This window comes from Neltuma alba, unplaced genomic scaffold (assembly GCF_004799145.2).
Source record: "Neltuma alba isolate B1F8T4 unplaced genomic scaffold, ASM479914v2 tig00012254_pilon, whole genome shotgun sequence".
NCBI classification, from domain to species: Eukaryota; Viridiplantae; Streptophyta; class Magnoliopsida; order Fabales; family Fabaceae; genus Neltuma; species Neltuma alba.
Window position 1 is genome coordinate 2,229 of NW_021636780.1, and position 70,512 is coordinate 72,740.

The 70,512-nt window shown below is 34.2% G+C and overlaps 8 protein-coding genes across 9 annotated transcripts in view; 5 read left to right on the top strand and 3 right to left on the bottom strand.

The window, feature by feature from the left end:
* Positions 1-3,252: 3,252 nt before the first annotated feature.
* LOC114725460 (putative cysteine-rich receptor-like protein kinase 32) lies at positions 3,253-4,138 on the bottom strand. 2 transcript variants are annotated; one of them, XR_003738419.1, is made up of 3 exons: positions 4,054-4,133; positions 3,801-3,937; positions 3,253-3,568 (listed from the first exon to the last, which is right to left on the bottom strand). XR_003738419.1 is itself a non-coding variant. In XM_028911975.1 (3 exons), the coding sequence occupies exons 1-3, from the start codon at positions 4,117-4,119 to the stop codon at positions 3,543-3,545; spliced, it is 225 nt and encodes a 74-aa protein (XP_028767808.1). In that variant the 5' UTR covers positions 4,120-4,138; the 3' UTR covers positions 3,253-3,542. The 2 variants fall into 2 exon arrangements, 1 of the variants encoding a protein (XP_028767808.1); XM_028911975.1 differs by having other exon boundaries at positions 4,058-4,138.
* A 17-nt stretch (positions 4,139-4,155) lies between these two features.
* On the bottom strand, positions 4,156-6,492 carry LOC114725476 (cysteine-rich receptor-like protein kinase 10). The gene is made up of 5 exons (XM_028911995.1): positions 5,928-6,492; positions 5,218-5,352; positions 4,743-4,864; positions 4,394-4,609; positions 4,156-4,293 (listed from the first exon to the last, which is right to left on the bottom strand). Exons 1-5 carry the CDS (start codon positions 6,490-6,492, stop codon positions 4,156-4,158), a joined length of 1,176 nt encoding a protein of 391 aa, XP_028767828.1.
* A 969-nt stretch (positions 6,493-7,461) lies between these two features.
* Positions 7,462-10,429, bottom strand: LOC114725461 (cysteine-rich receptor-like protein kinase 25). Its single transcript, XM_028911976.1, has 7 exons — positions 9,460-10,429; positions 9,210-9,359; positions 8,900-9,015; positions 8,608-8,818; positions 8,277-8,514; positions 7,988-8,138; positions 7,462-7,905 (listed from the first exon to the last, which is right to left on the bottom strand). Exons 1-7 carry the CDS (start codon positions 10,259-10,261, stop codon positions 7,573-7,575), a joined length of 2,001 nt encoding a protein of 666 aa, XP_028767809.1. The 5' UTR covers positions 10,262-10,429; the 3' UTR covers positions 7,462-7,572.
* A 2,610-nt stretch (positions 10,430-13,039) lies between these two features.
* LOC114725478 (uncharacterized) lies at positions 13,040-27,674 on the top strand. Its single transcript, XM_028911996.1, has 18 exons — positions 13,040-13,835; positions 14,311-14,436; positions 14,561-14,676; positions 14,784-14,994; positions 15,083-15,096; positions 15,250-15,473; positions 15,573-15,723; positions 15,855-16,142; positions 19,245-19,369; positions 20,048-20,099; positions 20,310-20,437; positions 24,652-25,376; positions 25,865-25,972; positions 26,109-26,224; positions 26,331-26,541; positions 26,704-26,941; positions 27,051-27,201; positions 27,336-27,674. The coding sequence occupies exons 1-18, from the start codon at positions 13,040-13,042 to the stop codon at positions 27,672-27,674; spliced, it is 4,119 nt and encodes a 1,372-aa protein (XP_028767829.1).
* A 10,716-nt stretch (positions 27,675-38,390) lies between these two features.
* On the top strand, positions 38,391-42,353 carry LOC114725479 (cysteine-rich receptor-like protein kinase 10). The gene is made up of 7 exons (XM_028911997.1): positions 38,391-39,168; positions 40,050-40,184; positions 40,705-40,820; positions 40,926-41,136; positions 41,279-41,516; positions 41,616-41,766; positions 41,865-42,353. The coding sequence occupies exons 1-7, from the start codon at positions 38,391-38,393 to the stop codon at positions 42,204-42,206; spliced, it is 1,971 nt and encodes a 656-aa protein (XP_028767830.1). The 3' UTR covers positions 42,207-42,353.
* A 7,306-nt stretch (positions 42,354-49,659) lies between these two features.
* LOC114725480 (cysteine-rich receptor-like protein kinase 25) lies at positions 49,660-51,519 on the top strand. Its single transcript, XM_028911998.1, has 4 exons — positions 49,660-50,455; positions 50,919-51,044; positions 51,189-51,304; positions 51,412-51,519. Exons 1-4 carry the CDS (start codon positions 49,660-49,662, stop codon positions 51,517-51,519), a joined length of 1,146 nt encoding a protein of 381 aa, XP_028767831.1.
* A 10,822-nt stretch (positions 51,520-62,341) lies between these two features.
* Positions 62,342-63,443, top strand: LOC114725481 (L10-interacting MYB domain-containing protein-like). Its single transcript, XM_028912000.1, has 3 exons — positions 62,342-62,405; positions 62,824-63,014; positions 63,147-63,443. The coding sequence occupies exons 1-3, from the start codon at positions 62,342-62,344 to the stop codon at positions 63,441-63,443; spliced, it is 552 nt and encodes a 183-aa protein (XP_028767833.1).
* A 4,146-nt stretch (positions 63,444-67,589) lies between these two features.
* The window catches only part of LOC114725482 (putative receptor-like protein kinase At4g00960), a 4,032-nt gene continuing 1,109 nt past the window's right edge, over positions 67,590-70,512 (top strand). Inside the window, exons 1-4 of the mRNA XM_028912001.1 lie at positions 67,590-67,687; positions 67,837-68,564; positions 70,080-70,195; positions 70,303-70,512. The exon at positions 70,303-70,512 is cut by the window's right edge and continues 1 nt beyond it. Coding sequence (XP_028767834.1) covers positions 67,590-67,687; positions 67,837-68,564; positions 70,080-70,195; positions 70,303-70,512 — 1,152 coding nt within the window. The remainder of the gene's footprint in view (positions 67,688-67,836; positions 68,565-70,079; positions 70,196-70,302) is intronic.

Consider the following 70,512-nt stretch of genomic DNA (forward strand, 5'->3'; position numbering starts at 1 on the left):
TTGAAACTGTAAACTCGCTTCTTCTGTCGCAAAATTCTTCCCATACCAGGTTTCGCGCCGCCTCGTCGCAGCCTTGTTCATTGTTGTGTTCAATACATTAATGAATCCTGTTTGGTTGTTGGCGACGTTGTTGGTGTTGGCCCCGCACCGACTAGGACTCGTGTTGACGGAGGAAAAGAAGTAGCGGTCGGAATAGCGAACCATACACTCCTCGTACCATATCACGGCCTCCTTCGAGACGTTGCAGGGAACGTATGTTTTTGGTTGCGTCAACGACGCACTGGTGGCACAACTGGAGGGTGACGTCACCCCGGCACATGAAGAGGCCGTATACGGTGTTGCGACCGCCGTGCCGTGACGGTGGTGTTGTAGAAATTGATGTTGGCGGTTTTGTTGGAAGCTAAGGAAGAGAGGAGCTTGGTGAGGTCGGATTGGAAGGAACTATGGCAGCGAAGGTGTCGGAGAACAGCTGCTGTTAGTATAGACGGGGTTGTGCTTGAGTAGTAGCAGAATAAAGAAAGCTAATAAAGAAAAAGAGTAACATAATTTTGTGGGAGGCATGTTAATGACGAACATGATAACTGTGACGCGGCGGTCGGGTGTATTATTCGAGGTGTTTAAGGTAAGGTAATAGCCATATGGCGCTGTTCGGGGGGTGCCTTTTACTGGCAACCTGGGGAGCATCTCATCGATCGGAGGAATTGGTCAGAGGCCATGATTTTTAAACCAATAGAAAGAAAAAAGCAAAAGAAGATCTTATTAAACTTGCTTAAACGATTCCTTTCACAAAATAAATGTATCATGACAAAATGGAAGGATATTTAATCCCGAGACCCTTAAAAACGATATTGAGTTAATATAATCTTTGTTTTCTTAAATTTACTCTTATTTTGATTTTGGTCCCTCAATTTCAAATCATAGGTTTTGGTCCCTTAAAGAACAAAATAATCTAGATTTTTATTGAATTATAGAAACTAATATTTTAAATACAAAGAAATTTGAGGAACTAAAATCTATAATTTGAAATTTGAAAAACTAAAACCAAAATAGGACAAATTTGAGAGATAAAGGTTTATATTAACCCAATGTTATTTTTCTTGCAGGAACTAAAGGCCCGTTTAGAATGTCTTATAAATAGTTTTTTAATTATAATTTATAAATACGAGATAAATATAAGAGAAAATTTTGTTTTAACTTACGTAAAAATATTTGTTTAAATGATTCCAAACCAGCACTAACTAAGAATACAAATAAAAAGAAGATGGACCTAGAAGTCAAACGTGAGCTTGAAACCTGAAGTCAGTACAATGCTCATCGTCTTGATGGCACTCTAAACTTATCAAATTTGAATTGTTTATATTTGATTTGAACGATTTAATTTAACATCTTTAATTATTATTTTTAAATTAAAACTATTTTTTGAAAGAATCATAAGTAAGATATTATCTTATTTTGGATTCTCACCTATTAAAATATTATTTTAATAAATGAAAATACAAAGAAATTAAATCTGGGCCATCCAAATAAGATATGGACATCTAGCTACATGATTTAAAGTACATCAAAGTGACTAGCACCGAAATTGGTTCCAAGGGGCAATGACGGGTATTTGGATCATTTTCGTTTTGTTTTTAAGGGCTTTAGCATAAATAAGACTTTAACTAGGGAGTCTACATTAAATGGATATCCATCTCGGTCAGTTAAAATAATTTCCACATGAGACAAGACTTGTAATGAGGAAGACACGCTGAGAATGACTAAAAGGCCCATTGATATTAAATCAGCACGTTCTTCACTAATTTGACTAAAATCCATTTAACTAATTTAAAAAAATTAAAAAATTACTAATTATTTAATTATAGCACTTTTTAAAATATTTATATGTATCATTAGATTATGCATCATCAATTTATAAGTGAGGCAAATTAATTTGATAAAAATAACAAATATAAATACTTTCAGTAATTTTTAACTTTTTTAGTCTTCCCAAAGTAACCAGTTGAGTCTTATATTAGGCTCTAGAGACAGTATTATTTAAATATAAATTCACATAAAAAATTGACATATAACTGTATGATTAGAAATTTGACATAATAAATATCACAAATTTGATATAAATATTTTTTTTTCTTGCGAAAAATAAAGTAGCAGACCTGAATTATCGCCCCAGATGGGGTCGTGAATCGTGAGGAGCGTGGAAATTACGAACAATTATAATGGATTCCAAATATTATGCTCTTAGCTTATTGTCATCGACAAAATTGACGAAGATATTTGTGAAGACTTGTCCAAAAAAGTCATAAATGGCAGGCCCCATGAGAACGGCAACAAAAATTAAATAGAACCAGTGAGATGGTAGAAAAATAGCGTGAACATGTGTATTGGCTGTGGACCACCAAGATACAGTCGGGTTTAATGGAGATGAGAGTGAGTAAGATGAGGGATTTTACGGAATGATTCTGACTTTGCCAACTATATGTCTTATCAACACAACTTTATTAATTAAAGCGTACATAGACCGCAGTTGACTTAAAATTCTTTCGAGAAGAATGCTCCAAAAATTGAAATAATGTAACATGAAATTATAGGCCATCCTCAGTTTTTTTTCAAAAAAAATTTCAAAAAAATTAAATGAAGGTGTTGTTTTCAATAACAGATAATGATATGTGCAGTCATAATATTGAGATTATTAGGCTGGTGCGTAGTACTAATGATGCAGTCATAATGTGATTGGCATAGCTAAAGCCAGAATGGTTCCCCTCTTCCTAATGTTGTAGGTTTCCAGTTGGCCCCTAGCGTTTTTCAAACGACGGCTGATACTTGTGGTTCTATATGGGTGGGCTTTACGAGGAAGACATAAATCCTTGGAACCCAAAAAACTTGCTTATACTTTTTTAAGATCTAAGTCATTTTATTTTTCATTAGGAATCAGGATTACCATTTCCCATAACTACTTTTCTTTTCGCGGGGGAAGAGACACGGTTAAAAAAAAAAAGACATATGAAAATACTGTGATAATTATACATTAATTTTAGCATTTAAATAATAAAGTAAAATGTACAGCAAGAATATATATTCACATAAAGATAAATCTACGTAATTAATTAGTGCTTTTTTTATAAGTTCATATCCTTTTGCGATCCAAAACATGAAGATCGACCCAGAATATTCAGTCTTTTTGGCCAAAAAAGGGAGTAAGAAGGAAATTTGACGATGATTCCGAAGTATAAAGCTTCATATATACTAACGAGGAAAAGATGAAGTTATAGACATTTCATTGACAGAAGATGGAATGGAATTGTTGGCAGAAGCAGAAGGATGACCCGAATTTGGGTCCATCCTACCATGAACATAAAATGCGGGTTTGCGAGGAAATGGTAATTCCACAGAAAGATTACTTAAATACGAAACAACTCTTGACATGGGAGGCCTATACCTCTGCTTTCTCTTGAACACACAATAATCCAATCTGGATGCACTTCATCACTTCTGCTTCACAACTACTTTCTTTCAACTTCGGATCCATTATTTCTAATGGCGTCTCACCTCCCCTCCACTGGTTCCAAGCCTGCAAAGTTTTCACAGTACACACATGTCAATACTCAATATTAATATTTGCCCTTTCTTCTTATAACTTTCGATGCATCAGGCGATCATATAATTATTGAGGCACGATGGCATCACACCTGCTTCAGCTTATTTATATCAACATATATCTATTGAAATTTGACAAAAATGAATACGTACAATTCATCAAGTGATATGTTTCAGAGTTAAAGTCATTGCAAGTAACGACTTACGTAAGCTAGCTGGGAGGCCATTAATGCTGGGTAATTCATAAGAACAAGAATTTTTCCGCCCACATACTCCAAAACTAAAGATATCTGATTTTTCTGAGTATCTTCCAAAATTCACATATTCAGGAGGTATATAGCTGCTGCCAAAAAAAAAAAATCCAAACAATATAAGCCAACGAGAAACAACATTTTACTTGTTGGAACAAATAGAAAAACAAAGTAACGAAGTGTGGTAAGGGATTCAGCAGTCACTAACTCACTATGTCCCAACTATTCTTCTTGTTCTTTCTTGGTGTTGATCTATTGCCACCGTTTTTGCCATTCAAAAATCGGAAAGCTTTGGATTCATGTTTTCATCTCATAAGATATTGCTAGGTTTAAGATCACGATGTATAATTTTAAGACGTGAATGCTCATGAAGATAAAAATTGCTCGACAACCCCTTCAATGATTTTAAAGCACCTGGACTAATTTGACAAGAGTTGATCTTGAGAATCTGTATAATCAACAATAACAATATAAAGGTGTTAGACTTCAACAGTAAATGTGCTGGTGAAAAATAAAGATAAGAAAACCTTCAGACCAAACGTAAATACCAAACCAAAGAGAAAGTAGTCGAGGCTTTTGTTGGGTGCAAATTTGTAGACGAGTATCTTCTCATGCTCTTGTAAGCAAAATCCCAACAATGTCACTAGATTTCTATGTTGAAGTTTAGCTGTTAGTAAAATCTCATTCTTAAATTCCAGGGTGCCTTGTTCGGAGCTCGTGGAGAGTCTCTTCACAGCAATTTTCTGTCCATTAGAAAGAGTACCCTGAGATCATGCATAAGTAAAATTAGCATTTGCAACGATACTCAAATATGGACTAGTCATTAGGACTGGGTACTATAGGTAATTGTTAAAAAGATGTTAACATTTGCATTATGGACATAAAATAATTTCTCACCTCGTAAACTTCTCCAAATCCTCCTTGAGCTATCCTGTTCTGATCTGAAAACCTGTTTGTTGCAGCTTCAATTGTAGCGAAATCGAATCGCAGTGACTCCAGAGTAGTACATTCAGTTCCAACTAAACGAATGTATATATGTACTTTTCAAATAAGCACATCATTCTAGGCATAATTCATACACACACTTTCTGGTTCTATTTATAAGTCACTTCTAACATGTTATACACAGATAAAAAAAAATAAAATTAAACTTCATTAATTTTCATTTAAAGTTCAAGAACTTTCTTATTTTATCTCTATTTAATAAATGAAGTGTAAAATTGTACATCCATACAAAAAAATTCTTTTAGTACCCTATAAATAGGACTAAAAAAATGTCTTTTCTTCCTGTTTATAGACAGGACCAGAGGAGCATATACATAGGAAGAGCATGATTGGTTTGATTTTCTATTTTCTATTTCATAAAACGTACAGTTTTCTTTGAGAATGGCATATCTCCTCCTTGCCTTCCTTCGCAGCAAATAGATGACGAAATAGGACAGCAGGGCTGTAATAACGACTGGGATGACCACCGCGATAATGATCCGTGACCGGACTTTTCTGCCTCCTGCGTAATAAAATAATTGCTATAACATTGACAGTTAATATAAAAGTTAGTTGATTAATTTAAGTAGATTAAAAAATTAGTTAAGCTAATTATTTATAATAAATACGTGTTTTCTTTTCTAAAATATCCTTTTTAATTAAGTGTATTGGTTAGAATTATCATTATTACGAGGATTACCTAGAAAAAAAGTAGATAACCATCGAAGACAAAATGAATTGAGATTTGATATTTAAAATCAAAATAAAAATTAAATGAGCTTTTATATTAAAGACTGGAGGTAGTAATAAAGAAATGTTATCTTTTTCCTTCTAAATTTTCCCTTAAGGTACAATGAAATAATTTATTAGGTCAAAATGGACAAAGTTGGCCCACGCAAAGAAGGCCTGCCTGTCATACGGTCATTTGAGCCAGACAGCCTTCATTCGTTGAACATGTGACAAATTGAGAACTTGACCCATAAGGTTTTTTTTTTTTTTTGACCTTGATTAAGGTTGCATTAAAAACTAGTAGTAATATAAATCTCAAAATCGGCGGCGTATAGATAAATAATTAGCCATTTAGAAGGAGAGCTTTACCTTCGGACGCTGAGCCCCCTTTGCCGCCATCAACAGAAACAGAATCATGTGAGACGCGCTCAGGCGAACGCGCGCGAACAGCTTCAACCTCTCTGTAAAAGAGTCGCAACCCAAACATGAGGCTGCAGCTTGGATACAGAACCATTCCGGCGTATCTTCCAAGGCAACACAGCGGAATATCCGCCATCATATCCCTCAGACATCCCCGGCAATCTCCGCTCGTCAAATCGTGCGAGCATTGAACCAGAGTGCACACCTTCTGATCCCTCACTTTCCCCGTCCTCGTCGCAAATTTCTTTTCTCCAGCTGCCACACCGTCCGCCGCCTCCGTTATCGCCTCGTTCAGCGTGTTCGCCAGCACCCACCCGACGCCACCTTGATTCGACGTGTCCGGAATCGTGCTGAAATTCCCGAGCTTAATCCTGGGCCATTCCTCCAAGTTGGAGAAGATGGAACGGCTCGAATACCGAACTAAGCACTCGCGATACCAGATGATGGCTTCCTTGGAGTACAAACAGCGCGACGCGATTTTCTGGATTGCCAACTGAACGCACTTTTGGCACATCTGACCCGTGACATCACCGTGACACAAGAAGAGGCCGTAGATGGCCTCGCTGGCGTTTACACCGCCTCCGGTGACGGTGGTGTTGTAGAATTCCACGACGCCAGTGGCGGAGAAGATAAAGAGGAAAGGAGAGTGTTGAGGTTGACATGGTAAGGACCATTGAAAGCGAAGGTTTTACTGGCGGAGCAACTATGGTGGATATAAACAGGATCTTTATTGCCTATATAAACAGAGCCATCTGCTTCAGCCCTGGCTATGGCGAAATATTGAAGCAAGCTGAGGAAGAATATGAGATGGAGGTTAGGTACAGTCATTTGGAATAGCTAATGCTTGATGATTAATTGATATTTGAATGAACAACTGGGGATGTATGCTCTGAATCAGAAGAAAATTTGGCCGACAAAAGGCTTTAATGATTATCTAGTGGGGTGTTTTTTAATGGTTCTTTCTTTTACCATCATCTAGCACCCTATGATCAACCCCAATGTTGGTTCCTTTTTGGCCAACTATAATATTTTGCTTATAATTTGTCAAATCTGATACAACCAATGTGCCTTGGACGTAATTCTAAAATATTGCAAGATGGGTCTCAAATCAATCTGTTTCTTTTTTAATGGAAAATCAATCTGTTTCTTGATATGCCAGAGAAACTGCGTATCTTTCTCCTATGCACTTGATATACAATAATGTAAAAGAAGTAACTTTATTATTACACTAATAACACGCATGATTCAGAATTCGGTAGGTTGGATGGGATTTGACGACGATGGTCAGCAATGATCAACTACATGGGGTTTTACGTACGTTTGCATCTTGCCTATGTACGTTTAATAATGGTGTTTTATTTACATATTTGTATCAGACACACAAGATTGACATGAATAATCCCATATATATATAGATATAGATATATATATTTGTATGTATTAATTCTTTTTTATATCAGCTAATAAATTCGGGTCTCTTTTATTCTGCTAAGAAGTGGACAGATGCTTTTTTCGCTATTAATATTCTGATCTTACATAGGAATCCAAACGAATCTCCACAATCCACATGTTGGTAAACAGAACAACAAATAAGCTATCGAGGGTACACTTGAGTGATGGAAGCTTCGTCAACAGAGTATGGGGCTGATCTGCTTTGAGAAGACTTATCTGTGGAGTTCGATGGAAGGCTGAGCTCAACGGTTCTGCTTTGAACCAAAAATGGAGGTCTCTCAGGTATTGCTACGCTAACTGAGTAACTATTGAGCATCAGAACTATTGTCTGCATTGTTGGCCTTTGAGCTGGATCTTCTTGTACACATGTTAATGCAATCTGGATGCATCTTCTCACTTCCTCTCTATTATAAGAATCTCTCAAACTCACGTCTAACACTTCCAACGGCGTCCCATCTTTCCATTTCCTCCAGGCCTGCAAAAGAAGTACAGTATGAAAGTCAAACCAGAAACAGAGCAAGCGACAGAGAACAAACACAAAGATCCTCCAAACTCACATAGTTCAGGAGATGTTCATCGTAGTTGGATTCTTGAAAGGATGTGCTCTTTTGTCCGCTTATTATTTCCAAAATCAACAGGCCAAAGCTATATACATCCACTTTTACAGACAGATTCCCATGCATTGCATACTCCGGAGACATATAACCACTATAAACAAAGTCAAATTCAAAACATAAAACTTGACATGATGAATATTTCACAAACATTTACTATCAAAATATTATGTGTTTAAATTGAACAAAGGACATTGGCACAAAGTAATAAAAAAAGGGAGATTGAACTCACAATGTTCCCACAATTCTATTTGTATTTCCTTGAGTTTGATCAGCACCAAAAATTTTTGCCATACCAAAATCTGCAATTTTTGCATTCAAATTCTCATCTAATAATATATTACTAGCTTTAAGATCACGGTGTATGATTCTAAGTCGAGAGTCTTCATGAAGGTAAAGTATTCCGCGAGCAATTCCTTGTATGATCTTGTATCGTTTTGGCCAATTGAGCATACTTTTTCTTTCATCATCTGATCAACATCAAAAGAAATGAAGAGATTAATGTGCAGTATCAAAGGGGGAAAGAAATTCAAATTAAAGAAGCTTATTTATGAATGACATACTGAAAAGAAAATGATCCAAGCTCTTGTTGGGAATGAACTCATATATGAGGATCTTCTCTTCTCCATCCAAGCAAAACCCCAATAGCCTAACAAGGTTTCTGTGTTGAAGGTTGGCCACTAAGACCACCTCATTCTTGAATTCTTCTGCACCTTGCCTGGAGCTTAATGAAAGCCTCTTCACTGCAATATCTTGCCCATTAGGAAGAGATCCCTGAAAATACCGTACCTTCTTTGAGAAGCTCTGAACCCAAACCAAATTGTCTCAAATTTTTACAGGGAACAAATAAAATACCTTGAAAACCTCACCAAATCCTCCTTCGCCTAGTTTATTTTCATGGGAGAAGTTGTTTGTGGCCAATCTGACTGTTTCCAGATCAAACTGCACGTGCTCCACACTGGAAATTTCAACTGCACATTAGCAGCCAGAGTAAACTTAAAGCTGAAGGCCTTCCGAGTTTCACATTGTTGGGTCAAGGATTTTATAATAGATTGAATCATCGATGCCACTAGCATATATAAAAAGTTTCACGGCTGCTAAGCTAGCAAAATGTGGAAGTACCGATAGAATCACAAATAAAACGCTATTTTTTCTTGAATCATACCATCGTTTTCTTCAGCTGGCGGCACTAATATGTGCTTCTTGCTTGCCCTTCTAGTTCCTAACCAGCAGAGAAGGAGGAAAAGCAGCAAAACAGTCGTAATTGGAGCCACAATCGCGAGGACTACGGCCACAGAGATCCGGGTTTTTCCTGCTCAAATTAATTGGTCGATCAGTTTCCAGTATATTACCACTTAAAGTCGACAAAACTAATAAGTGGGAGAAGTCAAAAAGCAATGCACAGGACTCTCCACAAACACCTTTTGGCGTTGGTTCTCGCGGGGTGATCACCGGCGATGATTGGTAGAACGGGTACGTTTCATATCGGACAATACAACTAGTTTGCAGGACTCTGGCCCCTATTTTTCCATTGCAGCAACTGGGTAAGGTCGAACTTGCTCGTTTTAAGCATGTTTCGCAGGTAGTTTCCGTTAAGTCCGGCGTGCACTGTGCTAGCGTATACAGCGTTTGAAAAGTAGAAAATTTGGCTTCTTTTGTAGCAAACTTCTTGTCAGCCCCGCCCTTTACGGCTTGCGTCTCCGCCGCGTTGATAGTCTCAGCCAACAGTGACATGAAGCTACTCTGGTTTAAGCTTGCCGCAGTATTCATCAAAATAAGCCTGGGGGCTTCTTCACTGACGGAGGAGAAAGGCTCATCTGAGTAACGTAACATACACTCGTTGAACCAGATCACTGACTTTTTATCTAAAGGACACCTTCGGAGTATTTGTTTGGCCGCTACGGAAGCGCAGTCATGGCAGGCATCGGGGGTGAGATCGCCACGGCAGAGGAAGGCGCCGTAGACAGTGCTATCGGAGTTGCCGGCGGCGGCATAGTAGAAACCGTTTTGGCGGGTGGAATTTGTGGAAAGCCATGAAAGGAGATGGTCCAGATTGGTTTGATAGGAACTATTGGAAGAGAAAAATGTAGTGTTTCGACAGTTGTAATATTCCTCTGTTTGGGCGGATGCTCTATAACTGGTTACTATCACTGTCAGGATCGCCATGAAGAGCATGAGAACAGAGAGAGGAGGAGGATCAATTTTGTAGAGCTTCATTTCGTTTGTTGGTGAAGATCTCTGTCTCTCGCTTGCTCAAATTATACCCTTATCGCTTGGAATTGCAAGCTAGGACGGAGCTTATTGCTTCATTGCTTACGGTTCAGAAAGTCAATTTTGTAATAGACCAGAAAAATGCACTGTTAAAGAATATCACGTCACGAGAAAGAAGAAAGAACTTTTACAAAATTTATATAATATTCTAAATTAAGTTAAAATATCATATTGATTACTTGTTTTAAAATACAGTTTTGAAGTGTTGATTTATTTGATATATATGAAAATATCCTTGTATGCATATCTGTACCCGTGCTAAATGGTTAAGAATAATGTCAGCTAGGAATAAAGTAGACAAAAATAAATTGAAAGACGAGTAAAATTAACTTTGAGGAAAATTTAAATGATCAGATTACAACCAACTGAAATTAATATATAGGAGTGAAGTATGAGATAAATTTAAAAGTTAAAGAATTTTTGTTATGAAATAAATAAAAGTAAAGAACACCAAAGATTGCATAATAGAATTTTAGTAGGTGGGAAATTGGTTTTAGGGCGTTCACGGGCACACAGCGTCAGTCGTGGGAAAAATGGGAAACGAAGACTTGGAAAACGGAGTCTCACCACTCGTTTCCATCCCGTACGGGGTGGGTCGGGTCTGAGTCATACGGTCACTGTTGGTTGATTACTGATCAAACACCTAAGAAGATTCTTTTTAATTTTAAAATTTCAAAGCTTTCTTACTTACTATATTTTAATAATACTTGACAATATTTAAAAAATAAATGTTAACATATTTTTATAAGTATTTCTAATTTGAAATTTTAAAGTTTTAGAGATATTTTTTTAGAATTATTCCATTGACTAATGATATTGATTTTTTGTGACTGATGTGTATCTGATTATTTGAACCCAAAGAATCATCCACCAGTTCCAAGTCACAATGAACAATTTATACTTTCATATTCATGTGTTGAGAAGTAGTTAAGAATGGTTTAGTTAAGATAATATTTACTATGACAGTAAGAATTAGTTGGGAATAAATTTGGTTTTTAATATAAAATCTCAATCTATTTTATTTTTTAAATTTATAATTTTTTTTTGAGAATATGCCTATTAATTGTACATATTAAGAGATTCCGATTAAAGAGTAGTTCTAATGCATATGACTAAAGAATGTAATTTAAGAAAGTTAACACACATTTGTTATAAATAACCAGGTTAACTAATTTTTTTAAATATTTTTAAATTAGCTATTGAGTTTTTATATTAAGGATTGAATTTCTTGTAATACATATAGAATTAGCCATATAACGCAATATCAGGGGAAGATAGATAAATGATTACGTGAGGGGTGTTAAAAAAAATACTTTTATATAAGTTAAGATAAAACTCTTCTCACATATTTATTTTATATGCTATAAAATCACTTTTAAAACTATGATTTGATTTCTATGTAAACCCTTTTTAAATCTTAAAACCAAGTCTTAATTTTTTACCAGTAAAGTTTTATGATCAATTTTAAACTGATTATAACTTTTAAATATTTATAATTAAACTTTCAGGATTTACAATTGAGATATGTTGTTAATCACATAACCGCATTTTTTGTTGGTTTCATTTTTTTTCCTTTCCAACCTCGGTCCTTCTTCATAAACCCTATCATCTCATAAATCATGGTCATTGAATTTTTTTTTTCCTCTTATGTTCCACTTTCACTTCCAATTCCAATTCTCAACTTCCAATTTCTTGTTATCAAACGAGGCATTAACATATGGAAATGAATTCCAATCTCATTTGTATGCCTCCAATTTCATTGTACCAAATTAAACGAGACATTAGTTGACTTGGGCATTGACGCGGGGTGCCAGTCTAAATGTCATTGGAAGTAGATGGTGGAGGAATTATTGGACGCGCAATGGGAAGAGTCTGAGAAATGACTATGAAGTATGAACACTCGAAAAAGTTTGGTTGATCAGGTCTTCATTGTCGTGTTCAAAAGGGGCTTAAAATTTTGTCACGACCTTTTCACGGATATAAAGAAAAAGAGGCAAAAAAAAGCTAATTATTTATTAATTTGACTGATATACTACCTCTAGTCTTTAATACAAAGGCTAATTTCAATTTAAAATTTGATCCTAAATATAAGACTTCAATCCACTTTGTCTCTAATATTTATTCATTGTTTCTAAAGGTAATGGTTATAGTAATGATAATTTTACCTAATACACTTGATTAGTAAGGATATTTTATGAAAGACAATATCTATTTATTTCAAATAACTAATTTAACTAATTTTTTTAATATACTTAAATTAGTCAACTAACTTTTATGCTAAGCATCGGAGGTAGTATATTTATATTTCTCAGGTTTATACTGACATACTGTATAGCGTTTTTCATTACTTCAAACGTAAACAATAATCAAGGAAATCAAGAAATTATTAATGAAAAATTTAATAATTTTAGCTATTTAACTAATGTCTTTCAATTGAATATGTAGAAAATCAGAACAGCTAATCCTCCAAAATGTGTCATGTAATTAACATGAAACTGAGTGGAGTGAGTATTACGGTTCTAGCTACGCCAGTCAACATCTATCTTCTTAACCACTGGTTCTCAGATTCTAAATCTGCTTCAGGTCCCCAAAAAAAAAATCAAAATCTGCCGCGTTGAAAATTCCGAAATAATAAAAACTACGAAGATAAATGAGAATAGCAAAAGGAGTTAACAAACATTACACTGCCGGCATATGAATTGAAACGGCGTTAATGATCACAAAATGATTCGTTTCATGAATTCTGCTCAACTCTTTCTTCTTCTCTGCCTTGTGATCCTTTCGATTGCCAGAATCAAAGGACAAACTTACTCCTGTTCCCCTACAACTTATGCCCAGAAAAGCATGTTTCAGACAAATGTGAATCACTTACTTTCTTCCCTTTCCTCCAACACCAATCAAAGTGATGGATTTTACAACACCACCGTCTCCGGGCAAGAAAACAACTCCAACGCCACCGTCTACGGCATGTTCCAGTGCCTCGGCGATGCCACCGTCCAGACCTGTCAAAAATGTGTTTCCGACGGAATCAAAGATATCCTTCAAAGATGCCCCAACAATACCGGAGCCATCGGTTGGTACGACAAGTGCTGGTTACGTTACTCCGACCAGTATTTCTTCTCCAAAACGGAAGAAAACCCGATGTTAATTCTTTATAACACCGGCAATGCAACAGACACGATCAGCTTTATGAAGCAGGTGGGTGAAACCTTGAGAGGGATTGCAAAAGAGGCATCGGAAGGCGGAAGCAAGAAATTTGCGACAAAAACAGTAGACTATGATGTTTTTCAAACTCTGTATACTATGGCGCAGTGCACGCCGGATATATCTGAGATTGATTGTCTCAACTGTCTCCGTAACAGTATTAGCAATTTGCCTATTTGCTGTAATGGAAAAGTAGGCGGAGTAACCCTCAAGCCCAGTTGCTATTTAAGGTATGAAACGTACGCCTTTTACCAGGAACCACCTCCCCCACCTGCGCGCCCGCCACCAGCTCCTTCGCCGGAATCCACTTCCAAAGGTCAGTTGTTACTGCTTCAAGGAATAAACATTGTACGAATTTTTTCACCCAAATTTGTTGCTCTTGCAAGATTGTTTTGACAACGAAGCTAGAACTCTTCTGATAAATCTACAGGGCTAAGATTGTAAATTTATTCTAAAAGTTTCCATTCAAAAATTATAACTCTTCTAAATAGAAGACCTTCTGTTTAAAAGTTTAAGTCTAAAGAATATGTAATTTAAATTAATAAATGATGTTTTAATTAATAATAACTTTTTATTACAAAGGGTGAGCCAACAATTTAGTGGCACGAGTGGGATCCAAGCTTTGTACCACTATGCAACACAGGTATCGAGTTTAATTAACAATTTTAAACTTAGGAATTGTTTTACAGGAAATTAGAGAATATGTTGAGGATAAAGAAAAAATAGTATAATTTTAATAAAAATAGTGAATATATATATGTAACTTAGTTTTTTTCTTTGGTTTTATTCAGATAAAAGCAGGATTTCAGCTGGGATAATTATTGCCATAGCTGTTCCAACGGTGACATTCATATTGCTCTGCTTCTTGTGCTTAAAAAGGAGGGCAAGGAAAGATGCTTCAGTTCCTAAACAAAGTGGTACGATAAATATCAGCTCTCATGTTTAATTTGATACACATGAAATTTTCGCTTTAATTATTACATGGAAGTTCCTTAGATATCATCATCCCTACATTTTTTTGGTTTGTTTTTGGTTGTGTAGTTGATATTTCAAGCGTAGAATCCCTGCAATTTGATTTGGATACCATCAGAACAGCCACAAATGACTTCTCTCCTGACAATAAACTTGGTCAAGGAGGATTTGGTGAGGTTTACAAGGTATATAAATCTATTATACTTGTAAAAATCGGGATCACTACTCTTAAAATCATAAATAACTATTTGTTTGCAAATGAATTTTAATAGATTGATTATTCCTTATGAAGGGTGTCCTGCCTGGTGGACAAGAGTTAGCCGTAAAAAGACTATCAAGCGGTTCAAAACAAGGTGTGGGAGAATTTAAGAATGAAGTTGCCACGATGGCAAAACTTCAACATAGGAATCTTGTAAGGTTACTTGGATTTTGTTTGGATGAAGAAGAAAAGATACTCGTATACGAATTTTTGCCCAACAGAAGCTTGGATAATTTTTTGTTCGGTAGGTTTTGCAAAATTATTTTCTCCGTTTAGTTATGCATATGGTCACTCTTCAAATTATATAATACTCCTCTAGTTCTAAATATAAGACCCACTTTGTAGTGTAATTTACACTACAAAGTAGGTCTCATATTTAGGACAGGAGGAGTAATAATTATTAATTGCATTGGCTACCTTGGGGTGATGATGTGAATCTAATTTTTTATCTTATTATTTGAATTGGCTTCTTATTGGGCGTCTAGGACTTGAAAACCAGGGTAAATTGAATTGGTCTATGCGTTACAAGATTATTGAAGGCATTACAAGAGGAATGCTTTATCTTCATGAAGATTCTCGACTAAAAATCATACATCGTGATCTCAAAGCCAGTAATATATTGTTGGATGAAGATTTGAATCCAAAAATCTCTGATTTTGGTATGGCTAAAATTTTTGGAGTTGATCAAACACAAGCAAGCACAAGCAGAGTTGTCGGCACCTTGTAAGTTAAATTTTTTTCATGCCAATTGTTTTGTATCATAATTTATAATGAACTTGGGAAAAGAAATTATTTACCATGTAATGGCTTTTTTTTTTGTAGTGGATACATGGCTCCAGAATATGTAACGCATGGTCATATTTCAATCAAATCTGATATATATAGTTTTGGTGTCCTCATTTTGGAGATTATTAGCGGCGAGAAGAATACATCTTTCTATATTTCAAGTTATGCCGAAGACCTACTAAGCTTTGTAAGTATATTATCTTTTTTGAGCGAAAGCTACGTAAGTATATTATCAAAAGTAAATAAACTCAGATGGTAGCTAGAGAGGTCAAAATATTAACACATTAATTAATTATGTATGATTGGAACAATTTGCAGGCCTGGAGGCTGTGGAGGGAAGGGAGGCCATTGGAATTGCTGGATCCTAGTTTAAGAGACTCTTGTTCGAGAAACGAAGTTATTAAATGCATCCATATGAGCTTGTTGTGTGTTCAGGAAAACCCGGCTCTCAGACCCACAATGCAGTCTATTATGGTGATGCTAAGCAGTCACTCCTTCACATTGCCGGATCCTCGGGAGCCTGCCCTTTTTGTTGGTCGCGATCGAACAGATTCAAACAATCCAGCCATTTATGAAAATAGTTTGGATCAATCTACAAGCAAGCATGTGCAATGGTCTGTGGATAAAGATCCGATAACTGATTTATACCCTCGCTAGTGTCCTTTGTATATCACTTTAGTACTCATCGGATATGTCAAAAATTGATAAAAGTTTATGAAACTAGGGTTCAAAATAAGGCTTATCACGCACCAAAAAGTTTAAAATAGGTGTATTATCAAGAATTAAGACAATTTTGTTGTATATTTGACCTTCTGATGGGAGGATGATATGAAAGCTGATTGATCATACATATCTTTTAATTACTCTCAGTAATCAGTGATGTTTCTGTTAATGATTGTCAAACCATTCGTTACGCTGTGGATGATATTAATTTGAACAACTGTGACGATGAAGGTAAAAAATTGAGAGGATCTATGGCTGAAAAAGAAGAAGGGCGTCCTATATGTGGGACCACTGAAATACGTAATAATTGAAATGGTCATGAGAAAAATAATTTATCTTATTTAATAGTCAAAGAAATTAAAAAAATATTTGGGTGAAAACCAAACCATGATTTTAAAAATTATTTTACGGTATACGAAATAAATGTGTGAGAAGAGTTTTATCTCGACTTATATAAAAATATTTTCTTAAAAGTGCTTTTGGATTAAACCAAACACCCCTTAATAGTAGTGCTAATAAAGCAACACAATTTAACAATCATCTGCATAGCAAATATAATATTCTACAAATTTCTTGTACACCGAAGAAACGACCTGTGCAAAATTGCATGGGCTTCAAAAAATTTTAAAATTTTATGGCTATTAATTAAATTATGATCTAAAATAAAAAAACGCAATCTAACATAAGCTAAAGTTTCAGCCAAAAACAAAATGAGCTAAATTTTGTCTTTGTATTTGGTTAACTTGCGTCCTGTGTTGGGGAAAATTACAAAGGTCCCCCTACCTTTTCTCAATTTTCCATTCCTTCCCCCGAGAAGGAAATTCATATTGTCCAGTCTGTGTCACGACTCGAGCCTAGAGCCACAGCCACGATTCAAGGGACAAATTTATCATGATGATTCAAAAAAGGCATTTTAACAGAAATAACATTTTTGTTCCGTTTTAAAAAGTTAATAGGTATTTTTGCTTCTGACATTTTACTATAGTGCTTGGTATTTTTTTAATATTATAATAAGTAAATTTGTCCTTTTATCTTTCATACAAAACTGCTCATACGTTGGGAAACCCCCATAAAAAGTATTTTAAGCAATTTAAGATAATGCTTTTTTTACATGTGGCAAAATATTCCTAACACTTAACATTTCACACAAGTGTATTTATCTTCTAACTTTGTTAATAATATCAGCCTACCTATTAATAATATCAATACAGGCATTACACGATTGATTGGATATTATTAGAGATTGTGATATAGATGTAGTAAGAAATTAAAGGATATATATTTATATATATAATACTCCTTCGGTTTTAAATATAAGACTCATTTTATAGTACAAATTGTACTACAAAATGGGTCTTATATTTAGGACTGGAGGAGTACTAGAGATCTAGTTTCTACTGCAAATTGTATTACAAACTATATCTTATATTTAGAGCAGGAATTAGTTGCACTACAAAGTAGATCTAATACTACCTCTGATATTTAATATAAGAGCTACTTGACTAATTTAAGTAGATGAAGGAAGTTTGTTAAGCTAGTTATTTGTAATAAATAGGCGTTGTCTTTCCTAAAATACTTATGCTAATTAAGTGTATTAGCTATAATTTCCATTTGATGAACTCTTTAACTTGTGTAACTACTACGATAACTATTTTTAAAAAAATAGATAAATATGAGAGACAAAGTAGATTGAGGTCTTATATTTAAAATTAAATTCAAAGTCAAACTATAGCTCTTATATTAAACACCAGAGATAGTATTTAAGAGGGGAGGTAGTATATGATAATGAGGATTTTTTTGGTCAAAGTATATAAAAATGAGGTTGGAGGGTATGCATTATACAAGTCAAGCAGCCACCACGAAGTCCCATCCACATGTTTCTTAGTCAACGGTTTCTAAAGTCCAAGTCTTTCACCTTAAGATGCATAAATAAGTCGAGTATTATCCCCCAAGTGTGAACCAGCACATTTGAATATTGATATTCATCGGAGAATTTATGATTCACTGGCAAAAAGGAAAAAACCAACAAGAAGAAGAAATTAAAATTTATGATTCGCTTCATGGCCTTGCTGCTCCTTGTTCTTGTAATCTTCTTCATTGCAAGAATGAAAGCACAGGTGCCATAGGTGGATTGTTCAGGCCATACTTATGCCCCAAACGGCACACACCATGCAAATCTTAATCGCTTACTTTCAACTCTCCTCAAACGCCAATCGCAGTGATGGCCTTTACAACACCACCGTCGGACAAAGCGGCGACACCGTCTACAGCCTCTACCTCTGCCGCTGAGACACCACCGTCTCCGCCTGTCAAGCATGTGTTTCCCAGGCAATGCCTCAATTATACACAAGCCGCGCGTTGGTACGAAAAGTGCAGAGTCACTACATTTTGATTTGGATACCATCAGATCAGCAGCCACAAACGACTTCTGCCCCAACAATAAACTAGGGCCCTGTTTGCTATCAAGATTGAAATCACTTATAAGCACATTTTACGTAAATCGAAATAAAACTCTTCTCACATATTTACTTCGTATTCTATAAATCACGATTGAAAAGCTACTTATAAGTTATTCTAAACGGCCCTAGGTTAAGGTGGATACGGGTGTGCAAGGTATACAATACTACTTTCCTGATGGAAATGGCAAGCATGCACTCTCAAAATCATAAAATTATTACTATCTTCGGTTTTTAATATAAGATCTGGTTGACTAATTTGAGTAGATTAAGAAAATTAGTTAAGTTAGTTATTTATAATAAATAGATGTTGTCTTTCCTAAAATATCCTTGCTAATAAAGTATATCGGTTAGAACTACCATTATTATAATGACTACATTAGCAAATAAATAAATAAATATGAGACCAAAAGTGAATAAGAATCTTATATTTAGGACCAAAATAAAAATCAAACGAGCTCTTATATTAAGTACAAGGGGTAGTATTTGTTTGTAAATAAATTTTAATAATATCTTATGTTATATGCAGGGTATTTTACCAGGTGGACAAGAGTTAGCTGTGAAGAGATTATCAAGTAGTTCCAAACAAGGTGTACTAGAATTTAAGAATGAAGTAGTTACCATGGCAAAGCTTCAACATAGAAATATCGTCAGGTTTCTCAGATTTTGTTTAGAAGAAGAAGAAAAGATACTCATTTATGAATATTTGCCCAACAAAAGCTTGGATAATTTTTTGTATGGTAAGCTATGCAGAATTGGCTTTTGCATTTAGGTACACGTATAATTGCTCATCCAATCATGCAATTTTTATTAATATTTGTTTGAACTTGAGTAGGGATGCTAATCTAACATTTTCTTTTGTTGTTTAATTTGCTTCTTAACTGTATAGAGGCAGAAAACGAAGGTAAACTGAATTGATCAAATCGGTACAACATTATTATTGAAGGGATTGTAAGGGAATAATTTATCTTCATGAAGATTCTCAATTCAAAATTATACACCGTGACCTCAAACCTAGTAATGCATTGTTGGATGAAAATTTGAATCCAAAAATATCTGACTTTGGAATGGTGAGAATCTCCGGAGTTGATCAAACTCACACCAACAAATAAAGTTGGCGGCACATTGTAAGTCACTTAAATCAACATTTTATATAATTTCTTATTGTATCATAATTTATAATGAACTAGGCAAAAAAAGATTATTTATCATGTAATGCATGCTATTTTGTGGTGGCTACATCACTCTTGAATATGCAATACATGGTCATATTTTGGTCAAATCTAATATATGTAGTTTTTGTGACCTAATCATGGAGATCATCAATGGCAGGAAGAATACTTCTTTCTATGCATCAAATTATGCCGAAAACCTTCTAACCTATGTAAGTACATTATCAAAGCAAATAAACTCAAATGTTACTAGCTAGAGAGGTCAAAAATCTAAACAAATTAATTATATATTATTGGATATGCAGGCCTGGAAACTCTGGAGGGAAGGAGCGCCATTAGAATTGCTGGATCCTAGTCTAAGAAATTCATGTCCAGGAAATGAAGTTATTAAATGCATTCATGCAAGCTTGTTGTGTATCCAGGAAAATCCAGCTCCAAGACCAGCGATACAATTTATTATGGTGAATCAAGCAGGTTTTGAGAATAGCTCGGATCAATCTACTGGCAAGTCTATGCAACGATCTGTGGATGAAGATCCAATTTCTGACATGTATCCTCGTTAGTACTACCTTAACTACAAAACTTAATTAGTATTGTGTTGTTGTATCAAGAATTAAAGTACGTTATTTGTGTATTTTTCCCTTCTAAGAGGAGGATTAATGTTGTGTGGTTTGTATTCAAATTTCAAATTCTTCGAACCCAAACAATTACCGCTCACTTTACGTTTCCATTGAAAGCAAACATGTGACGTCGTCTTCATGTCCGTCACATCCATCCCCACCTTAATTTGCCGAAACTTTGCATGTGGGGTATATTTAATACTGAGAGAATCTGAAAAAATACAAACAAGGTCTTATAGTTAGAATTGAAGACAATATTTAATTTTCAAAATTTTAAATTAGTCTTGTTATTATACTTTAATAACCATTGACACTATTTGAAAAGTAAATAACAACACATTTTTGTAGTCATTCCTACTTTGGGATTTTGAAATTTTAGAGGTATTTTTTTTGGATTTTTCCTGTTTAATATTTGAGATATTTTTGAAAGTTTTGGAATTTGAGTTTCAATTCCCTATTTCTATTCTTACTCAAGGTGTTAGTTTTCTAATAAACTAAGAAGTAAAGTTTAATTGCTTTTGAATTAGATTTAACAGGAAAAAAACGAATGAAATGAATCAAAATAGAGGAAATTGATTATGTAACTTTCTTGCTCGTTATTTGATATTTCTCTTTGCACTTGAGAGATATTTCTCGTCATATACTAGTTTAAATTAAGAAAAAATTAATTTGGCAGTTCTTATAGTTTTACCAAATTTTGAATTAGGTCTGTATAGTTTTTTTCCCCCTTTTTATTCAATCCTTATTGTTTGTTAGTTTTTTATTACAGTCCTACCATTAATAATCCTTGAAGCTGCTGTTACTTCAAGTTAAGACAGCTGATGTGGCACTGATTAAATTTTGACCAAGCACCGTCTTTCTCATCTGCAACACCTCTTCCCTCTGCTTTGCTCTCCCCTCCTCCATTTAGTCTCCTTCCAAGCCAACCCCATCAATCAGGTCACGCACGAGGAAGTCAATGTTTGATAGCTCGACATGAACAATAAACAATCAACAGAATCTTCAAAGTCACCAAGTCTGTTCCATCGTCCTTCACATCTCTAACTTCTTACTTATCATCATATTATTATAAATGTTTATTGTCTTAATAACGCAAATTTTATCTTCCTGAAAGTTTTGGTTTTTTGTTGAAAACTGCGGGGTGGGGATTAGATTTCTAATGTTGCCGAATGTCACATTGAATTTGCTTGCGTCTGCTGTTAAGAGTTTGTGGGATTAATTCAGCTAAGACGTGGACGGCGAGAGAGAGATCAGGGAGGGAGGGAGAAGTTGAAGAAGGTGTTCAGTGCTGCGTCAAAATTTAATCAGTGCCACATTAGCCCTCTTAACTTAAAGTAACAGTAGCTTCACGGATTATTAACGGATGGATTGTAATGAAAAACTAACAAACAATAAGAATGGAATAAAAGGAAAAAAAAACTATAAAAGCCTGATTCAAAATTTGGTAAAACCATAAGGACTGCTAAATTCATTTTCCCTTAAATTAATTATAGAGAAGTTTCGCACTAGCTAATTTCTTCGAAGTCGGTGACTGCCTCTTACGAATTTCGAAGGGAATTGCATAAAATTTTATTAATTCTCTTCAAATCATATGACAGTTCCTATTTTAATATAGAATTAAGGAATTAAGATAAGTGCATATAAAAAAAAAAAAGAATTAAGGAAGATAAGTCTTACATATAAGACTAATATTCACTCCCTAATTAGGTCCTACGTTAAGTATTGAACGAGTATGAGACACATTTAAAAGTTATAGAATTATTGTTTTTATGAAAATCAACAAATTACAGATAAAATGAAATAAATAATAACAAAATTAGTAGGGCAAATTGCTTTTTGGGCGTTGACGGGCTGGCTGCGTCAGCCTACGAAGGAATTAGGAAAGTGGGAAAAAGGAGAAAGGTAGGCTTGAAAAAGGGGGTCTCACTCTTAGTTTCCTCGTCGTAAGAGGCAGGTCGGGCCTGAGCTATACTATCACTATTGATTATTGACTTTTTGTGACTGGTTTCACACGTCTCTGATTATTTGAACCCAAAGGATCATCCATCAGTTCTCAGTCACAATGAATAATTTATACTTTCATATTCATGTGTTGAGAAGTAGTTAAGATAATACTTATTATAATGTACTAAATCCAATCTTTAATATAAAAATTAGTTGTGAATTGAATTTGGTTCTAAATATAAAATCATAATCTACTGTGTCTTCCAAATTTATAATTTTTCTCCAAGAATATACCTATTAATCGTACATATTAATTAAGGGGTTCTCATTAAAGAGTAATTCCAATGCAGAAGATTAATAATGAATATAGTTTAGGGAAGTCAACACATATTTATTATAAACAACCAGTTTAACTAATTTTTTTAATATTTTTAAATTAATTATTGAGCTTTTGTATTAAGGATTGGATCTCTTGTATCACGTATAGAATTAGTCGGATGACGCAATATCGGGGGAAGATAGGTAAATGATTATGTAAATCTTAAAACCAAGTCTTAAGTTTTACAAGTAAATTTTTATGATTTACAAATCGTGCACAATTTTAAACTGATTATAACTTTAACTATTTGTAATTGAACTTTCAGGATTTACAATTGAGATGTGTTGTTAATCACATAACTGCATTTTTTGTTAGTTTCATTTTCTTTTTCCCTTCCCAACCTGGGTCCTTCTTCGTAAACCGTATAATCTCATAAATTCGTGGTCAGTGAATTTTTTTTTTCTTTATGGGTTCCACTTTCGCTTCCAATTCCAATTCTGAGCCTCCAATTTCTTGTTATCGAACGAGGCATTAAAGCATGGAAATGACTTGTTCCAATCTCATTTCTATGCCTCCAATTTCATTGTACCAACTTAAATGATATTATCTCTGGTCCTTAATATAAGAATTTATTTGATTTTTTTTGTTTTAAATATAAGACATCAATCCACTTTGTCTCTTATATTTATCTATTTTTTTAAGATGGTCATTGTAATAGTGATATTTCTAGTCAATACCTTGATTAGCAAGGATATTTTACGAAAGACAACACATATTTATTACAAATAACTAACTTAACTAATTTTTCTAATCTACTCAAATTAGTTAACTATTTCTTACATTAAAGACTGGGAGTAGTACATTAGTTGATTTCAGCATTGACCGGGGGTGCGAGTCTATATGTCGTTTGAATTGGATGGTGGAGGAATTATTGGACACGCAATGGGAAGAGTCTGAGAAGTGACTATGAAAACTCAAAACCTTTCAGTTGATCAGGTCTTCATTGTCGCGTTTGAAAGGGGCTTAAAATTTAAATAAATAAAATTTTGTCACCAACTTTTCACAGATGTAAAGGAAAAGAGAAAAAGAATAAACTAATTATTTATTACTTTGATTATTATATATTTATATTTATCGAGTGTGTACTGTATAGCGTTTCTTCATTACATAAAAGGTAAACAATAATCAAGGAAATCAAGAAATAATTCATGTGTGTTTAGAAAAAATTTAAAATTTTAATTATCTAAAATATTTTTTTAACGTTGGTTGAAAATGTAGAAAATTAGAACAACTAATCCTCCAAAATTTGTCATATACTAACTCCGGTCATAATTATAAAAGCTAGTTGACTAACTTGAGAAAATTAAGGAAAGAAGTTAAGTTAATTATTTGTAATAAATATGTGTTGTTTTTCTTAAAATATTCTTGCTAATTAAGTATATTGATTAGAGTTACTATTGTTAGAAGGACTACCTTAAAAAAAAACATAAATATGAGAGACAAAGTGGATTGGGGCTTTATATTTAAGACCAAAATAAAAGTCAAATAAGATATTATATTAAGCACCAGAGGTAGTAATAAATATGAAACGGAGGGGAAATATGCTCGCGTGAGTATTACGGTTCTAGCTAGTCCTGTCCACATCTCTCTTCTTAATCACTGGTTCTCAAATTCTAAATCTGCCGCGTTGAAAATTCCAAAATACTAAAAACTGATAAATATAAATGAGAATAGTAAAAGGAGTTAACACTTAACGTACAGACTCATATTACCCTGCCGGCGTATGAATTGCAACGGCATTGATCATCGGAAAATGATTCGTTTCATGAATTCTCCTCAACTCTTTCTTCGTCTTTGCCTTGCAATCCTTTCGATTGCCAGAATCAAAGGACAACACGACTGTTCCCCTACAACTTATGCCCAGAAAAGCACGTTTCAGACAAATGTGAATCACTTACTTTCTTCCCTTTCCTCCAACACCAATCAAAGTGATGGATTTTACAACACCACCGTCGCCGGGCAAGAAAACAACCCCAACGCCACCGTTTACGGCATGTTCCAGTGCCTCGGCGATGTCACCGTCCAGACCTGTCAAAAATGTGTTTCCGACGAAATCAAAGATATCCTTCAGAAATGCCCCAACAATACTGGAGCCACCGGTTGGAACGACAAGTGCTGGTTACGTTACTCCGACCAGTATTTCTTCTCCAAAACGGAAGAAAAGCCCATGTTAGTTTATTATAACACCGGCAATGCAACAGACACGACCAGCTTTATGAAGCTGGTGGGTGAAACCTTGAGGGGGATTGCGAAAGAGGCATCGGAAGGCGGAAGCAAGAAATTTGCGACAAAAACAGTAGACTATGATGTTTTTCAAACCCTGTATACTATGGCGCAGTGCACGCCGGATATATCTGAGATTGATTGTCTCAACTGTCTCCGCAACAGTATTAGCAATTTGCCTATTTGCTGTAATGGAAAAGTAGGCGGAGTAACCCTCAAGCCCAGTTGCTATTTAAGGTATGAAACGTACGCCTTTTACCAGGAACCGCCCCCCCCACCTGCGCTTCCGCCACCAGCTCCTTCGCCGGAATCCACTTCCAAAGGTCAGTTGTTACTGCTTCAAGGAATAAACATTGTACGAATTTTTTTCACCCAAATTTGTTGCACTTGAAAGATTGTTTTGACAATGAAGCTAGAACTCTTCTGATAAATCCATTGGGTTAAGATTTAAATTTATTCTGAAAGTTTTCATTCAAAAACTAAAACTCTTCTAAATGGAAGACCTTCTGTTTAAAAGTTGAAGTGTAAAGAATATGTGATTTAAATTAATAAATGATGTTTTAATTAATAATACTTTTTTATTACAAAGGGTGAGCTGACAATTTAGTGTTACGAGCGGGATCAAAGCTTTGTATCACTATGCAACACAGGTATCGAGTTTAATTAACAATTTTAAACTTAGGAATTGTTTCCCAAGAAATTAGAGAATACGTTGAGGATAAAGAAAAAATAGTATAATTTGAATAAAAATAGTGAATATATATGTAACTTAGTTTTTTTTTGTTTTATTCAGATAAAAGCGGGATTTCAGCTGGGATAATTATTGCCATAGCCGTTTCAACGGTGACATTCATATTGCTCTGCTTCTTGTGCTTAAAAAGGAGGGCAAGGAAATATGCTTCAGTTCCTAAACAAAGTGGTATGATAAATATCAGCTCTCATGTTTAATTTGATACACATGCAATTTTCGCTTTAATTATTACATGGAAGTTCCCTAGATGACTAATTAATATCATGATCCCTACCTCTTTTTTGTTTTGTTTTTGGTTATGTAGTTGATATTTCAAGCGTAGAATCCCTGCAATTTGATTTGGATACCATCAGAACAGCCACAAATGACTTCTCTCCTGACAATAAACTTGGTCAAGGAGGATTTGGTGAGGTTTACAAGGTATATAAATCTATTATACTTGTAAAAATCGGGATACTACTTTTAAAATCATAAATAACTAGTTGTTTGCAAATGGATTTTAATAGATTGATTGTTCCTTATGAAGGGTGTTCTACCTGGTGGACAAGAGTTAGCCGTAAAAAGACTATCAAGCGGTTCAAAACAAGGTCTGGGAGAATTTAAGAATGAAGTTGTTATGATGGCAAAACTTCAACATAGAAATCTCGTAAGGTTACTTGGATTTTGTTTGGATGAAGAAGAAAAGATACTCATATACGAGTTTTTGCCCAACAGAAGCTTGGATAATTTTTTGTTTGGTAGGTTTTGCAAAATTATTTTCTGCATTTAATTTGTTATGCATATGCTCACTCTTCAAATTATATGATAATTATTATTAATTGCATTGGTTAACCTGCGGTAAGGATGTGAATCTAATTTTTTTATCTTATTATTTGAATGGCTTCTTATTGGGCGTCCAGGACTTGAAGACCAGGATAAATTGAATTGGTCAAGGCGTTACAAGATTATCGAAGGCATTACAAGAGGGATGCTTTATCTTCATGAAGATTCTCGACTAAAAATCATACATCGTGATCTCAAAGCTAGTAATGTATTGTTGGATGAAGATTTGAATCCAAAAATCTCTGATTTTGGTATAGCTAAAATTTTTGGAGTTGATCAAACACAAGCAAGCACAAGCAGAGTTGTCGGCACCTTGTAAGTTAAATTTCTTCATGCCAATTTTTTTGCATCATACTTTATAACAAACTTGAGAAAAGAAATTATTTATCATGTAATGTGTGCTTCTTCTTTTTTTTTTTTGTAGTGGATACATGGCTCCAGAATATGCAATGCATGGTCATATTTCAATCAAATCTGATATATATAGTTTTGGTGTCCTGATTTTGGAAATTATTAGCGGCAAGAAGAATACATCTTTCTATATTTCAAGCTATGCTGAAGACCTACTAAGCTATGTGAGTATATTATCTTTTTTTAGCGAAAGCTACGTAAGTATATTATCAAAAGTAAATAAACTCAGATGGTAGCTAGAGAGGTCAAAATATTAACACATTAATTAATTATATATGATTGGAATTGCAATTTGCAGGCCTGGAGGCTGTGGAGGGAAGGGAGGCCATTGGAATTGCTGGATCCTAGTTTAAGAGACTCTTGTTCGAGAAATGAAGTTATTAAATGCATCCATATGAGCTTGTTATGTATTCAGGAAAACCCAGCTCTGAGACCTACAATACAGTCTATTATGGTGATGCTAAGCAGTCACTCCGTCACATTGTCGGATCCTCGGGAGCCAGCCTTTTTTGTTGGCCGCCATAGAACAGATTCAAACAATCCAGCCATTTATGAAAATAGTTCAGATCAATCTACCAGCAAGTCTGCGCAGCTGTCCGTGGATAAAGATCCGGTTACTGATTTGTACCCTCGCTAGTATCCTTGTTTATTACTTAAATGCTCATCTACTCAGTAGCGTATATGTCAAACATTGATGAAAGCTTGAAACCAGTGTTCGAAGATAAAACTGGTTTCGAAAGAAAGTTTAATTAGGCAAAGTATCAAGAAATTAAAGCAGATAAGTTACTTGTATTTGTATATTTTACCTTCTGAGGGGAGGATAATATGACAGCTTTTCATACATATCTTTTACTCAATAATGAATGATGTTTCTGTTAATGATTCTCAATCCATTAATTATACGCAGTTGATATTGGAACAACTGGAATGATGGAGAAAAATTCATAAGAGGATGTACGTAGATATGCATGGTAGATCTTAGTTAAAATCGAAATTAATAAATGAAGAGAAGGAAAAGGGAAAGCGATCAAGTTGTCACTTGTCATTGTTGAAAGTTTTGAGCAAAAGATTACAATCAGTTAGATGTCTCTCTCTCATTTTCAAAGATTATTCTTCTGATTTATGTTTTTTCACCTTGCAGTATCGTAATCAGAAGACTACTCTGACAAAGGTAGATATATAGTTGTGTGTGTGTGTATTTTTTTATCTCTACCTTTTTATCATTTGAACTTAAATTTTGAATTCTTCATTTAAATGAAAATTTTCTCATTTAAGCAAAAAGGTTTTTGATTTCTATATGTCCCCACCTGAAATTTTTCATTTTTCCGTACCTTCTCATCTACCATTTAGGTAAAATACTTTTTTCTTAGATTATTATGTATCCCGTGTGATGTCTGGAAAAAGAATCCAATTATTTATTTAACAGTATGCTATTCCAGTTTTCTTTCCGCACTGACGTGGAAAGAAGAGTCTAATGATAAATGACAATTAATGAAGACTTGAAATTATTTTCACGTTTAAAAAGGCCTAAAAATTTAAATAAACAAAATTTTGTCACGACCTTTTCTCGGATACGAACCAGAATAGATGAAAACATTAATTATTTATTAATTTGTTGATTACATTATTATATTTCTCGATTATTTTTTTTCATTACTTAATATATAGGTGAACAATACTCAAGAAGAGGTGTTGGTTTCTAGATTTTATCCAACTCAACGCCGGTTAAAGATATCATTGTTCAAGCTAGATCTATTTCTGTATAAGAATTGAGATGTAGACGTCGTAACATAAATCTCATATAGAGAGGCAAATTTTTCTGTACATTTTTTAGCTAGAAATTTAAAGATATCATTGCTCAAGCTATATCTATTTTTGTATAAGAATTGAGATGTAGATGTAGTAACGTAAATCTCATATATAGAGGCAAATTTTTGTGTCTATTTTTTTAGCTAGAAATTTAAAGATATCATTGTTCAAGCTGGATCTTTTTTTGTATAAGAATTGAGATGTAAACGTTGCAACGTAAATCTCATGTATAGAGGCAAATTTTTGTGTCCATTTTTTAGCTACAAATACGAAATACTAGGCAGGTAATTTATGCATCTTTAATTTGATCAACCATAAGTTGTCTCTGACACATAATATTTGGCAAGCCAGCGTTGACTCATTGTAAAAGTAAAACCATGTGTTGCGAAAAAGCAGCTTCTTTGTACTGACACGCTGGAAGTCTTGAACCTAAAAGAAGGATGGAAGAGCCCAATAAAGGGGGACCATTGAAAATGTGGAGTTGTAAGGAGGAAAAGTCGCAACAAGATTTAAGGCCAACTATGTAATAAATAGTAGTGATGGAAGACTTATTCCTACTTACGCGTTCCTCAAAGAGACTTGTTCCCTCATTTCTAAGCTCTCGAGACGAGAGTGACCATCTTCTGCACACTTTAATGCATGCCTCAGGATCTTCCCTGTGAAGTAACCACAATTCCAAACATTACATCTGGCCGGTCAGCGCCAGTAATAAGATTACCATCAGTAGTTAGATGTGTCCCTCACTAATTACACTTGAGTAACCAAAAGACTCTCTCTGACTAAGGTTATTCGCGTACACTTTAGAAATATTATTAATTCTGTTCTGACCAAAACTTCATCCAATGATTAGAAGACTAGTATTTACAGGAAAGGAGAGATAAGCAACATACTATATGACTATTATCTCCAGTGTTGTATGGAAAAAATAATTTAATTGATTATTTAACAGTATGCTACTCCTATTGGATGATTTCGGCATTGACATGGATGACAATGAAAGCTTATCATATACTCCTCTAGTTCTACTTATATTTTCTGACAAACTATATCGAAAGTGACTTATAAATAAATTAAATTATAGGAGTATATCTCACTCATTAATTGTGTTTAATTCGATTGCCGTCAAGGGAGAAATTTAGAGATGAGGAAGTTATCATACAAACGTTTTATTTGAACCAATAATAAATTAATAACAGAGAAGACTTGAAAAAGAGGGCCTTCATTGTCGTATGTATGGGGGCGTAAAAAGTCAGACTTACGATAAATGAACGCTGAAAATTCAATCCATGTGAGACGACTTCCATAACCAATGATGGAAATTCCACGTCAGGAGGTCAAATGCAGTTAATTCTCCAAAATTTTGTCCAATAAATTGAAGGAGAGAAGTAGTACGATTTTAGTCCAGTCCACACCTCTAGTCATTGGTTTACAAATTCTAAATCTGCTGCGTTGGAAGTTCCAAAGCAATAAAAACTATAAGCATAAATGAGAAGCACAAGGACTAAAGAGACTTATATGCAGGGTACATACATATATATTAAACCGCCGGCGTATGAAACGGCATTAATCATCACAAAATGATTCGCTTCATGAATTCTCCTAACCTCTTTCTTCTTTTTTGGCTTATAATCCTTTTGATTGCTAGAATAAAAGGACAAGCAGGAGGACCTGATCACTATTGTTCAGATTTTACTCTATAACGAATGATGTTTCTGTTAATGATTCTCAATCCATTCATTATACGCAGTTGATATTTGAACAACTGGAATAATAGAGAAAAATTCATAAGAGGATGTACGTAGATGTGCATGGTACATCTTAGTTAAAATCAAAATTAATAAATGAAGGAAAAGGGAAAGCGATCAATTTTGTCACTTGTCACTGTTAAAAGTTTTAAGCAAAAGATTACGATCAGTTAGATGTCCCTCTCTCATTTTCAAAGACTATTCTTCGGATTTATGTTTTTTCACCTTATTGTATCGTAATCAGAAGACTACTCTGATAAAGGTAGATAGTTGTATATATTTTTGGAAAAATCCCAAAAAAAAAAGACTATTGAATTTCAAAATTTTAAACCAGTACTGGTTACTATACTTATAAAAAAAATAAATACACTCAAAAAGCAAATGACAATATATTTTTGTAGTAATTCCTGATTTAAAATTTTGAAATTCAACAGTCTTTTTTTTATATTTTTTAATATTTTTTTATCTCTACCTTTTTATCATTTAAACATAAATTTTGAATTCTTCATCTAAATGAAAAAAAAAATTATTTAAGCAAAAAAAATTTATATCTATATGTCCTCACCCTGAAATTTTTCATTTTTTCCTACCTTTTCAACTATCATTTAGGTAAAATACTTTTTTCTTAGATTATTATGTAACCCGTGTAATGTCTGGAAAAATAATCCAATTATTTATTTAACAATATGGTATTCCTATTTTCTTTCGGCATTGACGCGGAAAGAAGAGTCTAATGATAAATGACAATTAATGAAGACTTGAAAACATGTTCACGTTTAAAAAGGCCTAAAAATTTAAATAAACAAAATTTTTTCACGGCCTTTTCGCAGATACGAAGAAGAATAGATGAAAACATTAATCATTTATGAATTTTTGATTATATCATTATATTACGCCGCCAGCGCATGAAACGGCATTAATCATCACAAAATGATTCGCTTAGCTTGATCACTATTGTTCAGATTTTACTTACGCCCAGAACAGCACATTCCAGACAATAGTGCTTTTGATCCTCTATATATGGCGCAGTGCACGTCGGCTATATCTGAGATTGATTGTTACAACAGTCTCAATAGATGTATCGACAAATTGCATATATGCTGTGATGGAAATGGAGGGGGAGGAAAACTTAAGGAACGAAACGTACCCCTTTTACCAGGAAGCGGCTCCTCGACCACCAGTTCCTTCCAAAGGTCAGTTATTATTCCTTCCAGGAAAAGTATATCAAGTATATGAGACTGAATATCTAAGTCTTCTCCTTCCGTCAAATATACATGTTTTCTTTGCCACAGTAGTTCAAACGACGATATTCATAATGCAAGTCTCGCCCTGCATCCTGTGCCTTAGACGGAGAGCACGCAAGAATGTTTCAGTTCCTAAAACGGGTATTGAATTAGCCTCCGTGTTTAGATACGTGCAATTTTCACTTTACATGGTAATTAGTATGTTTCCATTCATGAATAATATCAGAAATTTACAATGACCTAACAGTTTTCAATTGACCGTTCAAAGTAAACATATAATGTTTGTAAAGTCTTGGGAAATTGATTATACGTAGCTGAGATTTCAAGTGCAGAGTAGCTGCATTTTGATTTTCCGTGACATCAAATCAGCCACAAACGACTTCTCCCCCGACAATAAACTTGGACAAATTATTTTCAGGTGGATATGGCGAGGTGTACAAGGTATCTAATTCTATTCTCTTGATGGATATCGCAAGCACTCTCAAACATAAATTATTTGTGTTTATAAATTGATTTTAGTAGCTGGTTATCTTCTATGCAGGGCATTTTACCTGGTGGATAAGAGTTAGCTGTGAAGAGACTATCAAGTAGTTCCAACCAAGGTTTGCCTGAATTTAGGAACGAAGTAGTGCGATGGCAAAACTTCAACACAGAAATCCTGTAGGTTTTCTCGGATTTTGTTTGGATGAAGAAGTAAAGATACTGTGTATGAATTTGGGTCGAGCAAAAGCTTGGATAATTTTTTGTTTGGTGAGTTAGGCAGAATTATTTTTTGAATATAGGTAAACGAAATAATTCTTTTTAGTAATTTGTTTGAACTTGGTAGAGATGTGAATATAACCTTTTATCAGGACTGGAAAATAATGGTAAATTGAATCGGTGAAATCGATGCAAGATTATTGAAGGCATTGCAAGGGGAATACTTTATCTTCATGAAGATTTTTAACTTAAAATTATACATCGCGATCTAAAATTTAGCAATGTACTGTTGAATGAAGATTTGAATCCAAAAATTTCTAATTTTAGTAAGGCTAAAATATTCAGAGTTGATCAAACTCAAGCAAGCACAAATAAAGTTGTTGAGACATTGTAAATTGCTTGAATCAACAATTTTATTTTAGCCTTTCTATAATAATTTATAATGAACTATGCAAGAGAGATTATTTGCCATCTAATGTGTGCTATTTTATAGTGGCTACAGCGCTCCAATGCATGCTCATCTTTTTTTCAAATATGATATATATGGTTTTGGCGTCTTAATCTTGGAGATCATTAGTGGCAAGAAGAATACATCTTTCTATGAATCAAACTATGCTGAAAACCTGCTAATCTATGTAATATATTATCAAAGTAAATAAACTAAAATGTTAGCAAGCTAGGGAGACCAAAATATTGACAAAATAATTATATCTGATTGAATTTGCAGGCCTGGAAACTCTGGAGAGAAGGATCGCCATTAGAATTGCTGGATCCTCGTCTACGCAATTCATGTCCAGGAAATAAGGTTCTTAAATGCATTCATAGAAGCTTGTTGTGCATCCAGGAAAATCCATTAGAATTGCTGGATCCTCATCACCCAGCATTCTTGTTTGAACGCCATAGAACAGAGTCAAACAGTCTAGCAGGCTGAGAATAGCTCGGATCAATCCACAAGCAAGTCTATGCAACGGTCTGTGGATGAAGATCCAATTTCTGACTTGTATCCTCGCCAATATATCCTTGTTTACTTAAATACTCAACTCAGTAGATACATCAACGATTCATTAAGATTGAAACTAGTGTTTCGGAATAAAGCTTATGACGAAAGGAAGTTTAAATAGGTGTATTATCAAGAATTAAGACAAGTTATTTGCATATGATATGAAAGCTCATCATACATCTTTTGCTCTCAGTAATGAACGATGTTTCTGTTAACGATTGTCAAACCATTCATTACGCAGTTGATATTTGAACAATTGTAATAATTAAAGAAAGAAAATCTTGAGAGGATCTATGTCGATCTTAGTTAAAACGGAATTTAATGAGGGAAGAGAGCAAAAGGGAAAGTGATAATTGTTAATGTTTTAAGCAAAAGACAATAAGAGAGACCCAAAAAGTGGGTCGTCACTCTTCATTGTCGCGTATGGCTTAAAAAGAAAGGCGTCCTCTATGGGACCGATGAAAATTCAAGGTTCGTACAAAACTAATGTTGTTTAATTTTTACGCGGGACTAAGATAGCTGCTTTATCTTGGCATGCTAAATTTGAGTGCACAGTGATCGAGATCCGTGATGTCAAAACATGGACACTTATCTTTAATTACGGTAGAAAGAGGTCTCTGGTGAGCAATATAATATTCAGCAAAAAGAAATTGATTTGGATGGAGGACAAAAATAAGAGGAAATATTAAGAGGAAAATTTTCTTAAAATAACAAAAAAAAATAATTGCTGTATATTTTCGAGAGTTTTCTTTAATTTTTTATTATTCTTCCCCTTTATTTTTTCTTCCTGTGGGGTGAATATGTGGATATGCCATGGCGTCTATGAAGGGGCAAGGGGCATCAGGAAGGAAAGTCGTCGATCTTCACTGTCGCATATAATATTTAATATGTTTCCACCTCTGATCTAATCTGATCTTAATCTGTACCGAACCCCCCCCCCCAAAAAAAAAAGAACACACACACATAAACTTCAAAATTTTATGCCTATTAAATTATGGTCTAAAATTAAAAGACAATGCAATCTAACAAAAGTTAATTCTTTTTTTTGTTGTATAACATTACATATTGTGTTGAGAAAAATTACAAAAAAGCCGTCCCCACTTTTTCCCAATTTTCCATTCCTCCCCTAAATTTCTCCGCTTATTGCGCAAACTTTTGATTTCCAACACGATAAACTAGTTAATTAACCCACCGAGATTTGCTAATTTGGACCCATTTAACACTAGATTAAGAAGTTTATGTCGGTTCAAAAAATTTTAAACAAAATACTCTAATGGCCCCTCAGTTTTGCTTTAATCTACACATATCTTCCCTATATTTTTAAAACTTACATACATATATATGTAAACATTCTGTGAAGTTAAAATATGCTTTACAGCAACCTCTCATATAGTTAAGTTCCATTTACCTCAACTATCTAACATGTTATAAAATTTATTAATTTTGATTATATTATAAAATTTTATGTTTTGAATTTTTATACAAATTTATTGAAACTTATTTAGTTTGTTTTCTTAATGGCAATATATATATATATATATATATTAAACACCTGATATTGTTGTATAAATAATACAAGTGTGAGAGATTGTATAAAACATTTAAATTTATAACTTAAAATTATTAAACATATTTTTGTACTAGCATTTATGATTTATAAACATATTTAGTCAAGTATATATTTATTACAATAATTAATCAAATTTTTAATCAAGCTTTTAACCTCAACGGCCAATGCTAAAACTCATAAGAAAATATTAAGCAAATAATTATTTTAAAAAAAAATAAAGGAAAAAAAAAACTAAAATCCTATTACAAAAGAAAACAACAAAACTTAAATCCTATTACGAAGGAGCAACAGAAGGTATTATTGGAGAAGCAGTTAAGTGAGGTTTTTTACGAGTTCTTCTTGACTTAATAATCTTCAAAATTACCACTGTAATACTAAGTCATAATTATATAACGAGTGTCCCCTATCACATCATTTAAACTTTTTTGAAAAATCTCCAAGATTCTTTACATTCTTCCTCAACCGTACCGCTGTATATACTTACGGAAATAGCACATTATTTGCATCAAATGAAACTAAGAGAGAGAGCAAGGATAATCACGACTCACTCTGAATTAAAATAAAAAGAGAGTGCCAACAACTATGATTATTTAAAACACTTATTCCAAAATAAAACAGTTTGGCTCATCAAGCAAATCCTTTTGGCAAGTTTCGAAAATTATTTTCACCGTTATAAAAAAAATAACTATCTTCATATTCTATAGGATGCCCACAAGAATGAGGGAAGAAGACGGTATCCATGAAAACGGAAAAAAAAAAAAATGAAAACGAGAACAAGCTTGGAACTAGGGTGAGGGACAAATATGAGTTTTGCTTTGGAAAAATACATCCTTTTCGCTTCCTCAGTTCTCCATTGCTGCACTTAACTTCCCTATGGCTGTTCTTGCTGCTCGGGTTTTTTCCCCTAACTTTGCAAACCATCGAAAGTAAATTAGGAATGTAGTATAAGGATAAATTATTAAATCAAATTTATTTTAATAGAAATTTTAATTGAAAAGTATATTTTAAAAATCTTTTCAAAATATTATTTATGCAATGGTTTGGACTTGAATGTACATTTTCAAAATATATGAGAAGTCTGTGTAATTAAGAAAATAAAAGGAATCTGTGTAATTAAGATAAAATAAAGGGACAGTTAGAGTATTTTATTAAGTTTTTAACCTAATCATATTTCTAAACCAATAACTTGGAATTCACCGATTGAGCCTGTCAATTTGGTCGGATTTTATATTTCATCGTATTATGTTGACCTGGGGTCAATAAAAATTAATTAATTAATTTTTAATAATTTATATTACTTTTAAATTTAGTCCTTACTTTTGCTTTATTATTAAAAAAAAAAAGGTCGATTCTTATAGTACGGATGCCAGGCTTCGCCGTCATTTCCCCCATGACTTATACCTGTTTTTTTATTTAACCTTTAGGCTTATTTTTTTTTGGGGGAAAAAAACTATTCATGCAAAACCAGCTCATGCTAGCTTAAGGGACATAGCGTCTTTTCTTCTTAAAAAAATTACAATAAGATCTCAATAAAAAAAATAATTACTAAAAGATTCTAATAACAATCTAAACAGCTTGTAATAACAAGTTTTACAATAAAAAATGACAACTTTTGAAATTTGTTATGTAATTATTTTTTTCTTAAGATTTTATTATAATTCTCCCCTTTTTTTTGGATAAAATAGGCGACATAAGCTTTTTTTTCTAATATATCTAAATGGTTGGGAGTTTAAATAGCAGATTTAGTGGAAAGAGTTTTATTTTTCATAAGTTTACTTATCCTTTTTATAATATTAAATTAATCAAATACATGGTTTAAGAAATTCGTTAACGTCAATTAAAAATAATAAATATATAAAGAATTCTTTTCTCAAACATACCCCTGTTTAGCACAAGTTAGGTGAGAGAGAGCGAGAAATTTAAAAACAAAAAATAAAAGAGGATGTAGGGAAAAAAGGATAATGCAATTAATGAAAGATAAAATTAGCTAGTAAATATGCATTTAATGCTTAGACAACCTCAAAATACAGTAGACCATATATAAAAAGAACAGGATTAATCCAAAAATTTGGATAGAGGATCCCCTAACTTGATTAATAATATCAGCATATGCATTAATTATACCATGCATCTACTAATTTCCATACAAAAGTCACCTCACTCAATAATATCAATACAGATAGACAGGTATTAACTTCCTGATTTGTTGGAGCATTAAATATATATTTTGATATATGCCCCATTATAATATATTACTAGTACTACACTTCTAATTCTATTTATAAGTCACTTTCAATATGTTTTACACAAATCAAGAAAAACCTTAAACTTCATTAACTCTTATTTAAAATTCAACAATTTTTCAACTTTATTCTTATTTAATATACATTATACCTCATATAAACAAAGTCAACACAATAATAAACGAAAGATAAAATTATATATTGATATAAAATTTCTCTTAGTACCTTATAAATATAACCAAAAAATGTTCTCACTCTGTCCTATAAATAGTATCAAAGGTGTATTAGAAATTGTGATATAGAGGTAGTAAGAAAGGATATAAATTAATACCAGCAGCACATAGTAATGGGGTTGGGGGTGATAAAAATAATATTAAAAATTGATTTAATTTCATGATAATCTTAATATTTTAACTATTTTTTATGGCACACATAAATTATTCGGGAATGGTTGGAGTTGGAGCGTATACAAGTCACGCGGCCACCACCGAGTCCCATTCACACGTCTTTTAAGACTTTTTTTTTTTTAATTGAACACATAAATTATTCGGGAGTGATTAGAGTGGGAGGTTGTACATCGCAGCGACCACGAAGTCCTATTCACATGTCTTTAAAGGCTAGTTTGGATTAATATAAGTAAAATGACTCTTACAAATAAGAGTTGAGATAGGAATTAATCAGGGTAATATAATTTCTGTTTAAATAAATTTTAACAAAAATAAGTTATTTTGATAGAAACTTATTCGAATAATATATTAAAAAGTCATATTCAAAAGATTTAAATCTAAGGGGAAAAAAGATTTCAAAGCCAAAACTCAGGGAAAACAAAGTTTCTTTAACGTTTAAATCTTTTTGGCATAAAAATTTACCTTCAAAATCATGCTAAATATTAATTTTTTATCCCAACAAATTTCAAAGACTTTACGTGATGCCAAACAAGCTTTTAGTGAACTGTTTGTAAATTCTAGGTGGGTGTATAAATTGGTCGAGCATCATGCTGTGAAACCGCACATTTCATCACCAAAAGATTAAAGATTCACTTCATGGATTCTATTAAGGCGTTCCTGCTCCTTGCTCTTCTAATCTTTTTCATTGCTAGAATCAAAGCACAGGAACCAGAGGTGGATTGTTCGGGCCCTACTTATGCCCCAAACAGCACATATCACTCAAATCTCAATCTGCTGCTTTCGACTCTTTCCTCAAACGCCAATAGCATTGGTGGCTTTTACAACACCACCGTCGGACAAAACGACGACGCCGTCTACGGTCTCTACCTCTGCCGCGGAGACACCACCGTCTCCGCCTGTCAAGCATGTGTTTCCCGGGCAACCAAAGATATCACGCAATGCCTCAATTATACCCAAGCCGTGGGTTGGTACGACAAGTGCATGTTACGATACTCCGACGCCGATTTCTTCTCCATAGAGCAAGATGATCCCACTCGCGTCCTCTTCAACAACGGCAACGCAACAGATCCCAAAAGCTTTATGCAACTGGTGATCGATACCATGAATGCAGTGGCCAGAGAAGCGGCGTACCGCGGCGGCGGGGGTAGCAAGAAATTTGCAACGAAAGAAAAAAACTACAGTTCTTTTCAAACTCTGTACACTATGGCGCAGTGCACACCGGATATATCTAGAGATGACTGTTATAACTGTCTGAGAAGAACAATCGGAGAGTATCCGAATTGCTGTTTTGGGAGGTTAGGGGCAATCGCACGCGCCTTCAGTTGCAACGTAAGGTACGAATTGTACCCCTTTTATGGAGTGATTTCGTCGCTTCCTTCCCCTCGTGTGCCAGAGTCAGCCTTCACTTCCAATGGTAAGCAATCGTAAGGATATCTTCTTGTTTTACAATATAATAGATCTAAAACAAGAACATAGTGTGTGATGTTATGAAAATTTAGAAGTGAGTTGATGAGTATCAGCACAAATATGTCCCCTCAATTATTGCTAGAAAATAAACAGCTTTGAAATACTAAGTGATCTCACTCTCAAAGAGAACACAAGTTCGAATCTTAAGAAGCGTATTTGTTAGTCCAAAATAACTTAAAAATACTTTGAACTATACTAAAAAAAATTATTCCTAGAAAATATAATCAATTTATATATACCTAATCTCAAAAAATTAGCCTCTTAATCTTATAAACCTGCTCTTGCTACATGGGTCTATTTGACCATGCCCCTTTGACTATTTTCGATTACATGGCACAGGTTGCAACTACGCATGTGTTAGCGTACAAGTAATACTTTTTTTTGGCCTATAAAGAAGATGTATATGAGTTTTTCCTGTCAAAAATCATACTATTTTATGTACTTAATATAAGATATGAGTAGTGCTTGACTTGAGACGACTTTTTTTTTTTTTGTAGAGACAGACTAAACTTCTGATAAATTTACAGTTGATTGATGTGGTGCGACATGTTGTTTGATTCATAAATTAGTTCATAGTAAATTATGCCGAATTTTTATCTTTGAAATATACATAAAATTTCTTATTGACAAATACTTTATATTTCAGTTTTGGTTATAAATTTAAGAAAAGACCCTCGATTTAAAAACTCAAGCGCAAAGAATACGTGTTTAAGTTAATAAAATATTTTTAACTAAAATTTATATAATTTGGATAAAAATCAGAAATGTGTGCGCGCGTTTTTGTGTGTGTGTGTGTGTGTGTGACTTAGTTTTTTTTCATTTATTCAGATAAAGGCAAGCTTTCGGCTAGGACAATTATCGCCATAGTAGTTCAAACAGCGATAGTCATATTGCAAGCCTCGTTCTGCTTCTTGTGCCTTCGGTGGCGGAGAGCAAGGAAGAATGCTTCAGTTCCTAAAACAGGTATGGCATCGGCTTTCATGTTTAGAAAGACGTGCAATTTTCATTTTATTAAAGTTCAATTACATGCGAGTCATAAATTAAAGTTTCCATTCCTGATGAATAATACTTTTTCCGATTTTATGTACAACATTCTCTTATTACATAAGCCTGGTTTTGTATATGGGCAAAAATTTGTATTTGTCTAAAAATTTAATGCATTTTTTTCATTTTTAGCTAATTAATTAAATATATATCTTGTCTTTAATTCTTTTGATCCACTCGTTCTCTCTCATTTTTTTCCTCCCCCATTCTCTCTCACTTGTTATCTTCATGAATGAAGGTATATTTGAAAGGAAAATTATATCTCTTACATACTTATTGATTTTAATTAATTCTAACCAGCACTTTGATCTACCATTAATGAACTAACACTTCTCAATTGACCATTGAAATTAAACATACAATGTTTGTACTTTAGATAGCTATAAAGTGCAAGAAAGTCTTGGGAAATTGATCAATTTTTTTGTGTTGGGTCATGTAGGTGAGACTTCAAGTGTAGAGTCTCTACAGTTTGATTTGGATACCATCAAATCAGCCACAGACGACTTCTCCCCCGACAATAAACTAGGCCAAGGTGGGTATGGCGAGGTGTACAAGGTATATAATTTTATTTTTCTGATGTATATATCTCAAGCACTCTCGAAATCATAAAAATAATATTTTTTATAAATAATTTTTAATAGTTGGTTATTTCATATGCAGGGCATTTTACCCGGTGGACAAGAGTTAGCTGTGAAGAGATTATCAAGTAGTTCCAAACAAGGTGTACTAGAATTTAAGAATGAAGTAGTTACAATGGCAAAACTACACCATAGAAATCTTGTGAGGTTTCTCGGATTTTGTTTGGATGAAGAAGAAAAGATACTCATATATGAATTTTTGCCCAACAAAAGCTTGGATAATTTTTTGTTTGGTAAGTTATGCAGAATTATTTTTTGCAATCAATTATGGATCCGGTCGTATAATTTTTATTAACAATTTGTTTGAACTTGAGCAGGGATATGAATTTAACCGTTTATATTATTGTTCAAACTTGCATCTTATTAACCATATAGGACTTGAAAACAAAACTAAATTGAATTGGTCAAATCGATACAAGATTATTGAAGGCATTGCAAGGGGAATACTTTATCTTCACGAAGATTCTCAATTGAAAATTATACATCGTGATCTCAAATCTAGCAATATATTGTTGGATGAGGATTTGAATCCAAAAATATCTGATTTCGGTATGGCTCGAATTTTTGGAACTGATCAAACTCAAGCCAGCACAAGTAAAGTTGTCGGCACATTGTAAGTTACTTAAATAAACAGTTTTGTATTATTTTTTGTATTTATAATGAATTAGGCAAAAGAGATTATTTACCATGTAATGTGCGTGCTATTTTGTAGTGGCTACATCGCTCCTGAATACGCAATGCATGGTCATATTTCAGTCAAATGTGATATATATAGTTTTGGCATCCTAATTCTGGAGATCATTAGTGGCAAGAAGAATACATCTTTCCATGCATCAAATTATGCTGAAAACTTGCCAACCTATGTAAGTATATATATTAGCAAAGCTAAGTAAATAAACTCAAATGGTAACCAGAGAGAACAAAATCTTAACAACCTGATTATATATTTTCGGATTTGCAGGCCTGGAAACTCTGGAAGGAAGGGAAACCATTAGAATTGCTGGACCCTAGTGTAAGACATTCTTGTTCAAGCAATGAAGTTATTAAATGCATCCATATAAGCTTTTTGTGTATCCAGGAAAATCCAGCTCTAAGACCTGCAATACAATTTATTATGGTGATGCTAAACAGTCATTCCGTCACCCTGCCAGATCCTCAAGAGCCAGCATTTTTATTTGATCGCCATAGAACAGATTCAAACAACAGTCTAGCAATTTCCGAGGATAGCTCGGATCAATCTAAAAATAAGTCTTTGCAACGGTCTGTGGATGAAGATCCAATTTCAGACATGTATCCTCGTTAGTACCTTTGTTCACCCCAACTACGTACTCAACTTAGTATTGAGTCAAATAGGTGTAGACGTGTCGCATTATCAAGAATTAAATCACGTTATTTCTGTAAGTATTCAATGATGTTTCTGTATCGATGATTGCCAAACCATTCATGGCACAGATTATATTTGGGCAGTCGTATGTATTGCAAACGCTGAAATTCATATAGCAAAATATTAATGTTTGGGTTTCCAAAAAAAAAAAATCCCTGAACGCTTCACACATTTCCGTTGAAAGGACACACGACGTCGTCTTCATGTCTCTGTCATCCAATCCCCACCTGAATTTGCTAACACATGCATGTGGAATATATTCGTGATATTTTTTGAAAGTTTTGAAATTTGAGTTTCAAATCCCTTATTTCTGTTGTTCTTACCCAAGGTGTTAATTTTCTAAGCCAAGAAAGTAAAACTTGCTTTTGAAATAGATTTAAAAGGAAAAGCAAACAAATGAAGTGAATCAAAACAGAGGAAATAGATTATCTGCCTTCTTACTCATTATTTGTTGTTTCTTTTTCCGCTTGAGAGATATTTATATATATATATATATATATATAACCATTTGATTGGATCTGCAGATTCGAACATTGTTGGATTTAACTGGAGCTAGGTAGGTCTATCAAAGATGTTTTTTGTATTCTGACAAACTGAAAACTGAGTCCTCGTGTTTAAGCAGTCAAAACCCTTTTTACTAGAAGAAATGCCTGTTAGTACTTGAGAGAAATTTCTCTTGCCGTATAATATAAATTAATTATAGAAAAGTTCTATGCTAATTTCTTTGGAAGTCGATGACTACCTCTTACAAAGTTTGAAAGAAATTACATAAGATTTTATGAATTTTATTTAAATCACACGGCAGTTCTTATTTTAACATATATATACACACACACATCAATTCCTTTCTTCCAGAAAATGCAATCCCAAATGTCGTTGATTAGCTTTTCAATTTGAACTAAAAAGTATGCATTCAAAATCAGAGAAATTATTTATTAAAAATTAAAACTAAATTAAAAAGTATCAGTTTTCGGGTTGGAAGAACTTTAATATTAATATTGTATGTGCAATGAATTTTCAGCATTCATTGTGCGCCTGACGTCTTTAGCAGGTGGACGCGAGGTCGGCAAAATAGACTTCACTGTCTCCCGGGACGAAATGGCTTGTTGTCCTATATGAACTCGATCTGAATTGTTCTAACCACGTGATTAACCTTCGGGAGAGACTATAGGTAGTAATCTCAAGACCTAATTAATTAGTTAGAATAAATTAAAGATGTTAATTAAATTAGTCAATATAATATATTTTTTTAAAAATACTATAAGTATCTTCTTTAATTCTATTCCTCCCTTTCTCTCCTACTTAATTATTATTGATAGAATGAATATTAATAATAAGTTTAATTTGAAAAAAAATAGATAAACATGTGAAATAGGTCTTACATATTGGATCAACATTAACTTTCTAATTAGATCCTACATTTAGGACTGGAGGAGTATTAGAAAAGGGCCAAATTAACAAGTTATTTACAGATGATAATTTTAAATATCTGTTAAATATCTGTTAATTATCTTACATCAAGATCTTCCTCTAAAACCAAAATGTGTAATAATTGAAGTGGTCATGAGAAAAATAATTATCTTATTTAACTCAGTCAAATGTAAAACAAAGGAATTTAATTATCATGCATGTAGCAAACACAATACTCTAAAAGTTTCTTATATAAGAGAGTGAAATTTTCTTTTTCCTCAGTTCCTTTGTTTTAGTACTGAATTCCTAGTATGAATCGACAGTGGATGGGATCCGTGATGTCAAAACATGGACACTGATATTTATTCATAGAAACTGTTACTTAATGGAGCTTTTTAATTACCGTACAAAGAGATTTCTACCGAAAAAATATGGTTTGAATTGGATGAAGAAAAAAATTAGGGGAAAAAAGAATATTAAGAAAGAAAACTCCTAAAAACTTTTCTTTCTATTTTTCTTCCGGTCTAGATTAAGGATAAAAGTAAATAAGTATATGGGTGTACCGCATGGCGCCTATGAAGGGGTAAGGAGCACCCGGAAAGAAGAGTCCAACAAATAAAGAATCGGAAAAATCGGTCTTCATTTGTCGCATACGTATTTTATATATATATATATATGGAGAATTACAATGAGGTTATAAGGAAAGAAAATAATTTCAAAAAAGTCTCAGCAACAATTTAAGTAGTATGTAATGACAATTGTAATAATAAGTTTCAAAATAAAAAAAATGACAACTTTTGATATTTGTTTTCTAATTATTTTTTTTTAGAATCTTATTGTAATTTTTCCTTATATGCACATAGAATGTGGGCTCCAAATTTAAATAAATCAAAATTTGTCGCCACATGTTCAATATATGTGTTATGCACGCGTAGTAAAATGAGCTAATGGTGCAGATACGGGCCACACTGCAATGATGCGGGCTGAAGAAGCCCCGACCTTGGCACCCTTGCCTGTCAATCCGCTTTTTCTTTTTAATGTATTATTCTTTTTCTCTTTTCTAATTTTGAAAAAAAAAACATATTCAAAAAGATGGAAATTATAGCATAACACAAAATTATATTTTGTAACCCAAAAAAAAAAACTGTATTTGTATGTACTAGTGCGAGCTTATTGGCAATTTTCTGTAAAATAAGACAAGATTGATCACTGATCAACTATGTGGCATTATTCATCATAATAATCTCTTTTTTCTTTCGCTCTTCAATCACCATTTCCTATCCGTTCCATAGTGTTTTACAGGGGCGAGATCCTATTCTTCTACGCAGTACTGTTCTCTTTTGAGAATACTTTTTAACTTTAATAAATTGCTTATTGTATTATATGGGTACTTGACTAGTGAGTTGGAATAAGATAATATGATGTGAGAATTAACTTATGACCAAAAAAAAAAAGCTAGCCTGCCAACCCTCTAGTTAGTCAATAACGGGGGCTCAAGATGGTGCAGGCTAAAATAACTCGGACCTTCGAGAGTTAGTATTTTGTCAATTTGAACATTAAACACTTTTTCCAATATATGTCCTAGATATATATAAATATATATATATATATTATTAGAAATTGTGATGATATAGAAGTAGGAAGGAATGAAATATATATATATATATATATAATGGGGTTGAGTGTGATTAATAAAAATAATATTAAAAATTAATTTAATTTTATGAAAATTTTAATTCTTTAAATTACCACCTCTAGTTCTTAATAAAAGAGCTAGTTGACAAATTTGAATAGATTGAAAAAAACTAGTTATGATAGTTATTTACAATAAATATGTGTTGTCTTTTTTAAAATATCTTTACTAATTAAATGTATTGGCTAAAACTACCATTATTACAAGAATTATCTTAAAAAAGTATAAATATGAGAGATAAATTAGATATGTGACTTTCTTGCTCGTTATTTGATATTTCTCTTTGCACTTGAGAGATATTTCTCTTGTCATATACTAGTTTAAATTAAGAAAAAAATTAATTTGGCAATTCTTATAGTTTTACCAAGTTTTGAATCAGATCCGTATAGTTTTTTTTCCCCCTTTTATTCAATCCTTATTGTTTGTTAGTTTTTTATTACAGTCCTTCCATTAATAATCCTTGAAGCTGCCGTTACTTCAAGTTAAGAGAGCTTACGTGGCACTGATTAAATTTTGACCAAGCACCGTCTTTCTCATCTGCAACACCTCTTCCCTCTGCTTCGCTCTCCCCTCCTCCATTTAGTCTCCTTCCAAGCCAACCCCATCAATCAGGTCACGCACAAGGAAGTCAATGTTTGATAGCTTGACATGAACAATAAACAATCAACAAAATCTTCAAAGTCACCAAGAATTAGAAACAGCTCCGAAAGTTCAGAGATAGACTTGAAAAGGTTGTTCCATCGTCCTTCACATCTCTAACTTCTTACTTATCATCATATTATTATAAATGTTTATTTTCTTAATAACTCAAATTTTATCTTCCTGAAAGTTTTGGTTTTTTGTTGACAACGGCGGGGTGGGGATTAGATTTCTAACGTTGCCGACACTACAAAAAAATTGACTTTTGGCGGCGGCATTCTTGTCGCCGCTAAAAGAACTTTCAGCACATCGCCACCAAAAGGAAAAAAGTTGCCGCTGAAAGTGATGCCTAAGAAGAATTGGCTTTACCAACGCCATGTCATCACTGCCGAATACCACGTTATCACTAGCCACCTCCACGTCATTGCCACATCACTCCTCCCCGTCACGTCATCATCCAAATATTTTTACCTTAAATGTGTCTTCTTCAAAGTTCGAACTCTTGACCACCTCCTTTTGTGTCCAATCTTCTTGCTGCTAAGCTAGATTGAATTTGTTTATTACTATTATAAAATAAAATATATATTATTATATTACACTATAATGTCGCCGCTGAAAGTCAGACCTTCAGCAATGACACTAATAGTTGCCGCTAAAAGTTCTTTCAGCGGCGACCATAGAATGTCACTGCTAGAAGTGAACCCAATAATTACATCACCTTCCGCTCAAAGGTAGACTTTCAGCGGCAACACTAATAGTCGTCGCTGAAGGTCTACTTTCAGTGGCAACCATAGAATGTCACCGCTGAAGGTTTACTTTCAACGGCGACCATAGAATGTCACTACTGAAAGTGAGCCCAGTGATTACATCACCTTCCGCTCAAAGGTATACTTTCAGCAGTGACATTTTTATCGCCGTTGAAAGTCTTAGTTTCAGCGGTAACTTTTTAGTGTCACCACTGAAAGTCCACTTTCAGCGGTGACTTTTTTTGTCATCGTCGAAAGTTGTCATCTAAAGTCTTTTTTTTTTTGGTAGTGCGAATGTCACATTGAATTTGCTTGCGTCTGCTGTTAAGAGTTTGTGGGATTAGTGCAGCTAAGACATGTATGGCGAGAGAGGGATCAGGGAGGGGGGAGAAGTTGAAGAAGGTGTTCAGTGCTGCGTCAAAATTTAATCAGTGCCACATTAGCTCTCTTAACTTAAAGTAACGGTAGCTTCACGGATTATTAACGGAAGATTTGTAATAAAAAACTAACAAACAATGAGAATGGAATAAAAGGAAAAAAAAAAAAACTACAAAAACCTGATTCAAAATTTGGTAAGACCATAAGGACTGCTAAATTCATTTTCCCTTAAATTAATTATAGACAAGTTTCGCACTAGCTAATTTCTTCGAAGTCGGCAACTGCTTCTTACGAATTTTGAAGGGAATCGCATAAAATTTTATTAATTCTATTCAAATCATATGACAGTTCCTATTTTAATATAGAATTCAGGAAAATAAGTCTTACATATTAACACCCTAATTAGGTTTTATGTTTTGAATGAGTATGAGACAAATTTAAAAGTTACTGAAAATCAACAAATTACAGATAAAATGAAATAAATAATAATGAAATTAGTAGGAAAAATTGCTTTTTGGGCGTTGACAGGCTGGCTGCGTCGGCCTATGAAGGAATTAGGAACGTGGGAAAAAGGAGAAAGGAAGACTTGAAACGGGGGTATCACTCTTCGTTTCCTCGCCGTGTGAGGTGGGTCGGGCCTGACTTATACCATCACTATTGATTATTGACTTGACCGGTTTCATACGTCTCCGATTATTTGAACCCAAAGGATCATCCATCAGTTCTCGGTCACAATGAAAAATTTATACTTTTCATATTCATGTGTTGAGAAGTAGTTAAGATAATACGTATCATAATGTACTAAATCTGATCTTTAATATAAAAATTAGTTGTGGATTGAATTTGGTTCTAAATATAAAATCACAATCTACTTTGTCTTCCAAATTTATAATTTTTCTCTAAAAATATACCTATTAATCGTACATATTAATTAAGGGGTTCTCATTAAAGAGTAATTCCAATACACAAGATTAATAATGAATATAGTTTAGGGAAGTCAACACATTTGTTATAAATAACTAGTTTAACTAATTTTTTTTAATATTTTCAAATTAATTAGTGAGCTTTTTTTATTAAGGATCGGATCTCTTTACCACTTATAGAATTAGTCGGACAATGCAATATTGGGGGAAGATAGGTAAATGATTATGTAAATCTTAAAACCAAGTCTTAATTTTTACAAGTAAATTTTTATGATTTACAAAGCGTGCACAATTTTAAACTGATTATAACTTCAACTATTTGTAATTGAACCTTCAGGATTTACAATTGAGATGTGTTGTTAATCACATAACTGCATTTTTTGTTAGTTTCATTTTCTTTTTCCATTCCCAACCTGGTTCCTTCTTCGTAAACCCTATAATCTCATAAATTCGTGGTCAGTGAATTTTTGTTTCCTTTATGGGTTCCACTTTCGCTTCCGATTCCAATTCTGAGCCTCCAATTTCTTGTTATCAAACGAGGCATTAAAGCATGGAAATGACTTGTTCCAATCTCATTTCTATGCCTCCAATTTCATTATACCAAATTAAACGATATTATCTATAATCCTTAATATAAGAATTCATTTAACTTTTTTTAAAAAATATAATACATCAATCCACTTTGTCTCTCATATTTATCTATTTTTTTAAGGTAGTCATTGTAATAATAATATTTTTAATTAATACACTTGATTCACAATGATATTTTAATAAAGATAATACCTGTTTATTACAAATAACTTACTTAACTAATTTTCTTAATTTACTCAAATTAGTTAACTAGCTCTTATATTAAAGATTGGGAGTAGTACATTAGTTGATTTCAGCATTGACCGGGGGTGCCAGTATGTCGTTTGAATTGGATGGTGGAGGAATTATTGGACACGCAATGGGAAGAGTCTGAGAAGTGACTATGAAGACTCGAAACCTTTCAGTTGATCAGGTCTTCATTGTCGTGTTTGAAAGGGGCTTAAAATTTAAATAAATAAAATTTTGTCACGAACCTCTTACAGATGTAACGGAAAAGAGAAAAAGAATAAACTAATTATTGATTACTTTGATTATTATACATTTATATTTATCGAGTGTGTGCTGTATAGCGTTTTTTCATTACATAAAAAGGTAAACAATAATCAAGGAAATCAAGAAATAATTCATGTGTGTTTAGAAAAAATTTTAAATTTTAATTATCGAAAATATTTTTTCAATGTTGGTTGAAAATGTAGAAAATTAGAACAATTAATCCTCCAAAATTTGTCATATAATAAATATGAAACGGAGGGGAGTGAGTATTAAGGTTCTAGCTAGTCCGGTCCACATCTCTCTTCTAAATCACTGGTTCTCAAATTCTAAATCTGCCGCGTTGAAAATTCCAAAATAATAAAAACTATGATAAATATAAATGAGAATGGCAAAAGGAATTGACACTTAACAGACTCATATTACTTTCAGGCCCAAAAAAAAAGAAAACAGACTCATTACACTGCCGGCGTATGAATTGAAACGGCATTGATCATCGCAAAATGATTCGTTTCACGAATTCTGCTCAACTCTTTCTTCTTCTTTGCCTTGTAATCCTTTCGATTGGCAGAATCAAAGGACACTACACTTGTTCCCCTACAACTTATGCCCAGAAAAGCACGTTTCAGACAAATGTGAATCGCTTACTTTCTTCCCTTTCCTCCAACACCAATCAAAGTGATGGATTCTACAACAGCACCGTCGCCGGGCAAGAAAACAACCCCAACGCCACCGTCTACGGCATGTTCCAGTGCCTCGGCTATGTCACCGTCCAGACCTGTCAAAAATGTGTTTCCGACGGAATCAAAGATATCCTTCACAGATGCCCCAACAATACTGGAGCCATCGGTTGGTACGGCAATCAATGCTGGTTACGTTACTCCGACCAGTATTTCTTCTCCAAAACGGAAGAATACCCCAGGTTATTTTATTATAACGTCAACAATGCAACAGACACGACCAGCTTTATGAAGCTGGTGGGCGAAACCTTGAGGGGGATTGCGAAAGAGGCATCGGAAGGCGGAAGCAAGAAATTTGCGACAAAAACAGTAGAATATGATGCTTTTCAAACTCTGTATACTATGGCGCAGTGCACGCTGGATATATCTGAGATTGATTGTCTCATGTGTCTCAGCAACAGTATTAGCAATTTGCCTATTTGCTGTAATGGAAAAGTGGGCGGAGTAACCCTCACGCCCAGTTGCTATTTAAGGTATGAAATGTACCCCTTTTACCAGGAACCGGCCCCGCCACCTGCGCTTCCGCCACGAGCTCCTTCGCTGGCATCCACTTCCAAAGGTCAGTTGTTACTGCTTCAAGGAATAAACATTGTGCGAATTTTTTCACCCAAATTTGTTACGCTTGAAAGATTGTTTTGACAACGAAGCTAGAACTCTTCTGATAAATCTAGAGGGTTAAGAATGTAAATTTACTCTAGAAGTTTTCATTCAAAACTAAAACTCTTCTAAATAGAAGACCTTCTGTTTAAGTGTAAAGAATATGTAATTTAATTAATAAATGATGTTTTAATTAATAATAACTTTTTATTACAAAGGGTGAGCTAACAATTTAGGCTTGCGAATGGGATCCAAGCTTTGTGCCACTATGCAACACAGGTATCGAGTTTAATTAACAATTTTAAACTTAGGAATTGTTTTACAAGAAATTAGAGAATATATGTTGAGGATAAAAAAAAAAGTATAATTTTAATAAAAATAGTGAATATATATGTAATTTAGTTTTTTTTTTTGGTTTTATTCAGATAAAAGCAGGATTTCAGCTGGGATAATTATTGCCATAGCTGTTCCAACGGTGACATTTATATTGCTCTGCTTCTTGTGCTTTAAAAGGAGGGCAAGGAAAGATGCTTCAGTTCCTAAACAAAGCGGTATGATAAATATCAGCTCTCATGTTTAATTTGAGACCCATGCAATTTTCACTTCAATTATTACAAGTACATGGAAGTTCCTTGGATGAGTAATTAATATCATAATCCCTGCATTATTTTTTGTTTTTGTTTTTGGTTATGTAGTTGATATTTCAAGCGTAGAATCCCTGCAATTTGATTTGGATACCATCAAAACAGCCACAAATGATATCTCTCCGGACAATAAACTTGGTCAAGGAGGATTTGGTGAGTTTTACAAGGTATATAAATCTATTACACTCGTGAAAATCGGGATCACTACTCTTAAAATCATAAATAACTATTTTTTTGCAAATAGATTTTAATAGATTGCTTATTCCTTATGAAGGGTGTTCTACTTGGTGGACAAGAGTTAGCCGTAAAAAGATTATCGAGCAGTTCAAAACAAGATGTGGGAGAATTTAAGAATGAAGTTGCTACGATGGCAAAACTTTAACATAAAAATCTCGTGAGGTTACTTGGATTTTGTTTGGATGAAGAAGAAAAAATACTCGTGTAAAAATTTTTGCCCAGCAGAAGCTTGGATAATTTTTTGTTTGGTAGGTTTTGCAAAATTATTTTCTGCGTTTAGTTATGCATATGCTCACTCTTCAAATTATATAATAATTATTATTAATGCTATGTACTCGTTCTGTAACAAGTTTTTACGCAAAATGATCAAACGATCTATATATGGATATCAATATATCAACTGAGTACAGTCATAATGATCATATCATAGTAGTCATAGAGGAAATGAAATCTCAATGCAAATGCAGAAATAAGAAAGAAATACGAAAGATCCATCCAGAGAGAAGAGAGAGACTAGAGAGAGCAGATTACACCAAAATCAATCCTGCCTCTCTAACTAACATTATTCCTTTTTTTATGCTAATGGGTGCCCTTCCAGCTCACGCAATTTCCATGTTTGCTTCTTGATTCTAGAACTTTTCCACACTTGGGCCTGGCTTGTCAGTCCATTTGAGTCTCTGATTGGGTCCTCTCTACTTGAGCCTGTCACATTACCCCCGCCATTGAAAGGAACCTTGTCTTGAAGGTTCAAGCCAGGATAAACGGCCTGTAAATCCTCAGCCCATTCTTAATTAGGAGTGTCACCACCATCCCAAAGAACTAGGTACTGGGTGATCCATTGACCACGGCATTGAATTTGAAGAGACTCGAGCATCACAATGGGTTGTGCAATAGGTCCCTTCGGAATAGTAGGTAAAGGCAGGGGAAAATAAGCACCTTAAGAATCAGATCTTTAAACTTCTTCAACATAGAAATATAACCTGATCCGGTAGACACAGGTGACAAGCAACTTGTCTAACACGGTCAATCACATCGAAGGGACCAAAATAATGCATAGCTAGCTTTTGGTACTTGTGGAGTTGCACTGAATGCTGATGACAGGGCTGTAACTTAACAAGAACCTAATCTCCAACCTGAAAACTAAGCTATGTGTGGTGACAATCAGTAAAGCATTTCATCCATTCCTGGGTCTTGAACAAGTTGCGCTTCAATAGTATAACAACTCATCTAGTTGTACCAACTATTGATGAACATCAAAGGATGTACATTCTAGTGAGAAATGACAAAGCAACGGTGGCGGGTCACAACCATACACAACCTTAAATGGAACCATACCGATAGTAGAGTGAAAGAGGTATTGTACCAGAATTCTGCCTGAGGCAAATGAGCCAACCATTGCCGAGGATAGTCAAACACCAAGCATCATAGTACATCTCCAAACATTTGTTGAGAGCTTCAAATTGGCGATTTGATTGGGGGTGATAGGCTGAGCTTAGACAAAGTTGAGTACCCTAAAGTTTCATCAAGTGCCGCCAAAATGCAGAAGTGAAAGTACGATCATGATCCAATACTATGGTTCACGAAATTTCATGAAGTTTAACCACATGCTGCAAGAAACTCTCTGCAACCAGTTGTCTATTATAATTAGCAGTCAATGGCATAAAGTAGGCATATTTAGATAAGCGATCTACCATGACCATCACAACTGAATATCCACAGACGACTGGAAGACTGGTGATAAAGTCTCTAGCAATATCTTCCCATATATGATTGGGTATCGGTAATGGGTGCAACAAGCCAACTGGGCAGTGCTGAGAAACCTTGGCTTGCTGACATATGGAACAGTGACACACAAACATACAAATATCGCTACGCATCTTCGGCCAAGAAAATAAAGCAGCAATGCGATGGAATGTGCGCATATAACCAGCATGACCACCAATTTTCAATGCATGAAATTCATACAATACCCGTTTGATCAAGTCAGAATTATCTGAAGGGAGGATCAAATGATTTTTCCAATAGAGGTCATGATGAAGAAGTCTGTAGTGGGGTAAAGCCTCAGGATCTTGGTGCAACTTTTCCTTCATTATAGTAATCTCGGGGGACAACTGGACTTGGTCATAAATGTAGTCCATAAAAGAATGTTCTAGATTAGTTAGCGCTAAGCAAGTTCGTGAAAGAGCGTCCATTGCCTAGTTTGTCTTCCTTGGCTTATACTCAATGCTAAACTGATAACCCAGTAACTTTCATACACACACCTCTTGTTTAGGGGTTTGAATAGTTTGCCCAGTCAAGTGCTTTAAACTGGCTTGATCGATGCGAATAATAAAATACTGGCCAAAGAGATAGTGTCAGAACGTAGCAATAGCCTCTGTAATAGCATATAGCTCATGAATGTGAGTAGATTGAGCTTACCTTCTACTAGATAATTTCTTAGAGAAAAAAGCTGTCCTAGCTCAAGACTACACCGATTCCCAACCTAGACACATCAGTCTCCAAAATAGAAGTTTTGGTGAAGTCTGATAAAGCCAAAACTGGCACTGAAATGAGAGCATGTTTCAGAGCATCAAAAGCAGTCTGGGCTTCTAAGGTCCACTAGAATGAGTCCTTACGCAACAAATTCGTTAGTGGGCCTGCTATCCTGGCATAGTTTTGGACAAATCTCCTATGATAGCCACTAAGTCGAAGGAACCCTTCTAATTGCTTAATGTTTTGTGGTTTAGGCCAAGCTTTAATAGCTTGGACTTTTGACCCGTCCATTTCTACTCCATTAACAAAGATGACGTGCTCGAGGTAATCGATACTGTGGCAGCCAAATGAACATTTACTCATCTTAGCGAACAAACACTGTTGTTCCAAATATTGCAGAACCCAAGCAACGTGCTGCAAATGGTCTTCCCAGGTTGCAATGTATACAAGCATATCATTGAAGAAAATAAGGATAAAGCGATGATGAAAGGGTTGAAACACTATGTTCATCAGAGCCTGAAAAGTAGCTGGCACATTAATCAGTCTAAATGGCAAGACGAGCCATTCATAAAGGCCCTAGTGTGGTCGAAAAGCAGTTTTTTCCCTTTTAGAAGTCTTCATTAAGATCTAGTGGTATCCTAAACACAAATCCGACTTAGAGTAAAATACCGAACCTTGTAACTCATCCAATAATTCATCAATAGTTGGCATAAGAAAAGCATCTTTCACTGTAACTGTATTCCATGCTGGGTATCAACACAGAATCGCCATGTGCCATCCTTTTTCTTCACTAAGATTATTGGGCTAGAAAACAGGCTAGCACTTGATTGAATCAAGCCCTCATCTAAAAGCTCAGTTACCATCTTCTCAATCTCATGTTTTTGGCTCACAAGGTATCGATATTGCCGTACCTTCACGGGCCTGAACCAGGCATTAATTCTATGGTGTGCTTATGTCCTAATAGTGGTGGAAGACCATGGGGTTGTTCAAAGACAACTTCGTGCTTGTTGATAATGACCCTCATATCTTCAGGCATCTCTGTCTTCTAATTCTCTGGTTTTATAGGTTGGAGCATGTATAGTTCTTCAAAGGCGCCTACATTTTGGATCCTGATTAAATGATGGCATTAGGCCTGTGCCTTGTTTAGCACTCTGTACCCTTTAAGAGTAATAAACTCTTTGCCTTGCAAAAATTTCATTGTGGACGTGCTGTAATTAGCCATGTGGGGTCCAATTGTCTCAAGCCACGCAGCTCTAATGACCATGTCAACTCCTGCTGTTGGAAGTACAAAATAAGGCATACATATAGTATGGCCACTAATTTGTAATGGTACTTCATTTATCAATTCTGTGCTACTTAGTGTCATACCTCCTTTATTACCCTATTATATGATAGTTGGAGCCTTTTAGGATATTATATAGGCCTTAGCTATGAGAAAATCCTCAAAAATTTGAAACTTTTTATAATTTCAGTCTAGGTAACGACTTGGTACTTCCAAGTCATGACTTAAGGTCACAAAGGCCATTTTTGCTTCCAAGTCGTGACCTCAAATTCCCAGGTTGCAACCTGGAGTCACAGAGAGCCTTTGGTCACTGTTCACTGAAATCTTTGCCTCCTTTAAAAATTCATAACTAAACGCAGCAAAATCAAAACAAGGTGATTGCAATTTCCATTAGAAGCTTGTTATGTTTACTATAAGGAAAAAATACTCATTGGCATCAAATCATCACAAAACGGAGCCACAAAATTTGCCAAAGTGCACTATTTGTATGGTCATTTTTCAATTTTCTAGTATTTTAACCCAACTTTGAAAGGGCAAAACTCTTAACACACACATCCATTTTGGTTGATCTACCACTTGTTTTAAAGCTTAGTATATGTACTTTAATCATGCCAAATTTCATGGGCAGAATCAATCATTTGCCACACTTCATTTCTGTCATTGTTTTGTTGCTTAATTAGAGATAGTTTATCCCTTTAACTTGTATTAACAATTTATGATTAATTCCTTCCATGCATAATATTATTCCATCAATCCATAAACTATTCCCCATACATTATCAGTTAGCTATACATGCCATCATTATTATTTAACACCACATAATAGTAATGGCATGTTCATAATATACATTGGTATGCAAAGAATACAATGTAATACAATAACTTTCTTTAATTGTTTTCCTCTTTCCTCGCTTCCACTTCATGCATCATTTTCTTGATCGCTATCACCTATTATGGTTGGTTAAGGGAGAGTGAGATTTGGGAGAATCTCAATAGCAAATATTACCATTTATACATGTAAGATGGATACAAGTGTATGACATGCTTACTTGATTTAACTTATGCTTATGTACGTATAATATATTCTCATACTCAATGTTTCATATTAACATGTATTACCATGGAAAACATCAATAAAATAGAGCATCATACAAGCATTAACATCTCATAACAGCATCAAGTCACATAATGCACATCAACACACAAACATACACATTAAGCACACAAGAAAGGTAAGTTCACTACCTTGTATCCTTAAGCTTTCTTATTGCTCCTTTTTGCTTCTAACCATTAAGGTTGCTTGCTCAACCTTTGTCATTCCTTTTTCTTGATGTCTCATAGCCTAAATGCATTAACAAATCATTTCCATTCATTTATTAGAGTCTTGGTAATCAATAACATTAACACTTTGTTTTCTTTGAACTATATTAACTTCTAACTTTTGAGCTCAATTTTTAACTTTTCTAAAATTAATTTGACATGCTATTTCCACATAGTTTTACATGTAGAATCTATTTCTAAGCTCAAAATTATCAAAATCAATCTCCTTCCTACTCAAACTGATCTAGCCAAATATAGGCCTTAGGGCTTAAAATTCTATTTTTAATTCCAATGCTTCTAAACTTGTTTTCTCAACTTTACCCCACACAATTTTTGATTTTAAACACATTGGAAGCATCAAAATCTAATCCTAGCCCTAAGAACTAGCTCTGGCTGAAATGTTACTCAAGTTATGTGATGCACACAATTTGTGAATAATGCAAGTGCACATGTCGATCAAGTAATAAAGAGTAAGTATAGAGTATCATTCCCACAAAGAATTAGACAAAATAGTGTGTAGGCACTAAAGTTCCTATTTTCAATTAAGTTAAGCAAGCTGAATTATCAACGATCAAATAAAAAGAATAAAGACAAAAAAATTCAATATTAAAGGCAATCTAGAGTTACTAATCCCTTACTAGTTTCATAGACTTTTGCTTTTATTTAACTAATTAGTCTCAATGTTAATTTAGTTAATCTAAAGTATTTATAGCTCAAAGTATCTTTCGATCCACTTATAACCTCTCCTAAGTAATAAGGTTATATCTAACTTAAATACTTAAGAGGATAAAATAATTTCACTCTTCATCAATTATATGGGGCGCCTAGGTATATTTCTATCCTACTCGCAACTTAGATAAAAATCTAAGCCCATATTACTCAATCCTAGAGCCTAATTAAGATTTCCTTCGTCAAGGCTAACCTCAGTGCCCAAGCTCATATTTAATGGTGGCCAAACATTAAACAGATTTATTAAACTAGGATTAAGTAACCAAAATTAACATCAAGCATAATTCATTAAATGAAAATAAATTCTAATCCAGAAGTAAGTTCATAGCTACTCTAAGTCAAAAGAAAACTAGCCACACATGGCTAAAATCAAATCCATAACATGAAAGGTAAATACTCAGAATGAAATAACAGTAGAAAAAGATGAAGGGTAGAAAGCAAAACAATGTACAATCCTTCCTCCTTTTACTGCTGTCAGTAGAAAAAGAATGAAGAATCAGAGATGAATGCTTCGCTGCTATCCCACTGGTTGCTCGCTACGTTCAATCCTATTCATCCCAATTCCTCGCTGTCATCACAGTGGAACTGAGAATTACGGGTTGATTCCACGCTGCTCTCTCTTCTCGCTCTCTTCACGCCTCTTCACAAGATATATATATATATATATATATTCTTTCCTAACTCTCCTTTTATGTTTAAAATATTTTCTACAAAATAAACAATAAATTGAGTAGATTTTGCACAAAGATTCATTTTTATCCCATAACTAACTGAAGAGGAGAAAATATATCAAAATTTAATTAAATAGGCATAAGATATTCACAAATTTGACCACATGTATTTCAATATCTAACCTATTTAATTATAAAATATATACTTATCATTACGTAATCATGAAATTCAACCAATTTCAACATAAAACCACTTTATTCTTGTTCCTTCCAAGCCTTTAAACATTATTCTAACATCAATTTCACCTTCCCTCACACTTACAAATTTCATGTAGCATGTCCTCTTAGGGTTTCAACCTCCCAAAAATGATTAAAATCCATAACCAAGCTCAACAATAACAAGAGTAGTGAAAACTACATCAAAAACCATGAACATACCTTGTTTTAGAGTTTGATTTTGCATAGAATCACTTGGCTTCTCTCTTCCCTTCTTATTTCTCTCTCTGGAATTTATTTTGCAGGAGTTTTCTCATAGTTTCCATAGGCCTAGGACAAAATGAGGGGAGGGGAGGGGGTAATATGTAGAGTATGTGAACAAATTTTAGCCATTGATCTTGAAATTGCAAGATTAAATCTTGGCCACTCATTTTTCCCTCTTTGTCTTCTGGTGACAAGTGTTCTCATGATATCATGCTTAGCTCATCATGCTTACATCATCAAATCACATGTCTTTAATCCAATCGTATATGTGTCTTGCATCCAATTGTGCACGTGTCTCTTCCATCTAACCATACACTTGTCTCTTCCATGTCCATTCATCATTGTGACATTAAAATATAGGGAGGAAATTAATATAAAATTTGTACAAAATACAGTCTTTAGGCATTCTTCCACCTATCTTGCCACTCTGGACTTTATTAGGTACTTTTTCGGGTTTTGACTTCCTCGAGACTACTAGGACATGTTCTGACATCCTTTTCTCACCTCAAATAAATCTATATGGCATTATATAACATGCCTAAAGAGGAAGTGATGCTCTTTCCTTGTTCTTCTATTAAAACAATTAATAATATTTATTTTGGAGTAAACTTGACCGAATTTTTTCTAACAGCCCACGGCTTTGAGAATCTATCTCTAGGTACCAATACTATTTATTTATCACGGGAATTTTTTTAAATTTTTCTTAAGTCAAAAAGTCAACCTTTAGACAGTTTACTTTGACTTTCCTCGGATAGTGTATAAATAGGCTTTAAATTCTATTAAAGTCAACCTCTTCGCTTTCTGGGGATGAAATTATTTTTAAAACCTGTGATAATTTCTCAAGTATTTTTTTCCCATTTTCTTTCAACTATCTAAGGCCTCCCTATATTTTAAATAATTTATTCTTGATAATATTCAAAATTAGTCAAAACCCTCATAATTCCATAAATTCCTCCCAGAGATATTTTCATTATTTTCAGCCTCATATGGGCCTCTCAACCTTATTTCTATTTTTTTAGAATTTTTCTGAAGTATTTAGGCCTTCTCTCCATCACTGTCCCTTTTCAGCTTGAAACTTTCTAAATTTACATTTTAGGTCCCAATTTGGGTTTAGTCTCAGAAATCCTCTTACTAAGGTTCCTAACACAACTTTTAGTCCTTAATTACCTCAACTTCTTATATTGAACCCGTAAACATCACATATAGGTCTTAACATGCCATTTCCCTTTCTGTGAGATTTTTTTGGAACTTTTAGACATAATTTCTATTTTTGCCCTTACCAGCCTAAATTTGTAAAATTATAATTGTACCCCTAGTTCGGCTTAACCCATAATTCACCTCCTTGAGGCCTCTAACATAACCTTTGGCCTACATTCTTGGGCCTCAAGACTTCACCAAAGTCTCTAACGTTTTCTTTTATCAGTCCCAAAAAACTTTCCCTTTGCGATTTAGTCCCTAAGAATCCTTTTGTCTGTCTAGGGAACCTGTGGGACCTCTTTCGAAAAGGGTTTGATAGTCTGCCTATTTCAAGCTAATTCTAGCACTTCAGGGCCTAAAATTCGGGATGTGACACTTAGAATGCGACTTGTTCCTCCCAGAACCCTGACCTCAGGAGTCAATTCAATAGGAATCCTCAAATGTTGTGCTATCTGTGGATGTAAAAAATTGTCTAAGCTTTCTCCATCTAACAAGATTTGCACCTTGGTACCTTGAATATCTCTATTGAATTGGATAGTTATAGGCCCCTGTGTCCCTCTCAATGCATGCAGAGACAAGTTGTGCAGTGTTAGTTCCGTCTCCTTAACATCCGGTTCTTCAATCAGAGGGACACCTTCCTTGTCTTCATTTAATAGCATCATTAATTGTTTACTGGGCCAACAGTGGGAAGGGGAGAATTTAGCATCATAATGTAACACAGGCCCGTCTCCCTCGTTACTTGGATCTCAGCCGCCCTTATCTTCTTAATTGGTGGAGTATTTGGCTTGATGACATCCAAACACTTTTACATTGTCAAAAAATATCATGTCACCAGAAGGAAGGAACAAAGAACTTTTACAAAATTTATACAATATTCTAAATTAAATTAAAATATCAGGATTTTTTTCTATCAATAATAGTTATGTATTTATATTTATTAATTACTTGTTTTAAAACACAGTTTTGAAATGTTGGTTTATTAATTATATATGAAAATATCCTTGTAAGCATATTTGTACGGATGTTAAATACTACCTCTAGTCCTTAATATAAGAGTTAGTTGACTAATTTTAGTATATTAAAGAAGTTTGTTGAATTAATTATTTGTAATAAATAAGTGTTATCTTTCCTAAAATACCCTTACTAATTAGGTGTATTAGTTTAATACTATTTGATAAAACATTTAACATTTACAACTATTAAAAGGACTATTTTGAACAAAAATAGATAAATATGAAAGAAAAAATAAATTAAATCTTATATTTAAGATCAAATTCAATATTAAACTAATTCTTATATTTAAAATTGTAAAGAAGAATAATGTATAGGAACAAAGTAGACAAAAATAAATCAAAAGACGAGTAAAATTAACTTTGAGGAAAATTTAAATAATCATATTAGAACCAACAGAAATTAAGACATTCAAGTAAAGTATTCTTCCTTAATATAAGGACTTAATTAACTAATTTGGATAAATTAAAAATGTTAGTTAAATTAGTTAATATATTTTTTTTCTAAAATACTCTAGGTATTTTCTTTAATTATATCTCTTCTTCTCCTATTTGATTATTATTAGGAAAATATCTATAAGGTTAATTTAGAGAAAATAATAAATATGTAAAATAAATCTCACATATAAAACTAATATTAACTTTTTAATCAGTTCTCATGTTAAGTAACCACGAGCATGAGACAAATTTAAAAGTTACAGAACTTTTTTTTTGGGCGTTGACGGGCAGATTGCGTCAGCCTACGACGGAATTAGGAAAGTGGAAAAAAGGAGAAAGGAAGACTTGAAAAAAGCAGTCTCACTCCTCGTTTCCTTGCCGTATGAGGTGGGTTGGGCCTGAGTCATGCTATATCAGTGTTGATTATTGACTTTTGGTGACTAGTTTCATGCGTCTCTGATTATTTGAATCCAAAGGATCAACCATCAGTTCTCAGTCACAATTAACAATTTAGGGGGTGTTTGGCTTTTTTGCCAAACCATGGTTTGGCAAAAAATTTGCCAAACACCCCCATTTTTTTTAAAACCAAGGTTTTGGGCAAAACCTTGGTTTTGCCCAACAAAACCTCGGTTTCCAGATAAGCAGGCGGGGGTTCAATTCAGCTCACGGTTTCCAGATAAGGGAATAATTTATTGGCTTCAATTATTGGCTCTCCCCAACAAAGGCTCAACGGTCAGCTCCACGGTGAAGGGAACAAGCACGCAGGGTTCATTCAGCTCACGGTCAAGACCCATTCTTCGGCCTCTTCTCTCCCATTCCATCGCCCCTTCTCCCACTGCTCTAAAGATTTCCCTTCTCCTGTGCCGTCGCCCTTGCTGAAGAAATCGGTTCTCCTCTGCCGTCGCCTTTTGTCCCATTCGTGCTGTGCCGTCGCCTCTTCATCCCATCAGTGAGATCGTGAACCGCTGAGGAATTTCAATGCCAACGAGGTGTTTCTCGACCTCCGAGAAGAAGATCGCGTATTGGGTTGCCTGATCCAAGCCTTCCATTTCTAGTATCGTCGCTGGTCAGTTCATCTGAAGTCAGTTCATTCTTCCACCGTCGCCCCTTCCGAAGCTCTGGTCGCCGTGTCTTCTTCCGTCGGTCAGATCCAACTCCTTCCGGTAAGCTGTCTTCTTCCATCAGTCATTGTGGCTGGAGATCTGGTGCATTAGAAATTCTGTGAAGCGTCATTTTTTTCCCCGAAACAGAGGTTCCGTCAGCGTCGTTTTTTTCTTCCGAATCAGATGTTGGTTTCACCGGTTGCCTATGCTATGTTCACTTGTAGAGGCTGATTTTGTTTGATGGTAATCATGTGTGTGTGTATACGATGGGAAAGATCTCGGTTGTGACTGGTTGTGCTTCGTGTGTGTGTATGAGAGACAGAGCATTTGGTGGGTGTTGATCAAATTTTCCGTTTTGTCGATTTTATTTCGGAGACAGGACGGTCGAATTTTTTTCTTTTGTGCTTGATGGTTGCTTTTGCAGTGTTATATGTATGGGATTTTGATCGTTGGGTGTAGCCAAATTGGGTCAGTTAACCGAAATGAATTCTCCTGGATGCTGGGAAAAAAATAATTATTAATGTGTATGTATACCATTGGATTATAGAACACGCCGCTATACTTGTTAAATACTATCCTGTTATATCATATCTCCTGGACTGAATGGTATGCTTTTTGGGTTAAATTTGTGATAACTGAACTGTTGTAATTGGTTTATAGCATAATGAATAAAAAAAATGGCAAAGCTTCGTGGGATATAAGAGCCACAAAGGTCTTTATTGACCTGTGTATTGAAGAAGTTGAAAAGGGGGAAGAAGAAGAACTAGCTTGACAAAGCCTGCTTGGACAAGTATTGAGGAGAACTTTACTGCAAAGACTGGGAGAGTTTATACGAGAATCCAATTAAAGAACAAATATGATACCTTGCGAAAGGAGTGGCAGTTATGGGATAGGCTGCTCCGTGAGACAGGTTTAGGGTGGGATGCCGAAAGGAATACTGTTAGTGCCCCTAATATATGATTGGTGGGAGAACAAAATAGCGGTAATCATTTAATTTTATTTGAGCTTGTATTTTCTCCCATGTTAACGTTTTTTGTATAATGTATAATATTTTTGGTGTTGAATTCGCAGGAAGTTCCAGGCTATGAGAAATTTAGAGAAAGAGGGCTTCAATTTCAGGCTGAATTGACTCAACTCTTTGGGTCTATAGCTGCGACTGGACCACAGTCATGGGCACCTTCTTCCATGACACTTCCAAGCGAAGGAGTTCCTGAAAATGATATGGAAGAAGGATCTGGAGATAGTGATGAAATTTTGGGGGCACCAACTGGCATAAGCGGGGAGTTTAATTCAGTCACATTCAATGACAATAGTGGAGGAAGTGAAGGCAACACTGGAATGAGACAGGAAACCATTCGTGGGGGTTGAAGCACAGGTGGCAGTCGACCTAGTAGCTCATTAGGAGTTAGAAAAAAGGGTGAATCCATGAAGAAGAAATCTACTACCACTATGAAAATAGCGAATGCACTAAGCAGGATAGCTCAGGCAAATGAAAATGATTCTCAGCGTGAACATGAAGAGATTTCAGAAGCACGTGCTAGGAAGCTAGAAGAAGAAGCACGTGCTTATGAGATGTCAATTGCGGGAGTCATGGAGCACCTTAATGAAGTTGATGAAATTGTTGATGATCCTGATCTTTTTGGCCGGTGCACAACACTTCTTATGGATAAGCCAGCTGCAAGGGAGATGTATGTGGCTCTGAAGAACAAGAGGGAAAAACTACTGATCTTCTTGAAGCATGCAACTAAGGATTGAGACTTTATTTATGTTGCTTAGAAGATGACTGTGATAATTTGTATCTATTTTTATGTGACTTAGAAGATGACTGTGATCATTTGTATCTATTTTTATATATTATGTGACTACTTAATTTCTGTAGGAATTAAACAACTTATTTTCTTGTTAAATGTTAAGTAATTTCTTATCAGGGTTTCTGAATTTTATGTCTATCTGCACAGGACAAGACAAAAAATGGCTGATGAAATTAAAATTGCGGAAAAATCGTAAACGACGGAACAAACGGGTTAATCAAGTTGCAGTAGCGGTTGGTGGATATGCTTCTCTTCATTTGTGTAAAGAGCCCCAGCATACAAGTATTTATACAGGCAAGGTATGGGTAAGGGACGTTTTACAAGGCCATTCCAATCGTTGTTATAACATGTTTAGGATGGAAAGGGAAGTGTTCTTTAGTCTTTGCACAGAATTGCAACAACACGGTCTAAGAGAAACTAGAAATGTTGGGATACATGAAATGGTTGCAATGTTTTTAAATACCGTTGGCCATGCGCTTAGTAGTAGGATGCAGCAAGAAAGATTTCAGCATTCAGGGGAGACAATTAGTAGACATTTTCATAATGTCTTACTGGCTTGCTGTAGACTTGCTATTATCAACATCAAACCAAAAGATCCAACGTTTCAGCATTTGCATACAAAAATACGGCCCGGTGGTCGATACTGGCCCTTTTTCAAACATGCTATTGGAGCAATTGATGGAACACATATTTCATGCATTGTTGATGCAACTGAGCAAACAAAATTTATTAACCAGAAAGGAAGAGTGACGCAAAATGTAATGGCGGTTTGCGATTGGGACATGTGCTTCACTTTTGTATTAGCCGGATGGGAAGGTAGTGCGCATGATGCTCGTATATTTGACCACGCCCTCACAACTCCTTCCATGAACTTTCCCCATCCGCCTCAAGGTATATTTTAAATTCCTACAATTTATTTATGCTTCACTGTTAGAAAACAAATTTTATTGACACCAATCATATATTTCATGTAGGCAAATATTATTTGGTGGATGCTGGCTATCCGACACCCATGGGATACCTTGGTCCCTACAGACGTGAACGCTACCATCTTCCTGATTTCCGAAGGTCATCTGCACTTGAAAATGATAATGAGGCATTCAATTATTTGCACTCAAGTCTACGGAACACTATCGAAAGAACTTTTGGAGTTTGGAAGAGTAAGTTTGCAATTTTAGGAAACATGCCGAGCTATGACTTTTCAACACAAGTTCAAATTGTTTGTGCAACGATGGCCATACATAACTTCATTAGATCAACATCCATTTCTGATCCTGGTTTCATTGAGTTTGAACAAGAAGGTTCTTATGTAGAAGAAAATGATGATGATGGAGTTGGATCTCCACATATACCTTCATCAGTAGATTCTTCATCTCACATGGCTCGGCTTCGTGACTCTATAAGAGATCAAATTGTTCACTACATACAAGAATAGTTATGTCCTTTTTATTTTCTTTTTTCTTTTCAGATAATGTAATGTGTTGTTAAAAAAACCTACTTGAACAAATATATTTCGTTGCAACCTCTATTATTAAGACAATTAATATGAATTTTTTTTGTGTGGTTATTTAATTTTGTGAAATAATAATATTTTCTTTAGCAAAATAAATCATTTTCCTAAAAACATATTTATTTATTTTATTAATATATACACACACTAATTTCTTATTATTTATATTATTTATGCCATATTTATTATGTTGCCAAAATATATATTATTAATAAATTTATTACTTCAAATAAACATATATTATGAAATATATCTTATATGTAATTATCATTTAAACTTGTGTCCTTTTTAGTAATTTCTACATATCAAAAAGCACTTCTGACAATAATTATCCAAACACTCTCACTTTATCAGAATCACTTTTTCAGAAAATCTATTCTTTCAAAATCTATTCTCCAGAAGCTATTATGCAAACCATGGTTTTGCTTCATCCAAACACCCCTTATACTTTCATATTCATGTGTTGAGAAGTAGTTAAGATAATACTTATTATAATATAATAGATCCGATCTTTAATATAAAAATTAGCTGTAGATTGAATATGGTTCTAAATATAAAATTATAATCTACTTTGCCTTACAAATTTATAATTTTTTTCAAGTATATGCCTATTAATTGTACATATTAATTAAGGGGTTCTCATTAAAGAGTAATTCCAATGCACAATATTAATAATGAATATAGTTTAGAAAAATCAATACACATTTCTCATAAATAACTAGTTTAACTAATTTTTTTAGTATTTTTAAATTAATTATTGAGCTTTTGTATTAAGGATGGGATCTCTTGTACCACATATAGAATTAGTCGGATAAGGAAATATCGGGGGAAGATAGGTAAATGATTATGTAAATCTTAAAACCAAGTCTTAATTTTTACAAGTAAATTTTCATGATTTACAAAGCATGCACAATTTTAAACTGATTATAACTTTAACTAATTTGTAATTAAACTTTCAGGATTCACAATTGAGATGTGTTGTTAATCACATTACTGCATTTTTTGTTAGTTTCATTTTCTTTTTCCCTTCCCAACCTGGGTCCTTCTTCGTAAACCTTGTAATCTCATAAATGCGTGGTTAGTGAATTTTTTTTTATAATCTTTATGGGTTCCACTTTTGCTTCCAATTCCAATTCTGAGCCTCCAATTTCTTGTTATCAAACGAGGCTATTAAAGCATTAAAATGACTTGTTCAAATCCCATTTCTATGCCTCGAATTTCATGGTATCAAATTAAATGATATTGCTTCTGGTCCTTAATATAAGAATTCATTTATTTTTTTTTATTTTAAATATAAAACATCAATCCACTTTGTCTTATCAATCTACTTTGTCTTTCATATTTATCTATTTTCTTAAGGTAGTCATTATAATAGTGATATTTCTAGCCAATACACTTGATTAGCAAAAATATTTTAATAAAGACAACATCTATTTATTAAAAATAACTAACTTAACTAATTTTTTTAATATATTTAAATTAGTTAACTAGCTCTTATATTGAAAACCAGGGGTAGTGCATTAGTTTATTTCAGCATTGACGGGGTGCCAGTCTACATGTCGTTTGAAGCGGATGGTGGAGGAATTATTGGACAGGCAAGGGGAAGAGTCTAAGAAGTGACTATGAAGACTCGAAACCTTTCAGTTGGTCAGGTCTTCATTGTCGTGTTCAAAACGGGCTTAAAATTTAAATGAATAAAATTTTGTCACAGACTTTTCACAGATGTAAAGGAAAAGAGAAAAAGAATAGACTAATTATTTATTACTTTGATTATTATATATTTATATGTATCGATGGTGTACTGTATATCGTTTTTTCATTACATGAAAGGTAAACAATAATCAAGGAAATCAAGAAATAATTCATGTGTGCTTAGAAAAAATTTAAAATTTTAATTATCTAAAACATTTTTTAATGTTGGTTGAAAATGTAGAGAACTAGAATAACTAATCCTCCAAAATTTGTCATATACTCCTCTGGTCCTAAATATAAGACCTTTTTCGTAGTGTAATTTACATTATGAAAGGGGTCTTATATTTAGGATCGGAGGAGTATTAAATATGAAACGGAGGGGAGTGAGTATTACGGTTCTAGCTAGTCGTGTTCACATATCTACTCTTCTTAATCACTGGTTCTCAAATTCTAATTCTGCCGCGTTGAAAATTCCAAAATACTAAAAACTGATGAATATAAATGAGAATAGTAAAAGGAGTTAACAGACTGTCGGCGTGTGGATTGAAATTGATCATCACACCTCCCCCTCTTAGTCAACAGGTGGAGGTTGATGAAAGGTAAGCTTTGAGCTCTTGTGTTCCCTTTTTGTTGAGGTATGATATGCAGTTTTTCATCCCCAAAAAAATGATCATCACAAAATGATTCGTCTCATGAATTCTCCTCAGCTCTGTCTTCTTCTTTGCCTTGTAATCCTTTCGATTGCCAGAATCAAAGGATTGACTTACGTCTGTTCCCCTAAAACTTATGCCCAGAAAAGCACGTTTCAGACAAATCTGAACCACTTACTTTCTTCCCTTTCCTCCAACAGCAATCAAAGTGATGGATTTTACAACACCACCGTCGCCGGGCAAGGAAACAACTCCAACGACACCGTCTACGGCATGTTCCAGTGCTACGGCGATGCGACCGTCCAGGCCTGTCAAAAATGTGTTTCCAACGCAAGCAAAGACATCCTTCAGAGATGCCCCAATAATACAGGAGCCGTCGGGTGGTACGACAAGTGCTGGTTACATTACTCCGACCAGTATTTGTTCTCCAAAACGGACGAATACCCCAGGTTAGTTTATTATAACGTCAACAATGCAACAGACACGACCGGCTTTATGAAGCTGGTGGGTGAAACCTTGAGCGGGGTTGCGAAAAAGGCATCGGAAGGCGGAAGCAAGAAATTTGCGACAAAAACAGTAGACTATGATGCCTTTCAAACTCTGTATACTATGGCGCAGTGCACATCGGATCTATCTGAGATTGATTGTCGCACGTGTCTCAGCAACAGTATTAGCAATTTGCCTATTTGCTGTAATGGAAGAGTGGGCGGAGTAACCGTCACGCCCAGTTGCTTTTTAAGGTATGAAACGTACCCCTTTTACCAGGAAACGGCCCCGCCACCTGCGCTTCCGCCACCAGCTCCTTGGCCGGAATCCACTTCCAAAGGTCAGTTGTTACTGCTTCAAGGAATAAACATTGTACGAATTTTTTCACCCAAATTTGTTGCGCTTGAAAGATTGTTTCGACAACGAAGCTAGAACTCTTCTGATAAATCTACAGGGTTAAGATTGTAAATTTATTCTAAAAGTTTTCATTCAAAAATTAAAACTCTTTCAAATAGAAGACCTTCTGTTTAAAAGTTTAAGTGTAAAGAATATGTAATTTAAATTAATAAATGATGTTTTACTTAATAATAACTTTTTATTACAAAGGGTGAGCTAAAATTTAGTGTTACAAGTGGGATCCAAGCTTTGGACCACTATGCAACACAGGTATCGAGTTTAGTTAACAATTGTAAGGGTCTATTTGGCTCAATAAAAAGAAGGGGAGGGGAGGGATTTTAATGGAGAGAAGGAGAGGGGAGAAAAGTGAAAGGATTTTAATATTACCTTGTTTGGATTTATAGAAAGGGAGGGGAGGGGAGGAGTTTTAATATTACCTTGTTTGGTTCATGAGGAGAAGGGAGGGAAAATATTTTAACATGAACAATTTTGCTCTTATTTTATTTAAGATTATTTTTTTCAAATTTTATAGAATGTTTAATAAAATAGAATTGTAAATAATATTTAATATATTGAGCAATACTTATACCAAAATTCTAATACACTCTTGAACATGAAGTATTATTGAAAAGAAGGCTGCAATAATGTTCAGCCACAACTTGCACTGTATCCCATCTTTGAATGAAATATTTGGTCAAACAAATAAGCTCATTAGACGTGGGACCTCGTTTTCATCTGTTTTTATCTTTATGGCTACAAAGCTTTGAGGATTTAAATTTTGACGTATATAAATTATGTACGTCAAAATTTAAATCCTCAAAACTTTGTTCATTGAATTGTCTATTTTATCTTTTCAAATTTCACATTTACATGCAAAGGAGAGAGCAGCGTTTGGAGATAAGAAGAAAATGATTTAGGGTAGTATAGGGATATTAAAAATAAATATGGGCATAATGATCACAACATGGCAAAATATTGCCCTTTCTCTTCAAATTCTTCCAATTTCGGAGGGGAGGTTGAACAAGAGAAAATGATTAAAATCCTTCCCCCTCCCCCCCTCCAAATCCCTCGTACCAAACTCACCCTAAACTTAGGAATTGTTTTACAAGAAATCAGAGAATACGTTGAGGATAAAGAAAAAATAGTGTAATTTTAATAAAAATAGTGAATATGTATGTAACTTAGTCCCCCCCCCCCCCAAAATTCAGATAAAAGCAGGATTTCGGCTGGGATAATTATTGCCATAGCTGTTCCAACGGTGACATTCATATTGCTCTGCTTCTTGTGCTTAAAAAGGAAGGCAAGGAAAGATGCTTCAGTTCCTAAGCAAAGTGGTATGATAAATATCAGCTCTCATGTTTAATTTGATACAAATGCAATTTTCACTTTAATTATTACATGGAAGTTCCTTAGATACCATAATCCCTGCATTTTTCTTTTTTGGTTTTTGGTTATGTAGTTGATATTTCAAGCGTAGAATCCCTGAAATTTGATTTGGATACCATCAGAACAGCCACAAATGACTTCTCTCCTGACAATAAACTTGGTCAAGGAGGATTTGGTGAGGTTTACAAGGTATATAAATCTGTTATACTTGTAAAAATCGGGATCACTACTCTTAAAATCATAAATAACTATTTGTTTGCAAATGGATTTTAATAGATTGATAATTCCTTATGAAGGGTGTTCTACCTGGTGGACAAGAGTTAGCCATAAAAAGACTATCAAGCGGTTCAAAACAAGGTGTGGGAGAATTTAAGAATGAAGTTGTTACGATGGCAAAACTTCAACATAGAAATCTCGTAAGATTACTTGGATTTTGTTTGGATGAAGAAGAAAAGATACTCATATACGAATTTTTGCCCAACAGGAGCTTGGATAATTTTTTGTTC

Excerpts from the sequence above, each read along its gene's own strand:
- LOC114725460 (XM_028911975.1), bottom strand. The coding sequence starts at position 4,119 with ATGGCAAAAACGGTGGCAATAGATCAACACCAAGAAAGAACAAGAAGA. Across the intron at positions 3,938-4,057 it reads AGAAGAATAGTTGGGACATA|CAGCTATATACCTCCTGAAT; the intron begins GTGAGTTAGTGA and ends TTTTTTTGGCAG. Across the intron at positions 3,569-3,800 it reads TGGCCTCCCAGCTAGCTTAC|GCTTGGAACCAGTGGAGGGG; the intron begins GTAAGTCGTTAC and ends AAAACTTTGCAG.
- LOC114725476 (XM_028911995.1), bottom strand. The coding sequence starts at position 6,492 with ATGTGCCAAAAGTGCGTTCAGTTGGCAATCCAGAAAATCGCGTCGCGC. Across the intron at positions 4,865-5,217 it reads TGCCATTCTCAAAGAAAACT|TTGGAACTGAATGTACTACT; the intron begins GTACGTTTTATG and ends ACATTCGTTTAG. Across the intron at positions 4,610-4,742 it reads GATTTGGAGAAGTTTACGAG|GGTACTCTTTCTAATGGACA; the intron begins GTGAGAAATTAT and ends GCATGATCTCAG.
- LOC114725478 (XM_028911996.1), top strand. The coding sequence starts at position 13,040 with ATGATTCGTTTCATGAATTCTGCTCAACTCTTTCTTCTTCTCTGCCTT. Across the intron at positions 14,437-14,560 it reads TTCAGTTCCTAAACAAAGTG|TTGATATTTCAAGCGTAGAA; the intron begins GTACGATAAATA and ends TTGGTTGTGTAG. Across the intron at positions 25,973-26,108 it reads TTCAGTTCCTAAACAAAGTG|TTGATATTTCAAGCGTAGAA; the intron begins GTATGATAAATA and ends TTGGTTATGTAG.
- LOC114725479 (XM_028911997.1), top strand. The coding sequence starts at position 38,391 with ATGGATTCTATTAAGGCGTTCCTGCTCCTTGCTCTTCTAATCTTTTTC. Across the intron at positions 40,185-40,704 it reads TGCTTCAGTTCCTAAAACAG|GTGAGACTTCAAGTGTAGAG; the intron begins GTATGGCATCGG and ends TGGGTCATGTAG. Across the intron at positions 41,517-41,615 it reads AGTAAAGTTGTCGGCACATT|TGGCTACATCGCTCCTGAAT; the intron begins GTAAGTTACTTA and ends GCTATTTTGTAG.
- LOC114725480 (XM_028911998.1), top strand. The coding sequence starts at position 49,660 with ATGATTCGTTTCACGAATTCTGCTCAACTCTTTCTTCTTCTTTGCCTT. Across the intron at positions 50,456-50,918 it reads GCTGGCATCCACTTCCAAAG|ATAAAAGCAGGATTTCAGCT; the intron begins GTCAGTTGTTAC and ends GGTTTTATTCAG. Across the intron at positions 51,045-51,188 it reads TTCAGTTCCTAAACAAAGCG|TTGATATTTCAAGCGTAGAA; the intron begins GTATGATAAATA and ends TTGGTTATGTAG.
- LOC114725481 (XM_028912000.1), top strand. The coding sequence starts at position 62,342 with ATGGGAAAGATCTCGGTTGTGACTGGTTGTGCTTCGTGTGTGTGTATG. Across the intron at positions 62,406-62,823 it reads TATGAGAGACAGAGCATTTG|GGGGAAGAAGAAGAACTAGC; the intron begins GTGGGTGTTGAT and ends GAAGTTGAAAAG. Across the intron at positions 63,015-63,146 it reads GGGATGCCGAAAGGAATACT|GAAGTTCCAGGCTATGAGAA; the intron begins GTTAGTGCCCCT and ends TTGAATTCGCAG.
- LOC114725461 (XM_028911976.1), bottom strand. The coding sequence starts at position 10,261 with ATGAAGCTCTACAAAATTGATCCTCCTCCTCTCTCTGTTCTCATGCTC. Across the intron at positions 8,515-8,607 it reads CTTGGATCATTTTCTTTTCA|ATGATGAAAGAAAAAGTATG; the intron begins GTATGTCATTCA and ends GATGTTGATCAG. Across the intron at positions 7,906-7,987 it reads ATGAACATCTCCTGAACTAT|GCCTGGAGGAAATGGAAAGA; the intron begins GTGAGTTTGGAG and ends CTTCTTTTGCAG.